A 61,092-nucleotide genomic window follows, 5' to 3' on the forward strand; every position below is an offset into this window, starting at 1 on the left:
AACTGGATGCGCGGTATCCCTAGGAATCTCCTCAGGTGGTGGAGGAGCCGGTAATGGCTGAGTAGGGGTCTCGCCCTGGGCCTCTGACTAGGCCCCATCTACTGGGGGTATCCTGCTGGTCCCTTCACCCACTGTTGTGTCTCTCCTCTGACTAGCCGTAGTCTTCCTAGTCATCGTCATCTGTGTATGCAAACACCAACACGTAAGTTTAGCTCAAATTTCCTATAACTCAGTTCTACAGCACAATTTAGATTTGAAAGAAGGGTAACCAACTCCCAAATGCCATGTAGTTCCCTGCTTATATAATGTGGTACACAACATATCTATAAACAAGACCCTACTAGACACGGCTTGTAGACTCCCTAGGATAGAACTACTCTAATACCAAATTTTTCACACCCCGAACCTGTGGGCGAGACCGGCACCCGGTGCCTCACTTAACATAGCGTACCAACTTGCGACTGTGGGACTCGGAACATACAATGTCATACTTTGGCCATGGGGCCACATTGTAAGACAATTTATGAAGAAAAATATAAAACAGAACGGAAACTAGCTTTGACTAAACATCAATATAAAGCTGGACCGACAAGGCCGTCATAACTACCACAGCTGACAAACCAACAAAATATACATATAAAGCCTACAAGCCCAACATGCTGCACTAACTAACAAGATATGTCTACAAGCCTCTACTGGTGGATGTACTGTGATCGGAACAGGGCCCCGACCTACCCATAACATATATACATATATACACAATATGTACACAAAATCCTAGATCCGGCAACTCCGAAGGACATGGAGCTTACCGATCAAGCTGAACTCAGGCAAAACTTACTGAGAAGGTCTACCCGTCTGTCTATCTGAACCTGCACGCATGAAATACAGCATCCCCAGAAAAGGGACGTCAGTACGAAATAATTTATCGAGTATGTAAGACAATAAAATAACTTAAAGCTGAAACTGAACTGATAATATAATAACTGAAAGTAACTGGGAGTCAAAGACGATCTGGAGATATACTTACCTGCTAATACTGATTCAACTCTCTCAATATAGTAAGTAAAATAAATGTCTGGCCCTATAAGGCTCGGTACGTGTAACTTCTCGGCTATAGTAGGCTCACTCATAGGCGCTCGGCCATACTAGGCTAGGTATCTCGGCCATTCTGGGCTCGCTCATAGGCGCTCATCCACAGTAAGCTCGATATATAAATTACCATCTGATCAGAGGCTGCCCAATAGGGGCCTGCCCATCGATTATAGCTCGATGGTGGTGAAAGCACTGTAATACTGTATATATATATATACCCTCTACTCTCTTGACTGGAAGAAAATAATACTTAACTGAATATAAAGTCTCGATAAGGGAGAATACTGTAACTTATGAGACTAGGATAATGTACATAGGTTCAGGAATATGAACTTCTCTTTATGTCTCGTTATCAAATTCATGTAGTTACGGGATCATGCCAAAATGAAGGAAAGGTTTAGCCTAAACATACCTTATCACAATATTTCCAATCACCAAGTTGAACTTGCCTCTTCGCACCTTAATCTACAACGATAATAATACTATCATTAAGTTACGAAGGGTACAACTATCGCACAATGAACGACAAGCTTATTTTGTATTAAAACGGGCAGCATCTCCCGTATAACCCTTACTCTCTCCAAATTCAAGATAATACCAACAACACAAGAATACAACAATAACAACATATATACATTATTTTTCAACCTTATATACACCACAAAATACTACAAAAGAGCCCAACACACCCGAATCTCTTCATACATAAAACTACCTCCGTAATAGTGTCAAACAACCCGAAAATATTATGACAAATGACTAGACCACCACCCTGCATTTATGTGGTGTTTCTCCACACCCTTCCTCCTCCAAAACTCAACAAAATAGTAGTAAAATACGCAGCCCAACAGCAACACAAAACAGTCCACAAAATAGCCCGCTACAAGTGAATAACTCGAACTCACGGCTTTCGATCATCGTCCCGTGAGTTCTTACAAATATAGAATGACTTACCATGCATTTACAGCAGAAAAAAAGGATTAAAGAGAGAAGTAAACTTACCTTATTTGTTGGATAACTCAGATCCTATATTGGTTCTTCAAACTCTAAGTGTTACCTCCAATTAGAACTTGAAAGGGAGAGAAAATCAATTAGGGTTTGTGGGCACTTTTTGGGAGGATTTTTGAAGAGATTATGTCTGGTTATTATGACCTATTATCTGTCTAATATATGAAGGAAATAAGCCTTTTAAAAAGGCCTCTTTGGACGACCCGAATAGGCCCATTTTCGCACTCTCATTTAAGCAAATAGGTGACATACCTACTTGTCACCTAGCAGCTTGCGCAGTCTCGCAAATATTCATATATCTCTCTACTCGGATGTTGTATTGACAATCGGTTTAATGCATTAGAAAAATGACTCATAGAACACCCCATAACTCTATGTATATTGAGAGAAAGTCACAGTTACATTTGACCTAAATTTCAGTAAAACTTATGAACGTAACTTGTGATAACTTTCATCGACTTTTGTTCCACAACTCGCTTGATTTCAAAACATAACACATGACTATCATACGACGAAACATAACATAACCACCTTATCATGTTAAGCACTCTAGTCTCACCCCAAAAGTACATGTTATAACATTCCCAACTTGTCGACTTTCGACGAAATATTATTTCTTCAATTCCTTTAGCTTCTGAACCTTCCAACCCTCTTTGTACTTGTTGTTCATGATCATCAATATTTTTAACCTTCGAGGTAACATAATTAACTTACTTTATATACTTTCAAAGATGATCTCATATTTGGTCCTACATTAGTTTGCTTACGACACACTTTTACGTACAAAACTATAGGGTGTTACAACTTCACCACCCGCGTAGCCAGCTCGGGGTGGGGCTCAGGCAGCTAGAGGGGAGGCCGACCAGGTGGCGGTCATGCTTGATTCTATGTTATTCCTGCCAGGCCAGAGGCCGTTGCTTCAGACACAATGATCACAAGTATTGTCTCAGTGTGCTACAAGGATGCTTATATATTATTTGACCGTGGTTCAACTTATTCGTATGTATCATCATAATTTGCTCATTATTTGGATATGCCCCGTGAGTCCTTAGTTTTACTTGTTCATGTATCTACGCCGATGGGCGATACTATTATTGTGGACCATGTGTATCGGTCGCGTGTGGGGACTATTGGGGGATTGGAGACTAAAGTTGATCTCTTATTGTTTATTATGGCTGATTTCGATGTGATCTTGGGTATGGATTGGTTGTCTCTATGTCAATCTATTCTGGATTGCCACGCTAAGACCGTGACGTTGGCTATGTCGGGGTTGCCAAGGATTGAGTGGAGAGGTTATCTAGATTATGTTCCCAGCAGGGTGATTTCTTATCTGAAGGCCCAGCAGATGGTTGGAAAGGGGTGTCTATCATATTTGGCCTTTGTGAGGGATGTTAGTGCTGATACTCCTACTATTGATTTTGTTCCAATAGTGCGAGACTTTTCGGATGTATTTCCTGCAGACCTGGCGGGCATGCCAACCGACAGGGATATTGATTTTGGTATTGACTTGGTACCGGGCACTCAGCCCATTTCTATTCTTACGCATCGTATGGCACCAGCAGAATTGAAGGAATTGAAAGAGCATCTTCAGGAACTTCTTGATAAGGGGTTTATTAGGCCTAAGTGTCGCCTTGGGGTGTGCTTGTCACGACCCAACTGGAGGGTCATGACAAGCACCCGGGCCATACTTGCCGAGCACCAACGTACATTTTATCTAACCTTCCTTATTATCTTTAAGGGCCGACAAGATCAATATAAATAGTAGACATGGATCATGAACATCCAACAATGAAAGATAATGTCATGAACATACATAACATGGGACGACAAGACTGTCAAGAAACTATATATAAGGTACGAGCTACCATGCTGCCATGAAAGACTATACAACAAAAATCAGCCGACAAGGCATTCTAAACCATACATAAGTTGACACATGTCTATGAGCCTCTAAAGGAACATAAGTGCTACAACATTACCGGAACAGGGCCCCGACATACCCATAATGTCTATAACAAAAATGCATACCAAGACCACGGCAAGTCCGGAGAAAGGATCTCGCCAATAACTGCTGAACTGGACAGCCTAGTGTGGTGGGGGAGCTGCGTCTACCTGTCTATCAGGACCTGCAGCACGACATGCAGCGTCCACAAATAAAAAGGACGTCAGTACGAATAAAGTACTGAGTATGTGAGGCAGGAAAGCATAAGTAAGAACAGTAATGTAAACAGAGATAGAGAATATACAACCTGTGACATCTGGGTACCTCTGAGGGCTACTGACATGAAATACATGATACATACATATATATATATACATAAACTTTTAAAACATACGTCTTTGTGGGCATCACCATCATCATATCGTACCCGGCCGTAATAGGCTCGGTAAAACGTACACGGCCATCATAGGGCTCGGTAGAATCGTACCCGATCACGTGGAGCTCGATAAAATCCAACTGATCAGTGGTTTCACAATAGGTGCCATACCCGGCCAACTATAGCGCGGCTCGGTAGAGTAAAATAGATACATATATATGATGCATGCTGGACTCATTGGAATCATATTTTGAACCTTTCGGAGTGACATAAGGTCGGTATCCTTCGTACACATTATTAGGATTAACTCTTCATCAAGAATCTTATAAGAATTAGGAACTACCAACAACATTGATAATATAAGAATAAGAGAAGTAACATCAATATCAATCGTTTCATAAGAAGGGCAGCAATGTAAGTACTGCTAGCTTCTAAGAGTAGAGTATCTTTGGGAGCTCGTTCATTAAATTATGTACAATCGGAGTCATGCAAAAGAATGAAGGGGATAGCCTCACATACCTTGTATATACTGCCTAACCTCAAGCTATTCAAATGTCACGACTCCTTAGTCTACAATAAGACAAATGACACTATCATTATCGTTTAAGCGTCGTAACTATTATGTATCGACCGCAACCTATTTTACGATGAAATGGACAGCACCTCCCCTATTTATATGACTTCCCACAAGTCAATAAAATCACCAAACAGCCCAAACAACATCATTAATAATCATATTGAGCCTCCAAAACAGTCCACCAACCAACAACATTACTACCAAGCCTTTCGATATATATTTCACAAGTTCTAGCTTCAACGACTTAGCCGCAACTTGGATAATCTTAAATATATATATATATAGTAAGAGGTTCCTTACCTTTAAACAGAAAGAACAACTCCAATTTGACCTTAATTTTCCACGAAATATCCCCCCAATTCTGCCACAAGAACAAGGAAGCGAAACTAGCAATTAATTCGGGTTTTTCGGCACTAGAATTACTTTAGAAGACTTGAAAACACCTAGGGTTGATATTAAAAACTTGAAGGTGTATTTACATAACATAAAACACTTAAAACAACCTCCCACACGAGCTGGAACAACACAAAAATCAGCAACAACAAGAAGAACAAGAAACTTACTAGCGCCCCAGGATTCCCGACATTTGATTTGTGTTATTTGCCCTTTGTTTGGGTCTTGGATCATGAGAGAACCTTGATAGACTGTTTTTAGGGTTCTAAGGTCTGAATATACTAAAAAATAATGACTTAAAACGGGGTTGAGTTATCATATATATATCCATATGTCTTAAACCGCCTATGTGGATCCCATAGAGAGCTGTTTGGCGCACTCTCGCGAAAATACGAATATCTCTCTATTCCGAGATCGTATCGACAAACGGTTTAATGTGTTGGAAACTAGACTCATAGATCTTCAATTTGATAGCTATATCACCCCATAATTCCAAGTACATTGGGAGAAAAATGCAGTAACATTTGACCTAAAGTTTAAGTAATATTATAAACGTAAGTTGCGACAACTTTTATCGACTTTTGTTTCATAACTCGCTTGGCTTCAAGACTTATGATACGGATATTATATGATTCAAATACATTAAAACATGACCTCTTGGGACAATTAATCACCTCTAGTGTTACCCAAAAATACGGGTTACAATATCCTTGATTCGTTTAACTTCAAATACTTGTTAACCACTCTTATACACCCTTGTATCGTTTAAGACCAATAGGATTAACTTCTTATCATCTCAAAGATAATCTCTTCTTCGATTTACGTCGACTAACTTACGACGTGATCTAAGGTATGCGAATGTGGGTTGTAACACCCTCTCCCCCTTAGGAACATTCGTCCTCGAATGTAAGGGTTTATGGGGTGTCTAACTCATCGTGGATTCCGACGGAGATTTCCGGCTGAGTTTCCCCTATAAAATGGACACTAGCCAAACTTGCAAGCTGTTAAACCCAACCTATGGCCTTACAAGACTATACAAAGCTTTATGGATATGTACATTATCTGCATATCATCATTTTGTATTAAAAAAAAGAGTATTCACAAGCTATTGCTTACCTCATAGAGCCGTTTCACCTTATAATGCGTCCTTCTTTCCCCCGACATCCTCGTTATCTTCACTCTGGAATAGGTAAGGGTATTTAGACTTCATCTCCTCTTCTGCTTCCCATGTCATTTCTTTTATATTCTTGTTCCTCCATAATACTTTCACGGAAGCTACATCCTTTGTTCTCAGCTTGCGGACTTGTCGATCTAATATAGCCACTGGCACTTCATCATATGATAGATCCTTTGTAACTTGTACATCTTTGATTGGGACGACCCGAGAAGGGTCTCCAATACATTTCCTCAACATAGATACATGGAATACCGGGTGGACAAATTCCAATTCAGATGGCAATTCTAACTCGTAAGCAACCTGTCCAATTCGTCGAAGAATTTTGTACGGCCCAATATACCGCGGACTCAACTTACCCTTCTTCCCAAAACGCATAACACCCTTCATCGGCGAGATCTTCAGGAAAACCCAATCACCAACCTCAAATTCCAGATCACGACGTAGGACATCGGAATAAGACTTTTGCCTGCTTTGTGCCATCCTCAGTCGCTCTTGTATCACTTTCACCTTCGCAATGGCTTGGTGAATCAAATCTGGCCCATATAATTCTGTCTCACCGACTTCGAACCATCCAACTGGTGATCTACATCTCCTCCCGTACAGTGCCTCATACGGGGCCATTTTAATACTGGAATGGTAGCTATTATTGTAGGCAAATTCTATAAGTGCAAGATGGTCATCCCAATTCCCCTTGAAATCTAGAACACATGCTCGTAGCATATCTTCAAGCGTCTGAATGGTACGTTCAGCCTGTCCTTCAGTCTGCGAATGGAATGCAGTGCTGAGATTTACTTGTGTGCCTAAACCCTTCTGAAAAGACCTCCAAAAGTTAGCCGTAAATTGAGCTCCTCGGTATGATATAATATATACCGGCATACCATGAAGCCTAACAATCTCCTTGATATTCAACTTCGCATAATCTTCAGCCGTGTAAGTTGTCTTAACTGGCAGAAAATGGGCAGATTTTGTAAGTCGATCAACTATCACACAGATGGAGTCAAACTTATGATAAGAGCGAGGTAATCCAATAATGAAGTCCATATTAATCACCTCCCATTTCCAGGTCGGAATCTCTATATTCTGAATCAATCCACTGGGTTTCTGATGCTCGATCTTTACTTGTTGACAATTAGGACACTGGGCTACAAATTCTGCAATAGACTTCTTCATGTTATCCCACCAATACTGCTCCTTAACATCATGATACATCTTTGTCGATCCAGGATGGATAGAATATTGGGACTGATGAATCTCAATCATAATCTTCTCTCGCAACCCTGCCACACTAGGCACACATAATCGGCCCTGGTATCTCAGTGTCCCATCTCCTTCGATCTTGAAAGCTATAATCTTACACTGCTGAATTCCCTCTCTCAATCCTACCAAGGTAGGATCTTCATATTGCCATGCTTTTACCTCGGCTACCAAAGATGATTCTGCTATATTCTGTACATTAACACCTCCGTCATCAGAGTCCAACAATCTGATTCTCATATTGGCCAGCTGGTGAAGCTCTTTGGTCAACCCTTATCTACCTGCCTCAATATGTATTAAGCTTCCCATTAACTTACGGCTGAGAGCGTCTGCCACAACATTGGCTTTACCGGGATGGTACAATATCTCGACATCGTAGTCTTTCAGTAATTCAAGCCACCTACGCTGCCTCAAATTCAACTTCTTCTGCTTGAAGATGTATTGTAAACTCTTGTGATCTGTGTAGATGTTAACATGGATGCCGTATAAGTAGTGCCGCCATATCTTCAAAGCATATATTACTGCAGCCAATTCCAAATCATGAGTCGGGCAATTCTTTTCATGCTTCTTCAATTGTCTTGATGCATAAGCAATCACCTTCCCACGTTGCATCAACACGCACCCCAAACCTATACCTGAGGCATCACAATATACCACATAACCTTCTGTTCCTTCTGGGAGAGTGAGCACTGGCGCAGATGTCAATCGATTCTTTAGCTCCTGAAAACTATGTTCACAAGCATCAAATCACTGGAACTTGGTAGCTTTCTGTGTTAACTTAGTCAATGGTGCTGATATAGAGGAAAACCCTTCTACAAACCGCTTATAATATCCTGCTAGCCCCAGGAAGCTGCGGACTTCTGACGATGTTGTAGGTCTCGGCTAATTCTTCACTGCATCGATCTTTTGAGTGTCGACACTAATACCCTCATCAGATATCACATGGCCAAGGAATGCTACTGAGTTCAGCCAGAATTCACATTTAGAGAGCTTAGCATATAACTTATGATCCTGAAGGGTCTGTAATACTATCCGCAAGTGGCCCGCATGTTCCGCCTCCGAACGAGAATACACCAGAATGTCATCAATGAATACGATCACGAACACATCAAGATAGGGCCTGAATACACTATTCATGAGATCCATAAAAGCTGCTGGGGCATTTGTTAGCCCGAACGACATCACCAAGAACTCAAAGTGCCCATATCTTATCCGGAAGGCCGTCTTTGGAATATCCTTCTCCTTAACCCTTACCTGATGATACCCTGAGCGCAAGTCAATCTTGGAGAAATACTTGGCACCTTGGAGTTGGTCAAACAGGTCATCAATCCTTGGAAGTAGATACTTGTTCTTTATTGTAAACTTATTCAACTGTCGATAATCGATACACATCCTTAACGACCCATCTTTCTTTCGCACGAACAAGACTGGTGCACCCCAAGGTGAAGTGCTAGGCCTAATGAAACCCTTATCCAGCAAGTCCTTCAACTGCGCCTTCAACTCTCGCAACTCTGCCGGGGCCATCCTGTATGGAGGGATAGAGATCGGTTGAGTGTCAGGCAACGCATCAATGCTAAACTCAATCTCCCTTTCAGGAGGAAGGCCTGGGAGTTCATCTGGGAAAACATCTGGAAATTCATTGACCACGGGGATTGATTATAGAGTACGCGGCTTCGCCTCCGCATCCCTAACGCGAACAAGATGATAAATGTAACCTTTTGAGATCATCTTCCTTGCCTTAAGATAGGAAATAAACCTACCTTTCGGCGTAGCAATGTTCCCCTTCCATTCAATGGCGGGTTCACCCGGAAATTGAAACCTAACCATCTTCGTACGACAGTCAACATTTGCATAGCATGAGGCCAACCAGTCCATTCCCATTATCACATCGAAATCAACCATTTCTAACTCAAATAAATTTGCCGAGTTTTGACGACTACAAATCATCACAGTGCAACCTTTATATACCCTTCTAGCAATCACAGAATCTCCTATCGGAGTGGATACCGCAAGTGGTTTACTTATCAATTCAGGTTCAATGCCAAACTTATTAGCCATAGAGGGTGTAACATATAATAAGGTAGATCCTGGATCAATTAGCGCATATACATCATAAGAAAACACAGACAATATACCTGTAACAACATCCGAAGATGACTCGAGATCTTGTCGACCTACTAGAGCATAGGTTCAATTTTGAGCACCACTCGAACTCGGCACTGAATCTCTACCTCTACCATGACCTGTCGACTGTTGAAAACCTTGTGCTGGAGGTCGAACTGATGAGGAAGAACCAGACACAGATCCAGTCGGTTGAGCCATACTCCCACCTCCTCTGTTAGGACAATCCCGCATCATATGGCCAGGCTGTCCGTAAGAATAGCACGCATCAGAACCTCGACGGCATAGTCCAAAATGGGCCTAGACGCACTTATCACAACGAGGTGTTAGGGGTCTTGTCTGACTAGTATCTCTATGAAATTGTGAGCCTGATGCCCTCGAACTCTGACCTGAACCAGAATAGGCAAATCGATCATACCGAGGCCTCTGAAACTGTTGAGGAGCACTTGCTACAGGTGGCGCCGAACTCCTCAAAGATTGGGGCCTGATACTGCCTCTGAACTCATCAGAATACCCTGCAAATCTCGCCCTCTTATGCTGGCCCCTATCCTGCTCCCTATCTGCCCTTTGCTGGCGCTTACGATCCTCTAGGGTCTGGGCATAAGCCTGAATACGGGAAATATCCATGCCCTCTACCAAGGAGGCTGTTGTGCACTCATTTATCAGATGTGGTCCCAACCCGTTCACGAACAGATGCACCCTATCACTCATCTCGGCCACCATATGGGGAGCATACCTTGCTAAAGAATCAAACTGTATACTATACTCTCGTACACTCATATTACCCTGTCGAATGTTCAAGAACTTATCAGCTCTAGCTCATCGTATCTCAACTGGCAAGTAGTGACGAAGAAAGGCCTCAAAAAATTCCTTCCACATGGCTGGAGGAGCGTTTGGACCCCTAGATCTCTCCCAACTATCATACCAGAAAACCGCTAAATCCTGTAACCGATAAGAAGCCAACTCTATTGCCCCTGTATCACTAGCATGCATAACCCGCAATGTACGATGAACCTGATCAATAAATGTTTGTGGGTCCTCCTTGGGGTCTGATCCGGTAAACATTGGAGGGTCTAGATTAATAAAATCACAAACTCTCACACTAACCGGTTTATCAGCAGCACCGGTATTCTGCCTCTGAGCCTGAGCAGCTATCAAGCTAGTCAACAATTACACCGCACTGCGCATATCATGGTCTGAAGTGCTAGACGGGGGAACTGGATGTACTGGGTGCCTCCTAATATCCTCTGGAGGAGACGGAGAGGTATGAGATGGCATCTCACTCTGAGCCTCACTTTGGCCTGCTCTGGCTGGAGGCACCTGAATGTTACCCGCTCCCACAGCTGTATCAAGTCGTTTACTAATCGATTGCTTCCTAGTCGAAGGCATCGCTGAAAGAAAATAAGGTGAATATTAGATATGAACACTTACGACTCAACTCTATGCACGATCTAGATTTAGGAAGAAGGTAACAACCCTAGATGTCACGTAGCCTCCTGATTATAAATGTGGCGCGCTACACATCCATAATCAAAACTCTACTAGACACGGCTCATAGACATCGCCTAGGACAGACTTGCTCTGATACCAAGTTTGTCACGACCCAACTAGAGGGTCATGACTAGCACCCGGGCCATACTTGCCGAGCACCAACGTACATTTTATCTAACCTTCCTTATTATCTTTAAGGGCCGACAAGATCAATATAAATAGTAGACATGGATCATGAACATCCAACAATGAAAGATAATGTCATGAACATACATAACATGGGACGACAAGACTCTCAAGAAACTATATATAAGGTACGAGCTACCATGCTTCCATGAAAGACTATACAACAAAAATCAGCCGACAAGGCATTCTAAACCATACATAAATCGACACCTATCTATGAGCCTCTAAAAGAACATAAATGCTACAACATTGCCGGAACAGGGCCCCGACATACCCATAATGTCTATAACAAAAATGCATACCAAGACCATGGCAAGTCCGGAGAAGGGATCTCGCCAATAACCGCTGAACTGGACAGCCTACTATGGTGGGGGAGCTGCGTCTACCTATCTATCAGGACCTGCAGCACGACATGCAGCGTCCACAAATAAAAAGGATGTCAGTACGAATAAAGTACTGAGTATGTGAGGCAGGAAAGCATAAGTAAGAACAGTAATGTAAACAGGGATAGAGAATATACAACCTGTGACATCTGGGTACCTCTGAGGGCTACTGACATGAAATACATGATACATACATATATATATATACATAAACTTTTAAAACATACGTCTTTGTGGGCATCACCATCATCATATCGTACCCGGCCGTAATAGGCTCGGTAAAACATACCCGGCCATCATAGGGCTCGGTAGAATCATACCCGGCCACGTGGAGCTCGGTAAAACCCAACTGATCAGTGGTTGCACAATAGGTGCCATACCCGGCCGACTATAGCGTGGCTCGGTAGAGTAAAATAGATACATATATATGATGCATGCTGGACTCATTGGAATCACATTTTGAACCTTTCGGAGTGACGTAAGGTCGGTATCCTTCGTACACGTTATTAGGATTAACTCTTCATAAAGAATCTTATAAGAATCAGGAACTACCAACAACATTGATAATATAAGAATAAGAGAAGTAACATCAATATCAATCGTTTCATAAGAAGGGCAGCAATGTAAGTACTGCTAGCTTCTAAGAGTAGAGTATCTTTGGGAGCTCGTTCATTAAATTATGTACAATCGGAGTCATGCAAAAGGATGAAGGGGATAGCCTCACATACCTTGTATATACTGCCCAACCTCAAGCTATGCAAATGTCATGACTCCTTATCGTTTAAGCGTCGTAACTATTATGTATCGACCGCAACCTATTTTACGATGAAACGGACAGCACCTCCCCTATTTATATGACTTCCCACAAGTCAATACAACAACCAAACAGCCCAAACAACATCATTAATAATCATATTGAGCCTCCAAAACAGTCCACCAACCAACAACATTACTACCAAGCCTTTTGATATATATTTCACAAGTTCTAGCTTCAACGACTTAGCCGTAACTTGGATAATCTTAAATATATATAGTGTAAGAGGTTCCTTACCTTTAAACATAAAGAACAACTCCAATTTGACCTTAATTTTCCACGAAATATACCCCCGATTCTACCACAAGAACAAGGAAGCAAAACTAGCAATTAATTCGGGTTTTTCGGCACTAGAATTACTTTAGAAGACTTGAAATCACCTAGGGTTGATATTAAAAACTTTAAGGTGTATTTACAGAACATAAAACACTTAAAACAACCTCCCACACGAGCTGGAACAACACAAAAATCAGCAACAACAAGAAGAACAAGAAACTTACTAGCGCCACGGGATTCCCGACATTTGATTTGTGTTGTTTGCCCTTTGTTTGGGTCTTGGATCATAAGAGAACCTTGATAGACTGTTTTTAGGGTTCTAAGGTCTGAATATACTGAAAAATAATGACTTAAAATGGGGTTGAGGTATCATATATATATCCATATGTCTTAAACTGCCTATGTGGACCCCATAGAGAGCTGTTTGGCGCACTCTCGCGAAAATGCGAATATCTCTCTATTCCGAGATCGTATCGATGAACGGTTTAATGTGTTGGAAACTAGACTCATAGATATTCAATTTGATAGTATATCACCCCATAATTCCAAGTACATTGGGCGAAAAATGCAGTAACATTTGACCTAAAGTTTAAGTAATATTATAAACGTAAGTTGCGACAACTTTTATCGACTTTTGTTTCATAACTCGCTTGACTTCAAGACTTATGATACGGATATTATATGATTCAAATACATTAAAACATGACCTCTTGGGACAATTAATCACCTCTAGTGTTACCCGAAAATACGGGTTACAACATCCTTGATTCATTTAACTTCAAATACTTGTTAACCACTCTTATACACCCTTGTATCGTTTAAGACCAATAGGATTAACTTCTGATCATCTCAAAGATAATCTCTTCTTCAATTTATGTCGACTAACTTATGACGTGATCTAAGGTACGCGAATGTGGGTTGTAACAGTGCTGGTTCTATTTGTGAAGAAGAAGGATGGTACTATGTGGATGTACATCAACTATAGGCAGTGGAACAAAGTTACAATCAAGAATAAGTATCCTTTGCTGCGCATTGATGATTTATTTGACCAGCTTCAGGGAGCTAGATTGTTCTCTAAGATTGATTTGAGGTCTGGGTATCGCCAGTTAAAGATTCAGGACTCGGATATTCTGAAGACGACATTCAGGACCCGCTATAGTCACTATGAGTTCCTTGTGATGTCATTTGGACTAACCAACGCCCTAGTAGCATTCATGCATCTGATAAATAGTGTATTTCAGCCATATCATGATTCGTTTGTCATAGTATTCACTGATGATATCATGGTGTACTCACGTAGCCAGGAGAATCATGCCCAGTATTTGAGGATTGTGCTACAGAGGTTGAGGGAGGAGAATCTTTTCGCCAAGTTCTCCAAGTGTGAGTTTTGGCTTAGTTTGTTGGCGTTCTTGGGGCACACGGTGTCCAGTGAGGGGATTAAGGTGGATCCAAAGAAGATAGAGGCGGTTCAAAGTTGGCCCAGGCCGTCTTCAGCTATTGAGATTCAGAGTTTTCTTAGCTTGGCCGGATATTATCATCGCTTTGTGGAGGGATTCTCGTAAATTGCAGCACCTTTGACCGGGTTGACCCAGAAGGGTGTTCCATTTAGGTGGTCGGATGAGTGTGAGGAAAGCTTTCAAAAGCTCAAGACAGCCTTGACCACAACTTCGGTTCTAGTTTTGCCTTCAGCGTCAGGTTCTTATACTATGTATTGTGATGCTTATTGGATTGGTATAGGGTGTGTCTTGATGCAGGGGGGTAGAGTGATTGCTTATGCTTAGCGCCAGTTGAAGCCCCATGAGAAGAACTACCATGTTCATGATTTGGAGTTGGCAGCCATTGTTCATGCATTGAAGATTTGGAGACATTATCTCTATGGTGAGTCTTGTAAGGTATTTACGGATCATTGGAGTCTCCAGCACTTGTTCTAACAAAAGGATCTAAAATTGAGGCAGTGGAGATGGTTGGAGCTGCTAAAGGACTATGAAATTACCATTTTGTATCATCTCGGGAAGGCCAATGTGGTGGTCGATGCCTTTAGTAGGAAGGAGGTGAGTAGGGGTAACCATGTATTTAGTCTTGTTGGTGAGAGGCCTCTTGCATTAGATGTCCTGGCCTTGGCCAATCCGTTCGTGAGATTAGAAGTTTCAGAGCCTAGTCGGGTTCTAGCTTTTGTGGTTTTTTGGTCTTCCTTATATGATCGCATCAGAGAGCATCAGTATGATGGTCCCCATGTCACGCCCCAACCTCGGGGAGCGCGACCAGCGCTCAACCGAGTGAACCCAGTCAAGCAAGCCTAGTAAACATTTCCTACCCGACTCATTCATGATCCAAAAAGGGAATGCGTCACCATTTGTAAAACAGGGGAGAGATCAGTTATATAAATATATAAACGTTGCTAGTTCATTTTTCTTTATATGCATTATGCCATAGTTAAGTTTTCAAAATTCAACTCAATCCAACGACCGCCCCAACATACATACATGACCCATAAAAATGTCTATGGAGCCTCTAAGGATACAAAAGAGCAACATGACAATGCCGGCAACAAGGCCCCGGCTATACCTCAAAATGTGAAAACTTATACAAAAGAAGGACTACATGACCCCTGGGAGAAATGGGGCTCACCAAAACTGCTGTGAGGAGAGAAAGAGAGCACCACTATCTGCGATCGGCACTATCTACGATGAAACCACCTACATCCATTCAAAGGTGTAGCGCCCCTGGCAAAAGGGACGTTAGTACTGTCGAATAGTACTAGTATGTAAGGCAAATACTAATCTTAGTAGAATGAACAGTGAAACAGAGAGAAGGCAGTCATAATAATCAATAAGTACTTCATAGAAATACAAAGAAAACACTAAGTAAGGTTCACATAATTTCCAATTCAATCTTTCCATCTTTTTAGATTAATAATTTTTAGTGCCAAAGCCACAACTCATAATGCCACCGTGTTTTTACATGGAGTCCGGTCTCGGCCTAACCGGCTAAGCCATCCCAAGTGAGACATATCCATATCCACAATGTAAATCAATAGTTCCAACACAAATGCCACCATGTGTACGGCATGGCGTCCGATCTCAGCCCGATCGGCTAAACCATCTCACTTGAGACATAACCTCTTCCAATTGTTCACTCAATTCACATCTCTTTCCCATCTTTCATTATATGGCACAAACAGCCTCATTTATTAAATAGTTCTTGGCACTTGGGCATATTTTACAATTCAAGTCTTTCCCTTTTTATTCAATCAAATAACGTCATCATTCGTGTCGATAAGTACCATCATATAAGGCATTTCACACATAAGGGAAGGAGCTTGGAAAATCATAGTCACATTCTCAAATAGCATGATGACATGGTAAACATCTAAAACAATTAGGGAACATGAATCTTCCAACCCAACACACTAAGGCAAACAATTTTAGTATGATCAAGTCGGAACTTACACAAAATATTCGTACACCAGGAGTTCGATTCTAGGAAGAAGAGAGTTAGCCATACATACCTCAATTGCGCTTCTTTAGACTCTACAATTTTCCGAAACCCTTAGCAACCTCAATATATTTAAGCAATATACAAATTGAACCCAAAATTAGGAAAATATTCATGGTTCTAGTTAACTTCTTATTTTTCCCACACTCTTTATCACATGCATGCAAGATAAACAACCCTCACACTCATGGACCATCTTATTAATACCCCATTATAGCTATGTTTGAAATTAAGAGCCGGGGTGATGAAGTCTTACCTTTTTAGATGAAGAAATTGAGTGCTCTACTTGAGTATTTCCAAGATTTGAGTGATGGATGAAGATTGATTGATGAAAATTAGTTCCTCCCTCTAGAACCCTCTCTCTCTCTCACTAGAAATATCATAAATGAGCTCAAAATAGACTAAATGAGGTGTTTTAACAGAATGGGGGTCGGGTTTTAAATTAAGAAAAATGGTGCCCCGACACAGGTCTGCGGTCGCATATACGACCGCATAATGGTTATGCGGTTCACAAAGTGACCGCATAAATGGCCCTCAGGGGCCTGAACTTACAGCCTAGGTATGCGACCAGTATGCGGTCTGCATACTCGTTCTATGGTCGCATAATGCACCGCATAACTCCCTCCGCAAAAACTCAAGAGGGATTATGTGATCGATATGCGGTCCGCATATCAATTATGCGATCGCATAATCAACTGCAAAAATGACCTCAAGTTGGCCAAACTTACTACTTCACTCTGCGGCCATTATGCGGTCCGCATAGTGATTATGCAGCCGCATAATGGGCCGCAGAAATGTGTTCTTCTGCGAAATATTTTCTCTCAATCTGTAGGGTACTGTTCAATCCAAAAAGTCCGAACCACGGCTCGCAAGCTCACCGCGAAGAATTTTCTACTATAGTAACGCAGGAATCTAACTTGGCACCAAGAAACCCTAAGTTTTTGGTTTAAATTTTTACGGGTCCTTACTCTTCATTTGCTTGTCCTTAAGGGCACGGTTCAGCACGGTAATGCCAAGGAGGTTACTATTGCGGATGATGGGGTGTTGCGGATGTATGGTCAGATTTGTGTGCCCAATGTGGATGGGCTACATGAGTTGATTCTTGAGGAGGCCCACAGTTCGTGGTATTCCATTCATCCGGGTGCCGTAAAGATGTATCAGGACTTGGGGCAGCACTATTGGTGGAGGAGGATGAAGAAAGATATAGTGGGGTTTGTAGCTTGGTGCCTAAATTGTCAGCAGGTGAAGTGCGAGCATCAGAGATCGAGCGGATTGCTTCACAGGCTTGAGATTCCAGAGCGGAAATGGGAGCGTATCACCATGGATTTTGTAGTTGGGCTCCCACAGACTTCGAAAGTTTGATGCTATTTTGGTGATTGTGGATCAGTTGACCAAGTCCGCGTATTTCATTCCTGTAGGGACTACTTATTCTTCAGAGCGGTTGACTGAGATCTACATCCGCGAGATTGTTCGCCTTCACAGTGTGCCGGTGTCCATCATTTCAGATTGGGGCATGTAGTTTACATCGCAGTTTTTGGAGAGCAGTGTAGAGAGAGTTAGGCACACAGGTTGATTTGAGTACAGTATTCCACCCTCAGACAAACGGACAGTCCGAGCGCACTATTCAAATATTGGAGGATATGTTACGCGCTTGTGTCATAGATTTTAGGGGTTCTTGGGATCAATTTCTGCCGCTTGCAGAGTTTGCCTACAATAAAAGCTACCAATCGAGCATTCAAATGGCTATGTATGAGGCTTTGTATGGGAGACAGTGTCGGTCTCTGGTGGGTTAGTTTGAGCCGGGTGAGGCTAGGCTATTGGGTACTAACTTGGTTCAGGATGCTTTAGACAAGGTTAAGTTGATTCAGGATCAGCTTCGTACGGTGCAGTCTAGACAGAAGAGCTACGCCGATCGGAAGGTTCACGATGTTGCCTACATGGTGGGAGAGAAGGTATTACTCAGAGCTTCACCCATGAAGGGTGTTATGAGGTTCAGGAAGAAAGGCAAGTTGAGCCCTTGGTATATTGGGCCTTTTGAGGTGCTTGAGAAGATTGGAGAAGTGGCTTACAAGCTTGCATTGCCGCCTAGTCTGACGAGTATTCATCCAATGTTTCATGTTTCCATGCTCCGAAATTATGTTGGCGATCCGTCTCATGTTTTGGATTTTAGTACGGTTCAGTTGGATGGTGATTTGACTTATGATGTGGACGCGGTGGCCATTTTGGATCAGCAGGTTTGAAAGTTGAGGTCAAAGAATATAGCTTCAGTAAAGGTGCAGTGAAGAGGTCAGCCAGTCAAGGAGGCTACTTGGGAGACTGAGTGGGAGATGTGGAGCAAATATCCACGCCTATTTGAGACTCCAGGTATGATTCTAGACCCGTTCGAGGATGAACGTTTGTTTAAGAGGAGGATGATGTAACGACCCGGCCATTCGTTTTAAGTGTTGTAGCCCTGTTCCCCATTTACTGCTTATACTGTGCTCAATTGTTGTTATGTGACTTGTCGGGGTAATTGGTTTGGTTCCGGGGATGTTTCGAAATGAATTGGGACACTTAGTCCCAAGGTTGGAAGCCTAAGTTGAAAGAGTTGACCGAATATTGACTTATGTGTAAATGGCTCCGGAATGGCATTTTTACGATTTTGATAGCTCCATATGGTGATTTTGGACTTACGAGTGTGTCTGGATAGTGATTTGGAGGTTCGTGGGTGATTTTGGCTTAAAATGGTGAAAGTTGGAAAATTAGAAGTTTGGAGAGATGAGAAGTTTGACCGAGAGTTGACTTTGTGGTTACCAGACTCGGAATTTGGTTCCGGAAGTTGGAATAGGTCCTTTGTGTCATGTATGACTTGAGTGCAAAATTTGAGGTCAATCGGAGTTGATTTGATAGGTTTCGGCATTGAATGTAGAAGTTAGAAGTTCATAAGTTTATTAGGCTTGAATCGATGTGTGATTCGTACTTTTAGTGTTGTTTGATGTGATTTGACGCTTTGAGCGAGTTCGTATGATATTTTTGTACTTGTGAGTACGTTTGGTTGAGGTCCCTGGGGCCTCGGGTGTGATTCGGATCATGTTCGGCGCATTTTGAACCTTGGATGATTTCTCATTTTTGCTGATGCTAGTTTTCTTGTACGTAATCGCAAGAGGAGGATCACGATCGTGAAGTGTTGTTGTGGCAGCTGGGATTTTTGTTCTATGCGTTCACGATCTAGGGTATGTGATCGCGTAAGTTGGAGAGTCTGTGAATCGCGAATGCGTGGGTTAAGCTGCGTTCGCGAAGAGGAAAGGCAAAAGCTAGGGTCACGCGCTTTGTTCTTCGCGATCGCGTGAAGAGGGGCACGATCACGTAGGTCTGGGATTTTGTGAGTCGCGTTCCCATGGGGTTATCTGCGTTCACGTAGAGTAATATTCTGGCATCTTGGATTTTTCTGCTTCGCGTTCGCGAAGCATTTCCCGTGATCGTGAAGAAGAGTCGCATGGGCAGAATATAAGTTTCAAAAATGATGGTTTAAGTTATATTTAACTATTTAATTTTGGGAGCTCGATTTGAGGCGATTCTTGGAGAGATTTTCAAGGGAATGATTGAGGTAAGTGATTCCAACTCAGATTTGTTTAAATTACATGAATATATCATTGTTTTTATCATTTAATTAGTGTTTTGGGTTGAAATATTGGGGTAGAAACTTCCAAGGCTTTAATTTGAGGATTTGAAGGTCGAGTTGTGATCGGATTTGAGAAATTTTGGTATGGTTGGACTCGTGATTGAATAAATGTTCAGATTTTATAACTTTTGTTAGATTCTGAGATGTGGGCCCGGGGTTGACTTTTTGAGTTAACTTTTTTGACTTTTGATTAAGAACTTAGCATTTTCATATGGAATTGATTCCTATAGCTTGTGTTGATTGTATCAAGTTGTTTGTGGCTACATTCGAGGCATTCGGAGGCCGATTCACGAGGCAAGGGCTTATTGGAGTAGATATTTACACGGTTTGAGGTAAGTAACACTTCTAAACTTGGTTCTGAGGGTATAAATCCCTGAATTTATGTGTTACATGGTTGGTCTTGAGGTGACGCACATGCTAGGTGACGGGCGTGTGGGCGTGTGGGCGTGCACCGTAGTAATTGTGATTCGGTCGATTCCATGGTACTGTGTTGTTATCTAACCTTGTAGCTATTCATGTGATATCTATGTGTTATAGTAGTTGAGGTGCAAATTCATGTTAGAAATCATGTTGGGCTATATGCTTATCCTGTTGCGACCCACTGAGGTCATTTCTGTTGTTGAATTTTTTGCTTAAATGGCAATTTAGTACTCAGTCACATCCATCATTTGCATTTCGTATCTCAGTCTCTGTTACTATTTATTTTTGTGTTATATATCATTGTTTGGGCTAATTGGCATGAGAATAGTAAGCCCGAGAGACTGGAGAGATTGATGACTGAGTTGGAGCCTGAGATTTGTGGACCGGGTTGCATGCCGCATCTAGGCCTTATGGCTTATATGTGGATCGGGTTGCACGCCACAGCATGCCTTTTAGGCTTTATCATTATGGGATCGGGCTGCACGCCGCAGCAGGCCAGATTGCCTTATTATTAGCGCTTGGGCAGGATCCACCCCTCCGGAGTCTAACATACTAGCAGTGAGCGCTATACCGTACAGTGCTGAGTGACTGAGTGTGATGAGCGAGAAATGAGACAAACAGTTTGAGTACTCTGAGAGTGTGAGTATATGAGGTTTTTACTGTGTTGCATCACATGTGATATGCACATTGGCATGTAGATATAGATATGTATATTCCTCAAATCAGTCATACTTGGCATATTTTATCTGTATTGAGCTTAACTGTTAAACCTGGAAGCATGTCTACATTCATGTAATGTGTACCAACAGATTATGAGATTCTCTGAGATATTATTGTCATATTTCCTGTCATATCTGTACTGTTAAACCATGTATTTGGACTGTATTGATTGAGCTCGTCATTGCTTTCAGCGCAAAGGTTAGTCTTGTTACTTATTAAGTTGGTTGTACTCATACTACACTCTATATTTCGTGTGCAAATCCAGGTATTTCCGGGCACTGTGGTTGACGATTTTAAAGCTTTACCGGTTCGGAGACCTTCAAGGTAGCTTCTTTGGTGTCTGCAGACCTTGACTCTCCTCCTTTATCTTTTAGTTTTACTTATACTGTTCTACCTTCCTAGACAGTGTTTCAGACCATGTTATTGTTTAGATGCTCATGTGCTCAGTGACACCGGATTTTGGGGAAATATTGTATTGAGTCGCGGTGTTTTCGTATCAGCATTTATGAGATTTTACTCTTAAACTTATTTTGTTATGTTTTCAAAATTAAAGATGTGCGGTTTATTATGATTGTCGGGTTGCCTAGTATTGCGATAGGCGCCATTACGACATGTGATATTTGGGTCGTGACAGTCCATCAGCCCAGCACCTATCCCACTTGGTAATCCATGCCATTCTATTTTGATCAATCACCATGTGCCACGTCAGTATCTCAAAGACTCTCACAAAACAAACACACTTCTCAGGGGCCGTTGATCATATTTATCAATGGTCCAGATTAATCGTGCTTTATAAAAAAAAAAAATTCCCCCCGTATTAATCCTAGCAGTTGGATCAAAATGATCCAACGGCTACTATTTAATCTCCCATAATTGTTTTTCTTTTATTTTTAGTTTGGAAATTCCTGAGTTGTTGATCTGCACCATCCAATGGCCCACATTCGTTCTCCCCTTTTAAACATATCTAACCTTCCCAAAACCCTAATCATTTCCCCCTTAACAGCTAAAGTCATACTTGGTTTGTTGCCTTAAGGAAGGTCAGTATGATTCCATTCTGTTCACCTCAATGTCTGAATCTTGGGTATGTTAAATGAATCTTGTAGTTTCAATACTCAACTAGTATAACGCATATTGATGTAAAATTAATGTTGACAGTCGTATTTTCCTACCTTATTAGTTGTATATGACTATGAAGCATATTATAAGATCTATCTAAGCAGCATGTTATATTTCATGGCTTCAACACTGATCTTATTTGTTTGTTAAACCTTTGTTGATTTGAAGTTGTTTGTTTGCTTTGTTAGTATAAGCTATAGATAATATTCGTTATTATCATCAGACTGTTTGGTTGATGCAGATACCATGCCTATAGGACTTTGTATGTTTGAGTTCAAAATAATCTGATGAAGTTCACTTTGTCCTTTTCTAGCTTTTCCTTGTTTTCTGTGACTTGTGGAACTAATCATAAGCTTGAAAGCACTTAGCCTAGACTGTTGGATATCCTGTGAAGCTTGAGCATGAACAATTCTTCTTAGTAATGTGTTTGTTAGCCTTTAAGTTATTGCTCTAAAGCTATCTCAGGTTCATTTAGGTTCCAGTTTCTGACAACTTAGACTCACTAAGTGCAAAAACCATGTTTATGTGATGAAGGTTATTTTTGTGTTCTTTAATGAATATGTCTAACCTGAGTGAAGCACCATGCCTCTATTGAACCTTAATGAGTGAATACATGTTCGAGTATTTACCTTTTGCTTAAACTCTAGCTAGTATTTTAGATGACTTAGATCAACATTCTAAACTTGAAATAATCTTTAATATAGCAAGCATGCTTATAGGAGTACACTTTTGATAAATTGTATTTGTGCGACTCTCATTTGATTAATCTTTTTTTGAAATAGTGATTCCCAAGGGGACTATATGTTGCATGCAAAGTGGTTATAAGTTATCTTCTGCGCCTTGAAACCTCTTAAAGAATTTTATGAGATCCCATGACCATATATGATGATAATTTTCTGTACCAAGTGCCTCTAACTGAGACTACTTTACTGAGAGTACTTGAAATCTGAAGTATTTCTATTATTTTGATTGTTTATGTCATATTGCCTAAATGTGTGCTTCAATATCAAGTGATGTCATGTTGACATGACCTGGTATATTACCTTGAGTTGCCTATATTTTTCTTGACTGAGTTCTATGAATGTGTCACGAACCAAACAGATGGGCCGCGACGGGCACTCAGTGCCTTACTCAACCGAGTACCAACGTAACATATCTTTCTTATTGTACCATCATAGGTAAGTGGGCCACAAGGGCCGTCATGATATAACCAGAATAAAACATAAGGGAATACTCGACATAGGATGACCCAGCATGGAATACAAACTTCTACATGAGACATATGGGCCTATAAGTCCGACATGATCATTTGTACATTCAAAACATAGGCCGACAAGGCCATACAAGTATCCATATACATGACATCTATCTACAAGCCTCTAAGAGTATATAAACGTCATAAAGGTCAGGACAGGGCCCCGTTATACCAATCAATAAATGTCCAAATCATACTGACCAAATAGGCAACTCTAAAGCAAGTGAAGTGCACCAACACCTTCCGCTGAGCTGATAGCCTACTAGGAGGACTCTCAACCTGTCTATCGGGACCTGTGAGCATGAAACGCAGCATCTCCAAGCAAAAAGGACGTCAGTACAAATAAAGTACCGAGTATGTAAGGCGTGAAAAGTAGTATATAAAAGACATGAAAGAAACATGGGGTAAAGAACTCAACCTGTAAGTCTGAATAACTCTGTGAATCATGAAACATTTATAATGTCATGCATATGCATATAAATGGCATATCATGTATAGATATATCCGTACATAACGTCATCAAGCCTCTGAGGGCATCCCTTCATATCATCTCGGCCTCTGTGGGCGAAATCATCAATGTATACCAGCTGATCAGGTGGTGGTGTATATAACGCTGTAACCTTTCCCCATACCTCATATATATATATATATAATATACGCGTATATAACTTTATCTGGTCATGGATCAATGTACATATATAAATGAATAAAATGCATAAGAAGTACGTTAATAAGATCTTTCGGTATGTCATAAGATCAATATGCCTTCGATTAATATCATGAAATAAAATTTATCAACTTACGTATTTTCTAAGACCCATGAACATAAGATATAATAATAGGACACATGGGGAATCAACAACATAGGCACCCCTAATACTTCTAAGAATAGAGTCATTTGTGAAAGTTCTGCATTTGCTCGTTTCATTTGTATCATATGGATCATGCCAAAAGGAAAGAAGGGATAGCCTTAACATACCTTAACTCCATTGAGTCCTTAATACCTTCCAAGTAATTCTTCAAACAACTCAACTCAATCTACCATAGCATAAGGAAATTCAAAATCAGTGTTGAATAAAGGCTAAGTTCGCAACTTAAACTAGTAACTCGTTTATGTAAATTTGGGCAGCATCTCCCCTGTAACAAGGGCCTCCTCCAATACCATATATCAACAACAACAAACAGAGCAATACAATAAGAACAACATCAACAATACGGTACAAAATATTTCATTAACAAGTCATCAACATATCACGACGAGCGGCAAGCTCAGATTGAATCTCTTTAGCACCCTTCAACCCCATTATCATTCATTCTTGAACTTAGTAATATATCCAATGTAATAACCAATACCTTTAAAAGGATTTCCAACCTTGTACTCAATTTTAAAGTTACCAGAAATAGCCTAACACAAGATAATATCACTATAGACAACTTCTAATAGCTTTATAGCAATTTCTTTTCTAGTTACCAATTTACTCAACAAGATTGATATGTAAGCCAGCATAATCATACTAACAATATCATAGCCAACTTATTTTCCATAATTTCCAGCCATATGAAGTCATATACACAACTCCAAAATAGTCCAATAAGAGACAACATCTTCTTATACAACTTCGAGTTCTATCTTGTAATTTTTCATCCAAATAACTTAACCAACACATAGATAATCTTAAACCCAAGCAATAGGGTGTTGTACATGCCTTAAATAATCATAACAAACTTGAACCAAAGCTTCCCTTAGCTTACAAGCACCCTTAATGGCATCACAACACTATAGAGACTCTTTTCTTCACTTAGGCAATATTTTGAGGTTAGATCTAGGCAAAACCACCTTGAATTCGACTTGGAACCATGGAGGACTATTCGAGAGGTGTTGAGAGAGTTTGGGAACTGTCCTTGATCGAAAATAACTAAAAATTAACCATCCAAACCCTTTAAAATATTCAAGGGTCGTCCACCGCCTAAGTGGGTTCCATTAGGAGCTGCTTGCGCAGTCTTGTGAAAATAAAAATATATCTCTATTCTGATGTCGTATCAAAGAACATTTTAATATGTTAGAAAATAGACTCGTAGATCTTCAATTTGATATGTGTTTCATTTTGTAATTCCAAGTATATTAGGAGAAAGCTCTGCTACATTTGACCTAATGTTCAGCACATTATGAAGGTAACTTGTGATCACCTTTGCCAACTTTTGTTCCACAACTCGCTTGACTTCAAAATGTAACACACGTCTATCATACGACTAAAATAACTCATAACATAACCTCCTTATCATGTTAAGAGTCTCACCCCAAAGTACATGTCATAACATTCCTAACTTGTCGACTTTCGACAAAACTTATTTTCTTTGTTTCGTTTAGCTTCTAAGTCTTCCAACCCTCTTGGTACTTGTTATACATAATCTTAAATATTTTTAACCTCCAAGGTAACATGATTAACTTACCTTATGTACTTTCAAAAATGATCTCATTTTTGAATTTACATCAATTATCTTACGACGTACTCTTACGTACGAAAACATGGGGTGTAACAGAATGTTATCATGTTTATATTATTTGAGCCATTATCTTGGACTCTCTATGTTTTAAAAAGCTTACTTGTGATAATTGGTTGAGTCCATTTGGCCAGACTATTTGGTTGAGCATTAAGTCAAATATTTTTATTCAAACCTCTATGGAGGAACAAAGATCAGTGGACATTGACCTTTGTTGTGGATTGGACTTCACTACAAGGGGTCTCTCCCTGGAACAAGTACTGCTCGGGGCCCTAGAGACCCTTGTGAACTCTGAAGTGCCAGGTGGTCAAAGGGAAACCTTGTGAGGGGAGTGTGTTCACTCTAGCGAATGACTATTAACTTTACCTAGTGCTTAGAGGGTTATCACAAATATAACTTGACTTGCCTCGTTTATTTTAGATTATAATTATATTCATTTCTTATGTTTTCGCTTTTATCCTTTGTGTGCAAATACTAACTGATTTTTCCCTTTTTCTTTTGCATGAATACTTTGGGCCAGCGGAGTTCACTTTGAACTCTGGCCCAAGTTCAACGAACTAGGCTGCCACTCTCCTCGTCGCGCCACTAATGCTGAAGTCTGCTGCTGATTGATTTTAAATGGGCCTGATGCTTGTCAGCCCGTTACAAGAGTCTAGTCCCCCCTTTACTTTATATTACTGCAGTTTGTTAGCCCATTTCTATGTATTTGTGAAACTAATACTGTTATTATATGTTCTCATCTTTATTGTGGTTGTTTTAGGAAATAATCTTAGTATAAACTAAAAATGTAGGATAAGAGGTAAATAGAATTAAGATAGCTTTCACTTTATAAGACTAACAATCTTTAAAACATGAGTATGTATCAATTGGTTATCTATTGAGTTCTACTACATCCACTTGTTTTTCTATCTATAAGTCAGTAAAGATCAACATCTTAATGGTCTGCTAAACTAGTGAGAATCTGGGTAAGGGTTCTAGTTAATCTAAGGGGAAGGTATTAGGCATCCCTTAAAATCTACACTAAAGTAGTTCCTTAAACTTAGTCTAAACATGGGGACAAAATTATTTATATCCTAGTCTATCAATGATTGAGGTTGCTAAATAGGTCTATGTGAAGGCTTAATTAAAGTGATAAAGTATTTAGTCTATTTGAAATATACTTATATCAAAAATAGGTTTATAGTTAGGAAGAAATGTTAATTTAAAACTATGCTGTAAAGCGTTTTCAAAATCATGAAAGTTGTTTTATGGTATGAAAGGTAGTAAAATATGACTTTTTACTAATATTCAAACTTTTATGCACTAGAAAACGTGTAAAAATCTGTACCTTGACTGTGTTAAAAAGATTCATTTGGGCTAAGTTATTCGACTTCCAAAATAACTTTTATCTTTGTAAAAAATCAAATCCAAATTGTATTCTGCCCCGCATCAATCATTCTTCCAAAAAGACGTTTCTGTTGGCAAGTTGCCTAAATGATCGATTGAAGACTCTTTTAAAAGATTATTTTCGCCTATCTAGGTTCAGTTCTGTAAATGCTTCTACCACAGACCATTATAGTATATCTTTAAATATTATGTGGTGACTCTTCTTTTATTAACTTTAGAGGAACCACAAGTTGTGTTTTATTTTGACCAGTGCAAAATAGGGTGCAACACCTAGTGCATGATTTGGAGTTGGTAGTTATTGTACATGCACTCAAGATTTAGAGGCATTATCTTTATGGCGTGTCTTGTGAAGTGTAGGTAGATCACTAGAGTCTTCAACACCTATTCAAGCAAACGGCTTTGAACCTGAGGCAACGGAGGTGGTTATAGCTACTGAGGGACTATGATATCACCATTTTTTTATCATCCGGGGAAGGCCAATGTGGTGGCCGATGCCTTGAGTAGGAAGGCAGAGAGTATGGGGAGTCTTGCTTTTATTCCAGCTAGGGAGAGGTTGTTAGCGATGGATGTTCAGGCTTTGTCCAACAAGTTCGTGAGGTTGGATATTTTGGGGCTTAGTAGGGTTCTTGCATGTGTTGTATCTCAATCGTCCTTATTTGAGCACATCAAGATGCGTCAATATGATAATTGTCATGACCCGATTGGTCGTTTTGAGATCTAGCATCACGTTCGGTTGTTTAAGGTCTTGAAAAGCTTCATATTATGCTTTTTTGGCTTGCGTGTATAGCCGATTTTGATTTTTGGGCGATTCGGGATTTGATTTGGAAGAATAATTTTTGTTTTAGAAGTTTAAGTGGTATGAGTTGATCGAAGATTAAATTTTGTGTAGACGACTCCGGAATGGTATTTTGATGATTCCAATAGCTTCGAATGGTAATTTTGGACCTAGGCATAAGTCCAGAATTGGATTTGAAGGTCTGTAGGTTAATTTGATGCTTTTTGGCGAAAGTTAGAAAAGTTGAAGGTTTGGAAGGTTGAGAGGTTTGACCGGGAGTTGACTTTGTTGAGATCGGATTCAGATTGTGGTTTTGGGAGTTGGTATAGCTCCGGTAGTATTTAGGACATGCATGCAAAATTTGAGGTTATTCCGAGGTGATTAGGCTTGTTCGCCGTTAGTTTTGTATTTGGAAATGTTCATTTGTTCATTAGGCTTGAATTGGGGTGCGATTCGTAGTTTTGATATTGTTTGGTGTGATTTGAGGCCTTGAGTAGGTCCGCGTTGTGTTTTGGGATTGCTTGGTATGATTGGATGGGGTCCCGGGGGCACTAGGTATGTTTCGGATGAGTTACAATCATTTTGAGCCTTGTGGGATTTGCTGAAGAATCTGAGTGCTGATGTTTTCGCACCTACGAATGAGGGACCGCAGATGCGGCGCCGCAAAAGAGTCCAAGCGAGCGCAGGTGTGGACTTTGGTTAGAGAAGGCAGGGACCGTAGATGCGGTCAACCAGTCACAGAAGCGGAAGCACACCTACGGTCAAGAATCGTAGAAGCGTAAGCGTAGAAGTGCTTTTGGGACCGCAGATAGAGTGTGTTGATTGTTGTTGGGAACTCACAGATACAAGACTATTGACGCAGAAGCGGCCATCGCAGAAGTGACCAGTTGACCGCAAAAGCGGATTTACTGGCAGATTACATATAGTTCGAGGGTTTGCCTATTTTTATCGTATTTTGAGTTGTAGAGCTCAGTTTTGGATAATTTTGGAGGGGATTTTCATGATTTAAATTGGGGTAAGTATTCTTGACTCATAATTGGTTATATTTCATGATTCCATCTTTATTTTCATCATTACATTAGTGATTTGAATGTGCGGAGCATAAAGGTGGCATCTCATTGTTGTTGATTATGCGGAGAGATACATGTGGCTATTTGTGATATATTATCTGGGCGGAGAGATACGGGTTGCTATTGTGGTATATTGTCTAGGCGGAGTAATATGGGTGGCTATTGTGTATACTGTCTAGGCAGAGTGATATGGGTGGTTATTGTGATATATTGTCTGGGCAGAGTGATACAAGTGGCTATTGTGATATACAGTCTGGGTGGAGTGATACAGATGGCTATTATGTTAAATGTCTGGGCAGAGCGATACGTGTGGCTGTTATGATATTGTCAATATGGAGAGATAAGGGTGGGTATATTAGGGATGATATGTGACGGCCTGGGGGCATAATGCTGATGATATTTGTGTGATGGTGTGATTTTTCTTATGTATGTCATGCACCTTACGTGACTTGTTGTGTTGTTTTCAATGAGTTACTCGATGTCTTTGATATTACTTGTTGACTTGTACTATAATAGTACACTCGCCCAAGCATACATCATAGCATGCTATTTACACCGGTTCAGGAGTATGAAACTTGATATTCATTGATCATGCACATGTATTCTTGTATTATCTGCTTCCATTGTGATATTGAGCATGTGACCATGACAGGCGGATTGTGATAGTGAGCTTATGACCATGCCGGGCAGATTATGGTATTGAGATTGTGATCACGTTGGGTAGATTGTGATTGTGAGCCTGTGATCATGTCGGGCGGATTGAGATATTGGAACGTGAGTTGTCCGTGCGGTCGTGATTGATAATGTGGACACAAGGTGCCGTGAACATATGATTTGTGATTTGGGACTCGTGACTTGTGTTTATGAGATGAGGTACCTCGGAGTAATTTTGTTGTGAAACTTGTGTTAGAACGATTTGATTATTCAGTTGGTATTTGTTTTCCTTAATTGGTTTCATTGGTACTTTAATGCTGTTCGGACTACTTCACTGTTTATATCACATGTTTATTCCTTGTTGTCATTTACTGATTCTTGTTTCCATTATTAGCTTTATACTTATATACTGCACATGTTATTATGACTAGTAGGTGTCATGACTTGTACCTCGTCACTACTCCACCGAGGTTAGTCTTGATACTTACTGAGTACCGACCGTTGTGTACTCATACTATACTTCTGCACAACGTTTGTGCAGATCCAGGTATTGGGGATAATGGACTCAGGTAGAGTTAGCTTCTTGATCGCGAGGATTCAAGGTAGAGATTCTTGGTAGTCGCAGTCCCTTGGAGTCCTTTTCGTTTTGATTGTACTGTTAATTCGTTATCCGAACAGTATTGTATTTTGTTTTTGAGATATTTCTATGTATTCATCTAGAGCTCGTGACTCCGTACTACCTATTCTTGGGAGGATTGTTGTGATTGTTGCTGCGTAGGCTTGTATTACCTTTATTTAAGTTTTTATATTAAACTCTGCTTCAAAATATCATGTTTAACTGGCTTAACTATTGTAAGTAACCAGCTTACCTAGTCATAGAGACTAGGTGCCATCACGACGTCTAAGGTTAGATTTTGGGTCGTGACAATGATCCCCACTTGCTTGTCCTTAAGGACACGGTGCATCACAATGATGCTAAGGAGTTTCTTTTTTTAGATGGGGTATTGAGACTTCAGGGTCGGATCTATGTTCCTAATGTGGATGTCTTGAGAGAGTTGATCCTCGAGGAGGCTCATAGTTCACGGTAATCCATTCACCTAGGTGCTACGAAGATGTATCGTGATTTGAAGCAACACTATTGGTGGAGAAAGATGAAGAAATACATTTTTGAGTATGTTGCACATTGTTTGAACTATCAACAGGTTAACTATGAACATCCGAGACCTTGTGGTTTGCTTTAGTGGCGAAGTGGAAGTGGCAACGCATCACTATGAATTTGTGGTTTGATTGCCACGGACCTTAAGTTAATTTGACACTATGTGGGTTATTGTGGACAGACTGACCAAACCTGCACACTTTCTTCTAGTCATGACTACCTACACCTCTGAGTAGTTGGCTCAGATTTATCTTAGAGAGATAGTTCGCCTGCATGGTGTACCTGTGTCTATTATCTCGGATCGAGGCACTCAGTTTATATTGAATTTTTGAAGAGCTGTGCAACGTAAGGTGGGCATACAGGTTGAGTTGAGTACGTTATTTCATCCCCAGATGAACGGGCAGTCTGAGCGTACTATTTAGATCTTGGAAGACATGTTGCGAGCATGTATCATTGATTTCGGGGGCTAATGGGATAATTTTCTACTACTAACAGAGTTCACCTACAACAATAGCTACCAGTCGAGTATCCAGATGGCTCCTTATGAGCCCTTATATGGGATGCGGTGTTGTTCTCTGGTTGGTTGGTTTGAGCCTGATTAGGCTAGGTTGTTGGGCACCGATCTAGTTTGTGATGCTCTAGAGAAGGTGAAATTGATTTAGTAGCAGCTTCATACAGCACAGTCCAGGCAAAAGAGTTATGCTAATATGAAGGCTCGTGAGGTGGCATTAATGGTGGGTGAGAAGGTTCTACTCAGAATTTCGCCCATTAAGGGTATGATAAGTTTTGCCCACGAAGGGTGTGATGAGGTTGAGAGTTGTGTACTCATACTATACTTCTGCATGTTTATGTGCGGATTTAAGTATTGGTGGCAGCGGACCCCGAGAATGAGAGTTTGCTTGTTCACGAGGATTCAAGATAGAGCTACATGCTGTCACAGTTCCTTGGATTCTCATCTTTTAAATTGATACTGTTAATTTACATTCGATCAATATTGTATCTTTTGGAATATTCCGTATGTATTCAGTTAAAACTCATGACTCTATACTACCTAGTTCTGGGAGATGTTTGAGTATTACTATTTTGACTTGTATTAACTCTATTTTCGCTTTTATATTATTTTTTGTATTATTATATTACGTTTTGTTGATTTAAATGTTGTTAAGTGATAGGCTTACCTACTCTTAGAAATTAGGTGCCATCACGATCCCTATGGTGGAATTCGGGTCGTGACAAGACCTTTTTAGGCTACTTTAAATTTACCACCAATATAATTATATAAGGGACCCATTTTGTCATTTTCACTATAAAAATTTTACGGGGTACCCTATTTGGTTGTCCCCATTTAACTTATACCCATTTTTTAAAGTTTTTTTAACTAGTCCCCAAAGTATAGACAACTTCAGGCCTTTTTTTTTTCCCTTCCTCCTCCTCGTTCTCCTCTTCTTCTTCTTCCTCTTCGTATTCTTCTTCTTCCTCTTCTTCTTCTTCTTCTTCTTCTTCCTCTTCTTCTTCTTCTTCTTCTTCTTCTTCTTCTTCTTCTTCTTCTTCTTCTTCTTCTTCTTCTTCTTTCTTCTTCTTCTTCTTCTTCTTCTTCTTCTTCTTCCTAGAATTTATATAGTGTTTATGAGCATGTGTTTAAGGTGGTTTATGGTGTTTGACAGCGGTGAGCTGCTGTGGCGCTTTATATTTTTTTTTATTAATGCTTAGGATTTCTTCTTCTTGATTGCGAAATAGTTTTGTTAGATTTTTTTGTTATTTTGACAAATTGATGATTGGAGTTTGTTCTTGATGATATTTGGAGGTTATGTTTCAAATTTGAGCTCATTTAGAGTAGATTTAGGTGTTAAATCATGTATTGAATTGTAAAAATTCGAAGACAAGTTTCTGTTTCCGGGCAATTTGCACTTCAGACCTATTTGGCCTTAAGTGTATGAAGTGCAAATTTTTAACTTCAGACTTATTTGACCTTAAGTGTATAAAAATATTAGTTGCATTTCAGAGCTATTCGACCTTAAGTGCGTCTGGAGTGCAATTTTTTCACTTCAGACCTATTTGGCCTAAGTGTATGAAAATATTTGTTGTACTTCAAACCTATTTGGCCTTAATTGCATCGTAAGTCCAGAACTTTAGACTTAATTGGTCTTAAGTGCATTGCACTTTAGATTAATTTTTTTTTCAACTTCAAACCCGATAAGTTTGAAGTTGAACCTAAAGTGGGTAGGATTGTAAATTTTTGTTCAAAAGTAGATATACCTTTAATTTTGTGACCCCAAACTTGGCTATAGATGCAGATGCCCCATTTTGACTCTACCAATATATTGTCTTACTTATGTGAGTAATGATTATTTCGAAATAAGGGAATTTGTACCATTACCAAATTTGGCAAATGGATTAAAGTCAAACAAAAAGATGGAACCTAAATTGGAATATCCAATGAAACCCCCGATACTCTGATCACAACTCACAACCAAAAGCCATGGGAGCATGCAATGTAACTGATGCCATTTTTGAAGGGCTCCCCAATCATAGGCAGCATGTCCTTCTCAGCTTTTCCTACTTTTCAGGCCCTATACATTTTATGCCATTATTATTCACACAATTTTGAGGCTAATAAAAGTGTTCATCAGTTTAAAGAAAGAAGAAAAAGAATTGCGATATAATTGATCGGTAATGCAAATGCAATGAAATGAAAAGGTACCTATCATTCAATTCAATGTGTTCTTCAATCCCCATAATTTCATCCAGCATTACAACTCTTCATCCATGCCATTCATACCTGAAGTTTTTCTGATTTGTCTCAGCTTAGCTTTCTAGGGTTTTGAGGAAAAAAAGAAGAGAGATAAATTTAAAGTTCATACCTTTTTGCAGATATATGTGTGTGTGTGTGTTGGTGTCTTTTCATTTTTTTCATTCATGCATGTAACTATGTAAAAGGACTCATTTCCGTTTGTTTCTTTTTGGCATATAGATTGGCTTTACCAGGTTGGTCTCTCAAAGAAAAAGGAAAAAGTTAGAGGATTATAATATGAAGAAAATCTGATCTAATGTGTGATGGTTCTCTCTGGTTCTGCTTTTAAAACTTGAATCTTGGGGGCGACGTTTGCAGGGGCTGAAATCCCTGATTTTCTAGGGGGAGAAGAAAAAAGGAAGGTAATAGTGTTTCATATATAGAACACAGATAAAAACATATATGTATATTTTAGGTTGAAATGTTGGCGTTGGTGGGGAGGAGGAGGAGGAGTAGCTGATGATGGAGCAAGAATTAAATTCAAAGCTTAGGATTCAGAACAATGCACCAAATGCTCAGAGATCTAAGAGCTTCGCATTTAGAGCACCTCAGGTGAATTTCACAATCCAAGATTTTGAATTGGGAAAGATCTATGGAGTTGGTTCTTATTCCAAGGTCAGATTTTAAATCCTCTTTTACGCTGTTCCTCTCTTTATTTGGTATTTGGAAGCAGTCTAGTTTGAGATTCTTCTTCCATTTTTTTCTTTTTTTGTGCTTAGTTTATGTTTATGTTTTCTCGCTTTTATTATTTTGCTTTATTTTCCTGCTCATTTTGGCTTAGTGATATGTTAGTTAACATGCTTCGTCTCTTTTACCTTCCATGTCAATTGGCTCCTTTTTTTGAGGGGTGCAGAGAGTGGTTTGGTATTAGTACCATGAATTTTCTTTTTGAAGCTTCAATTTGTTATTTCATTTGCATACTCGGAAGGGAAATTTGGAAGGAACATCACCTTATTTTTGGATATAATGGGTTGACTATTGATTTTCATCCCAGGTGTCACTTTTATTCATCTTCCAGATGTCTTTATTCATTTTCTAGCACTTTGCTCCATGATTAACATGTTGATTGTTTACAGTTGCAACCAGCAATATGCAGTGTTCTGTAATGAATTATCAGCCAAATGCTCCGCACTAAGGGAAAAAAGAGAAAAAATTAGAATATTGCAGAAGTAGTCTTTTAGACCAGCGAGAAAATCGTTTTAGTGAGTTCATCTTTAGAATGTGGTTTGAATTATCTAGTATCAGAATAAAAAGCGATGCTTGGTAGCATTAATTGTTGATCACACTCCTAAAGCAGAGCTCCCTTTAGGGGTTACCCAAGCCCATTTCCAGTTGAGGGGTCGTCTTATTAGCCTGTATTGGTAACTAACAAATTTCTTCTCATGTGCGGTCCTTCTCCCTTCACCCCTCTTGCTTTTCCTCGGGGGTAAATCATGAATGTTAATTGATGTTTTGGATGCAAATTGTGGAAACTACCAGGTTGTCAGAGCAAAAAAGAAAGATACAGGGAATGTTTATGCCTTGAAGATCATGGACAAAAAGTTCATCACTAAAGAAAATAAGACTGCTTATGTGAAATTAGAGAGAATTGTGCTTGATCAACTGGATCATCCTGGCATTGTACGACTATTTTTCACCTTCCAAGACACTTTTTCACTATGTAAGTATTCTACACATTTGTTGATATATTAGTATTATACACATTCTTTTTAATGATCTTTTTCCACTCTTTATATCTGGCATTTCTTGTCGAATATTGATTTTTCTCCTTCTAATTTCATGTAACCCTATTGGGAAGACATGGGCCTGGAGTCCTGCGAAGGTGGGGAGCTTTTTGAACAAATTACCCGGGTGAGTAAATGAAGAATCTTTCCGATCAAAAAAAGTAAATGAAGGATCAAAAGTCACAACACAAAAAGTAAAATAAAATCTTGTCACTAGTGAAACTCTTACGTAGTATTACGACTTCTCTCGATAGCATATTTTCTTATTGATGTTTGCATTGTGATTGACTTCCTGAATCTGAAATAGTCTGATGTTACCTTCCAGAAAGACCAATCATCTTATGAATATCCCTATCCAGCTATTCTGATGTCATTGCCAGTGAAGGATTTCCCATATCTGAAGCGTGTGAACAATTCCACAATCTGCAGCCATTGCTTTTTGACTTGTAAAGCACTTAAACCGTCTCCTTGTAAACTTTTACTTTGGTGCATGCAGAAAGGCCGTTTGTCTGAGGAGGAGGCACGTTTTTATGCAGCTGAAGTAGCAGATGCTCTTGAATATATACACAGCATGGGATTGATTCATCGAGATATTAAGGTACTTTTATTATGTGGTTTGTTGTGTCAACAGAATATACTAGGACAATTTTGATTGTTTTATTTATGGCAGCCCGAGAACCTGCTACTTACTGCAGATGGACATATTAAAGTTGCCGACTTTGGCAGTGTAAAGCCCATGCAAGATAGCAGAATAACAGTCCTTCCAAATGCAGCATCAGGTATATCTTGCTTGCTGTAAGGTCACTTCCGTGGAAATCATGAGAATCACGTAAGCACAAAATAGGTGTTTTGATGCCATTGCCATTACTGAATCACTGGTCTTTATTTTCTTTAGATGACAAGGCTTGTACTTTTGTGGGGACAGCTGCATATGTGCCTCCTGAAGTTTTAAATTCTTCTCCTGCAACTTTTGGGTATGGACTCTATCCTTGGTAAAGACAAATCTTTTGCTTCTTCGTTTTGTATTAATATTAGATTGTACGGTAGTCCACATACAAAGGGCATAATATTGAGTTCTGAAAACGGAACCTAAATCTCCGAAAACTATATCAATCAACTGTGCCTTGGTCCTAAATATAATTGCTGTTAGTTTCTACACTTCTTCATTGATGTTGTCTGAATTATGCATATTTAACTGAAAGCATAATTATTCCGTTTGGACATGCTCTACCAGAAATGATCTCTGGGCACTTGGCTGCACCTTGTATCAAATGCTTTCAGGAACTTCTCCCTTTAAAGATGCCAGCGAATGGCTCATCTTTCAAAGAATCGTTGCAAGAGATATCAGGTTCCCAAATCATTTTTCGGATGAAGCCAGAGATCTCATTGATAGGTTGCTGGTAAGCTATTTTTCCTGTTTAATCTTACTTGCATTTCCCTGTGGTTCCTCTTCTCCTTTCCTCCCTACTTTTTCTTTGTTGTCTTCTTTTTTCTTTTCTCATATGAATCTCAACTTGAGTTAGTCTCACCCATAAATTTCTATCGGTGAATATCTTAACAATTTATCTGAGTTTCTGCTTTTGATTTGCTTCATCAGTTTAACCTAGTCTCTAGATAATTACATTTGTTAGCAATAAACAGAGTCTCATCTCTACTGTTGGGTGCCGCGAGACTTTGTCCCACATCAACCAAATACTAGGTCCTTCTGCACATAGATGGCATCGTCGTATCGGAACAACTGGCCATGTGCCTCTTCTCAAGCTCCTCTCCAAATAGGTTTCGCTGTAGAATGTAGTTCTGCATCGACCAAAGATAAGGCCTTGGCCATATTATAAGGTCCCTGCTCTCTCACAACCTACAAGGTGCATTTTCAGGACAAGATCCTCTATACCACGTATGGAGGTGGGAAATACTGCGTGGTGATTAGTCAACCATTTTGAGCATCAGCATATACTTTAGTTACTATTTCTGTATGAGTTGACGAATGAGTAACCATTGTGATCAAGAGTAAAATCTAGGTTTTTCTTTCTTTTTTTTTTTTCCTTTTTTTGGTTGTGCTGGAATTCCTCTTGTTGTCAACCTTTTCTTCTGTCAGCTGAATTGGGACTAATCCAAGAAACACATACGACTGATATACTTTCAAGGTTTTGCACCTCTCAAGCATAAAGAAGAGAGAAAAACAAAAGCACCCCGCTAAAGTTTTTCACAAAACTAGCGAAAGCGTTCTTCAAACTCACATGAGAAGAATGTAAGATGAAAAGAACCTTACTCACCCGTTCTTCAATCCCGCAAGGTTGCAAGAAGCATTGAATAAAGGGATAAAAGAGTTAATCACGTTTTTGAAGCTAATGCTCAAAGAAACTAATCACCCCCTTTATTTTCGGCATATTGAGCCCTTTAAATAGGCCTTACAATGAGTAAAATTGATAAGGTTAAGAAAAACTAATCCTAATTAAACTAGAATAAAAATAAGGCTAAGAAAACCTATCCTAGCTAAAATAGGAAAAAAGAATTCGAGTAAGAATAGAATACCAACTAACAATCATAGTTTGACTAGAACTACAATTATAATCCTACGAAAACAAGAATTAAATTACTAGAAAGCAAGAATATGAAATCCTAATCTTTAAGGAAAAGAAATCCTAATATTGAATGGATTCTTGGACTTCTTGAATTTCTTGGATTTTTAGTTTTCTTGATCTTGCATCATTCTTCCCTGGTTGAAAAAGACTCGTCCTCGAGTTTAACAACTTCCAAAGATGGCGCAAGATTTGCTATAGTAAAGAATAGGTACCCAATGCTCACTAGGTTTCAAATTACATCTTGCTACTTTATCATAGAGCTTCTTCACGTTGTAAGAAAACTTAGCATGTGGTCGAACTAAATCCCACTTTCTACCATGCCTTCTCCATGTAATCTTTCTATATTGACTATTAAACTTCAACTGACGATATGAAGTTATCGGTGTTAGAACTATATGAAACTTAGCCAACTCCATGTCTAACTTTGAATTAAGCATGGAGATCAACGCTCTTCTTGAGACTGCATCAATTACAATGCTTGTACACCAACAATCACTTTTTATGAGTTGAAGACATCTTGTTTCTCCAATATACTTCAAACTCTCCATTATCCACTCCTTTATAGGTAATCCTTCATCTTCTTCATGCATATTTTTATGGACTTTTAGGATTAACGCAATATGCTGACTTGTTTGGAATGATAAAGTCAACAATCAAGTCAATATTGTGTTGAGCATCTTTTAAAGGCGGAAAGTCAGTGACACCTATGGTTGGATACTCCAATGGATCATCATAAAACTTTGGTAGTAAATCCTCAACTTGTGGATCCAATGCATGTTCCTCGTCTCTTTGATATTGGTCTTCATTAGTTTTGTCCTCTTCACTCCCTTGATTATCTGAATATTTATCATATTGGGCATGGTGCATTGGTACTCTTATGTCTTGGTCGGCTTCAACCTCTTCAAGTTGCACAATATATCTTGCTGTATGCGGTTGAATTGGTGAATAACGAAGTGGTACACGTGGCGGTAGCACTGGAATTATGTGGTGATTGGAGCACCAAACCTTCAACCAATTCAGTCAGATGCCTTATTGATTCCGTCAAGCTATTTAATTGCAATTTAATTTCTTAATTGTCTCATTTAAGGACTGTAGTTCTTAATTTCTAATTTTTCAATTTAAGATCCATTGAAGAGGATCACGAACTTGCTATTTTCTAGTTTGGTGACACGATGAATAAGATAACAAGTCAAGAATTCGAACCTGGAACCTGTGCCCTGATACCAAATTGATGTAATTTCAAGGTTTTGTATCTTTCAATTAGAAAGAAGAGAGAAAAACAAAAGCACCCCGCTAAAGTTTTTCACAAAACTAGCGAAAGCGTTCTTCAAACTCCCGTGAGAAGAATGTAAGATGAAAAGAACCTTGACCACTCGTTCTTTCAATCCTGCAAGATTGCAAGAAGCGTTGAATAAAGGAAGAACAATGAAATAAAAGAGTCAATCACGTTTTTGAAGCTAATGCTCAAAGAAACTAATCAACCCCTTTATTTGAGGCATATTGAGCCCTTTAAATATGCCTTACAATGAGTAAAATTGATAAGGTTAAGGAAAACTAATCCTAATTTAACTAGAATAAGAATAAGGCTAAGAAAACCTATCCTAACTAAAATAGGAAAAAGAAATCGAGTAAGAATGACATACCAACTAACAATTCTAGTTTAGCTAGAACTACAAACATAATCCTACTAAAACGAGAATTAAATTACTAGGAACTAAGAAACACGAAATCCTAATCTTTAAGGAAAAAAAATCCTAATCTTGAATGGATTCTTGGACTTCTTGAATTTCTTGGATTTTTAGCTTTTTTGATCTTGCATCAACGACTAACATTTTTTAGGTCTATGTTTTTGTTCTTTGTTTGAAGTGATTATGCATTTCCTGAATTTGGATTAGTCCAATAAGATCTACGACAAAATATTTGAAGTGTTCATGTATTCCACATCAACCAAAGACTATTTCCTGAATTGAGACTTATCCAGGAAGAAGATACAACTAACAACTTGAAGTGTTTAACATGTGGCGGGCTTCCTTTTCTCTCTCAGCGCATGTTAGCATAATGTGCGCCTCCATGGCAAAGACAGCTCGGAATCCCTCTTAGAAGGCGCTCATGGCACAGGAATCTGCCGCACTCCTTGGGAATCAGCAACCGAAGAAAGATAATCAATCAAAATCGACTACAGGTTTGAATTTGAAGATAGGAGAGACTGGAAATAGGGAAGAAACACCAATGACAAGGGAACTCATTCGAGAGGGGAATCGAGACTCAATTGCAATCGAAAGTCAGATTAAGTCACCTACGACGACAAAGGACAAAGGAACAACACCGCCTCATCGAGACTGGGTGGAGTCCGTGCAAACTGGGAGAAGTACTAGGAAACTTTCATGGGCTGATGAAGTGGAAGCATCACCAGAATCGAGTGTCAATGGCTCCATCTGGGATAACTTTGACATCACTAGAGTAACTAATGCTGGATTTAAACTTTACTATATAGCACCTGAAATTCATGAGGAAATTCCTGTGGATGAAATTGAAACGGAAGATATTACTACATAATTGGATTACTGGAAGAATGCTGTAGTGTGTTATGTTTTGGGGGCACATCCGCCATTCTCTGTTCATAATGGCTATGTTCAACGACTTTGGGGCAAATGTGGGATAAACAAGGTGTCCATGTTAAAAAAATGGTATTGTGCTTGTTAGGTTTGATAATGAGGGGAAAAATGAGGTGATACAAGGAGGAATATACCATTTTGGTAATAAACCATTTATAGTAAAAGGTTGGAGTCCAGACATGGAGTTTACTAGAGATGAACTATATACAGTTCCAATCTGGGTTAAGCTTCCTGGTTTAGACTTCAAATATTGGAGTCCTAAGGGGCTAAGTAAAATTGGGAGCCTAATTGGAGGCCACTAACGGTGGATAAGCATACATAACAAAAAAGAAGATTAAGTTTTGCTAGCTTACGTATAGAGGTAAAATTGGATGCAATATTACCTGATAAAGTGGTCTTCAAAAATGAGAAAGGGACATTGATGGAACAGAAAGTGCAGTATGATTGGAAGCCCACATTGTGTAAATGTTGTAAGAAGTATGGACATGATGAACAAACATGTAGGACAAAGAAGGTGGCTAAGCCACATGCCCCTAAGGAACACAAGGAAGATGCAAAGAAAGGCAAAGAGCAGATTGTTGTACATACCACCGACACAAGCAAAGTTCCTACGGATAAAGGCAGTAAAGTGAATGAAGGAATGCAGACAACTAGACAAAATAATGAAGGATGGGTGACTCCAATGAATAGTATCAGGAATGCAAAGACTAAGCAAACAGAGAACAAGGGAATTAGTATAAATACCTTTCAACCATTGGTAAAAGCAGGCCTGTTGAAGGGGTGAAGAGTCCAGTGAATAAAGGGGGAGGAATGCAAAAAACCTCCCTTAAGTAATGTATAACATAATGTGCTGGAATGTTAGGGGTATGGATGCAAAAAACCTCCCTTAAGTAATGTATAACATAATGTGCTGGAATGTTAGGGGTATGGATGCCCCTAACAAACAAAAGGAGATAAAGCTCCTTTGTAACAAAGAGAACATTGGTATGATAGGACTTTTGGAAACAAAAATTAAAGTCAACAAGATAGAAAATGTGGCAGGAAATTTGTTTGGAGGTTGGGGATTCATAACCAACCTAGATCTCCACTATAATGGGAGAGTATGGTTGACTTGGAGACCTGATTGGTTTCAAGTTAATCTAGTTAGTAAGACAGCTTAGGCAATAACTTGCCAAGTGAAGCACATTAGTTTGCAAGTCAGCCATCTCCTTACTGTTTTGTATGCCTTCAATACAAAGGAGGAGATAAGAAGCATGTGGCAATATTTAGAAGATGTAATCATAGGGGTAAGCATGCCTTGGTTGGTAATGTGGGACTTTAACTCTGTGTTGAAAGTTGAAGACAAGGTTGGAGGTAACCCCATAAGTATGAGAGATAATGGATTTTCATAACTGTGTGGAGATTTGTGGGCTAATTGATTTACCTAGTAGTGGAATTAGATATACTTGGAATGATAGGCATGGGGATAGCAAAATACTTTCCAAGATTGAGTGGGCGATTATAAATTCTGAGTGGCTCAACTCTATGCCTGACTTGAGAGCCCAATTCCTTCCTGAAAGTGATCATTGTCCAGTGAAGTTGTTAAAGGCTAATGCCCCAAGAAGAGCTAAAGCTGCATTTAAATACTGCAATGTTTGGTCTACTCATTCAAATTTTCTTAATATAGTACAACAAGGATGGAAGCATCAGGTTGATGGATGTAGTATGTTCAAGGTTGTGAGGAAGCTTAAAATGCTGAAACAAAAGCTAAGAAGTTTGAACAGGCAGCATTTTGGTAACATTATAGATATTGCAGAGGAGGATAGAGTGGCCCTTACTCAAGCACAAGCAGCACTGCATCTGAATCCCCTTGATGTGCACTTACAACAGGCGGAGAAGGAGAAATTCCTTAAGTTTAGGCAGTCTTCTTACTTGGTTGAGATTTACCTACAACAAAGAAGTAAGGTAAATTGGATTAAATTGGGAAATGATAACACAAGATATTTCTTCACAGTAATAAAGCACAGGAAATTGCAGCAAGGCATAATGCAGATAACTGACAATCAAGGTAGAATTGCCAATATCTTTGTGGATTACTATCAGGAGTTATTAGGGCAGAAAGAACAGCAAAGGGTGAGAGCCTTTAACAATTTTTTGAAAAATGGACATGTACTAACTACAGACCAACAATTAGCTTTTCTAAAACCATATACAGCAAAGGAGGTAAAGGAGGCTATGTTCAGCATAAAGGAGAATAAAAGTCCTGGTCCAGATGGGTGTGGAAGTGGGTTCTTCAAGGCTGCTTGGTCCATTGTAGGTGAGGATGTCAAGGTGCCATACTTGAGTTCTTTGAAAATGGACAACTGTTGAAGCATATCAACTCTACTGTTATAGCCTTAATTTCAAAGGTAGAGAGTCCCAAGTCTGCTAACCATTAACCAATACAGACCTATATCATACTGTAATGTGATTTATAAATGCATCTCTAAATTTATCTGCCAGAGGCTTAAGAAGGCTATTGCAATGTTGGTTGTTGAGAAGTGAGAACCAAGCAACATTTGTGCAGGGGAGGTATCTGATTCATAATGTCTTGATCTGCCATGATCGCCTAAGACATTATAATAGGAAAACTACACCTAGATGCTTGATGAAGATAGACCTCAAGAAGGCTTATGATATGGTAAGTTGGGATTTCCTGGAAGAGGTTCTAAAAGGTTATGGATTCCCTCATTCCTTTGTACACCTTGTAATGAGTTGTGTCACCTCTACTAGTTTCACTGTCAGAGTTAATGGAGAAGGGCTTAGACAAGGGGACCCAAGGTCTCCATTATTGTTTGTGATTGTAATGAAGTACTTGACTAGAGTCCTTAGAAAGATGAGTGACTTGCCAGATTTCCAATTCCATCCAATGTGTAAAAGTACAAACCTCACACATCTAATTGTTGCTGATGACCTGATGTTGTTTTGCAAAGGCAACCTAAACTCCATCAACAGAATCATGGAGGCCATTACTCGTTTCAGTGAAGCATCCGGGCTTGTAGCTAATTTGGGTAAGTCCAATATATTTTTGGCAGGTATTGATGAAGATAATCAAAAGAGGATACTGGAGAGCACAGGCTTCACAGTAGGATCGTTGCCTATTAGATACTTAGGATTGCCTCTATCTTCAAAGAAGTGGAGCAGGTTGGAATGTCATAAACTAGTAGAGAAGATCACTGAGAGAATGAGTAGTGGTTATTCCAAGAAGCTTTCCTATGCTGGTAGACTACAAGTAATAACTGCTATCCTCTTCTCCATATACAACTTTTGGGGGGCTGTGTTCATATTACCACAAAGTGTGATAAAGGAAATTGACGGGAAGTGCAGGGAATACCTATGGGGGAGCTCTGAAGGGCCGAGGAAAATATCTCTAGTGGCTTGGGAAAAGGTGTATAAGCCAAAGAAGATTGGTGGAATGAACATAAAAGGTTGCAAGTTATGGAACATTGCATCTATTGGTAAGCTGTTGTGGCAATTAGTCACAAAGAAAGATGTGTTGTGGGTTAAATGGGTACATGAGATTTATATGAAGCGTTGCAGGAACATTTGGGAACACAATCCTCCCCAAGATTGTAGTTGGTATTGGAAGAAGCTAATGCATTGAAAGAGAAAATGACACAATGGTATAACAGGGACAGGTACAAGTTAACTCCAAATGGTATCTACTCAGTGTCAAGTAGTTATAATGCTATGCTTGGGGATATGACAAGGATGCGGGAAGCTGAACTGGTATGGAGTGCAGTGATGACGCCTAGGCAGAGATTGATCTTGTGGCTTGCTTACCATGACAAATTGTTAACAAAGGAACGACTGATGAAACTAAATATATATATTGATGGGAACTTGAATTGCTGCCTATGTGACCTTGAAGTTCCTGAAACTCAGCAGCATCTTTTTGCTGGATGTGGATGGATTACTGCAATAAGAGCAGCAATGGTTACCTGGACAGGCATTGCTATTCCGCAAAAGACTACTAGAAGGAGCCTGCAATGGATCAGAAATAGACACTGGAGGCAACTTAGGAAAGAAGTTGCAGCTGTAGTTTATGGGGCCATGATTCACTATACATGGTAAGCTAGAAATTGGAGAATATTTAGGCAAATAACTGTAAATAGTTAGTTCATAGTTACACAAATTCAAAAAGAACTTACGGAGAGAATTAGCAATTGTGCAGGTTCTATGAAAGCTAGGAACTGCGAAGTTTTGATACATAGGCTTTGTAATTAGATTCCCTTAGATGATTGGTTTGGTTTGTCTTTCTGAGATCTTAGTATTTTGAGCAATCTTCCTAGAAGGTGGTTTGGAATCTAGATGCTCTTAGTTTGTTCTGGTAATATTCACAGTTTATTACCAAAAAAAAAAAAAATTGAAGTGTTTATTCCTATGTCTATGTATTGCATTCAATTATCTATTAGGTATAACAAAAAGCAGTTTGTTCAAATATCTTGTACCAAGATACTTGATCTTGTAATGCAAGCCCAACTGCAATAATCCTACACCTTTTCCATGACCTTTTATTTTTCCCTAAAATCATCTCCGCCCAATGACACCATGTGACAGTGAATCTGATTTTTCACCTTTTGCTTTTACTTTAAAGAAAAAAAAAACCAACAGAGGAACCTTTATGAGTCTGAGTGACGTCTACATGGCTAACTCTCAACAAGGAGCAAAGCTGATTCATTATATGATGGGCTAATCGCAAACTATCAATGTAAGACTGAAACAATAATCTGTTTGTTTTCTCTGCTCTTCTATCTTATGAGATGGAACAAAGACTTGAGAGGAGAAGGAGGTGTTCTCATTAAATTTTGTGAGTCTTTTTTCGCCTTTCTAATGACATCAAGCTATTTTACATCTTCAGAGTGAAGTCCAGACTCCAGAGCAGAAACTGGTTATATATGTATTGGCTAGCAAGTTTGGTTAAAGTGGATGTAATTTTTTGTCACATGTAACAACTGCTACGTGGTATAGGAAAAGTAATTTACTGACGTACTGTGTGCATAAACAAAAAGATTCTCCTTCCCCCTTCCCACCTTTTTCCTTTGGATAGAAGGAGCGGAAGAGGTTGAAGGGTAGGGGGTATTGTTAAATCATTATTGATACTATTGTCTCTTTTTTGTTCCTACTAGTCCTGTGCACGCGCGTTGCACGTGCATCCCATGTATTTAGTATAAAATTAAAAAAATTACATTGTTTTGTACATGGATGATAAAACGCTTTGAATCATGATTATTATATAAGAAAAGGATTGAAATAGTAACAATCAGAACATTTAAGGTAAAAAATTAGAAGGAGAAGATACAATATAAGAACTGTAAATGTTAGCTCTAAAAAATTATTATACGCATGGGAAGTTAAAGAGTTTAACTTTGTAAAGTGAAGAATTTAGATAGATGTACCTTAATAAATTCTTTGACAATCCCATGGAAAATTTAACGTTACAAAACTAACTTTTGTAGCTTACATATTTTGTTTATTAATATTGAAAGTATTATTAATGTAACTTTTAAGGGCATAAAAGTCCAATAATATTATAGGGTCATTTTAGTCTTTCATATTCAACTTTTGATCTACATGCTTATAATATAGTATGATTATGAGATTTAATTCCGGGCTCAGACACATCGATGAGCTTAAGTAAGTGTTTGGTTCATATACTTTTTTGATGTAACGACTCAGGATATTGATCCTAGCCGAAGACCAGGTGCTGGACCTGATGGTTACGCTTCACTGAAGAACCATCCTTTCTTTAGGGAGGTTGATTGGGATAGTTTAAGGTCTCAAACTCCTCCATGTCTTGCTGCAGAGCCAAAAGTATGCCATTTCCTTTCATATTTATCTCTGAAGCGTTATTTCGTTCTGCTCAAAGCGATAACCGTTCATAGAAGTATTAACAGGCTATCCCAAATCTTCAGGCCCACTCTACTCGTAGCAGTGGTGAAGATCACGATTCTTCATTGAATCCATCACATATTGGGGATGGATCAGCTAGAACTAATGACGGAAATGGTGGTGCAACATCCTCTTCTGAAGCTGGTAGCATTACCAGGCTTGCTTCAATTGACTCTTTTGATTCAAAATGGTAGGTTTAACTTGTCTGGAGTATTAGCTGCATTCTCTTGGTATAACGTTTAAAATGGGGCAGCTTTGTTATGTCAAAATGGTCCTGCTGCTTGTTGTGGGAGCTACAAATCTTATGTAGTGGAAAGAGATCTAGTTAATCCTACCCAGTCATGGCATTTTCCTTATTTAAATTTTAGTTTTTTCTTTGTCAAGGAAAAAAAAAAAGAACTATAGAATATTGTCCTGGAATTGGTAGTCTCTGTACTTTGGTAATTGTGGTTTAACATGTGAAAAAGTATCGTGTTCTACTTGGATGCCAGATTCTTGCATATATCTGCAGCTTCTGAAACTCCTTATGTTTCCTAACCTATTCTAGGCTCGTAAAGAGGGAAATGACATCCCTAAATTGCACACTTCAATACATGCAGTTTTCACTTTTTAGTGCAAGTAATCTTTTGCTACATGAATTAATATACCAACTTCTGGTGGTGCAAGCTAATAGCCTTCAAGTATGTGGATGAATGCTTACATTAAGTTTCATATAGAAACTTGTTTCTGTTCTTCCCGAGCATACATTGTATAGGTTACTACTCTACTAGAATTGTCAAGAGGAAAATGACAAATTCTTTTTTTCATTAGGTTTTTCCATCTCTCATTCTTTATGGATCAGTAATTTCATGTCAACGTGTTTCATCAACAGGAAACAATTTTTGGAGCCTGGTGAATCCGTTCTTATGATCTCCATGGTGAAAAAGATACAGAAGCTTACAAGCAAGAAAGTTCAGCTTATCCTGACAAATAAGCCAAAGTTGATCTATGTAGACCCCTCAAAGTTGGTGGTCAAAGGGAACATTATATGGTCCGACAATTCTAACGATCTTAGTATTCAAGTCACAAGTCCTTCACAGTTTAAGGTTTGCACAGTTAAGTATAATTGGCTAAATTCTGGTTGATGAGTTTTTATTATGTTTTTCCCAAGTTATCATAGTTTTAACTCAATCTCTGTATGTCTATGCAACTTGTGATCGATCATACAGCCAAAGAAAGTATTGTCTTTCGAGGATGCTAAGCAACGAGCAATGCAGTGGAAAAAAGCAATTGAAGCTCTCCAAAACCGGTGATTTTTATGTTTCATTTCGACCATATATTCTTTGCAAAAGAAATAAAACACTAGGGGCCACAGGGGATCAAGAAACTGTTGGATCCTCCCATGGAATTCTTATCAATACAACTTAATTTACAGGTCTAGTCATTTTCACCAGAGTTTTTTCTTTTTTCTTGGATGAAGCTTTCAACACATATGTAAGGTACAATCTTTTAAAGGCAGAGACTCTTTAACTGAAAGTTCTCACTTCTCAGCTTTTTCTAGAAACCAAAATTTTGATTCTGAAACAAGACTTATTGTTTTCCGAAAACAAACAGCCCTCTTTCTTTTTCCTTTTTAAACCATTTTTTGGGGGCTTATTCAACAGTTTTTCTTTTTCTGAACGAATAAATTCAAGCTCACACCTTGTTATCCAAGCACCACACCTAAATTAATTGTTTTCTTATACTTCTAGGATGGAGTTGGGGTCAAAAGAGAAATAAAAAATGGTTAACCAAAAAGATAAAGAGTAGTTTATGCACCAAACTGCAAAATAGTTATGACTCTGGTTTAAAGGTCCCAATGCAACGATTGTGGTCCTGAATGCATTTGGTTGAGTTAAATTGATCACTTGGAAAAAATCATCTTGTATTGATTTCAGCTTTTGATTACTCATGGATAGCTTGCCAATCTACCTATAAAATTAGTTTAATATTTCTTCTAAAACCATCATTCACATTTGATCCACGTTTTTTTCCCACGCTTATTCAGCCATGTATCAAACTTTTAATCTGTAAATTATCGAAAAACGTCGTCTAGTTTAAGCAGAGTTTACTAAAAAAATTTAATAACAAAATGAACTCAATTATTCATTGCTAAACTTCTCCAATCTTCTGAGAAAATTGAACCGTTGTGTCTCTGTTTTCCATTGTCCAAACAAAATTGTTTTTAGTGTTCGAAGCCTAAAATGGAATGAATATCTAATATTATCATTTATATGAATGACATTGTCTTTCGTCTTAGAAAAGTTCTTGAGTATAATGATCAGGCAAGAATTTATGCATCGAGTACCACATGCAACAGAATAAAATTGCTGGACCCAGATGGCAAGTGGGAGATGGTAATTTACCATATGTAACGCATATACGTTAATAACAAATAAAAATTCTTGAACAAATACACATGCACAGACGCTAAAACACATAAAAATATGTAAATCAACCAACAGCTTAGCAGAAATGCAGAAAGTGTACTGGAATCTTTATCGAGCAATGATAAAAGTGTACATGTTAATCGTGTTGTAGTGATTTAGCAGAAAAATACGATATTTTACATAACATGTCAAATCATATCTGAGCCATGGCCGATCATCCATCTGTAGAGAGGTTGACGAACTAGAAAATGGGTAAGGCTCCACCAAAATATTCTTAATAAACCACTCTTAATGGGCGTAACTTGATAAACCCTCCACGTTTGTCTCTTCTTCACGAATTGTTTCATTGATATTAGAAGAATTAACCTAATAGGTGTCCACTCAATCGCGTAAACTAAAAATAACTGGTAAATGTGTAATATTATGTATAATCTATGCATGTGTAATATGTATATAACGGTTTATAATCAATGCATAATTTATGTATACCGGCTAGAAAAATTAAACAGCGGATCCCACCGGCTTAATACTAATTAACAATCCATCACTAGATGAGATATGAGTTAGGCGACCTATCACTTCCTTAAAAAGAAAGTGTTCAACGTTACATAGTTGCAGAGAACCGTCTTGAATGACAATTTCGAAGAAACTACTTGGCCTTCTCGAGGGCTATATATATATGAGCAGCAGAAGATAATTAAGAAGAAAAGTACACAACAGCACATAAATCAGAAGAAATTACAGTACAAGCCGTATAAGCCATTGACTCATCATCGATTTTAGGTTTCACATAGAGAGGATACGGGTGAATTAGGTGTAAGTGTAGTTAGTGATTGGCCCGGCGGCATGATGGTATCCATTAACTTAGAAAAGAAATATGACAAAGTACCAAAGGAGGTTTTACGAAGATGCTTGGAGTCTAGAGGTATACCTGTGGCATACATTAGAGTGATTAAGGACATATACGATGGAGCCAAAATCCGAGTGAGAACAGTAGGAGGAGACATGGAATACTTTCCAGTCGAGATGGGGTTGCACCAGGAATCACCTCTTAGCCCATTTTTATTTGCCTTGGTGATGGATGAATTGATACGACATATCCAAGGGGAGGTACCATACTGTATGTTATTTGCTAATAACATAGTATTGATTGACGAAACACGCGATAAAGTTAATGATAGACTAGAGGTTTCGAGACAGACTCTAGAGTCTAAAGGTTTTAGGTTGAGCATGACTAAGACAAAGTATATGGAGTGCAAGTTCAGTGACACATACCATGATACGGATGTAAAAGTGAGAATTGATACACATGTAATCCCCAAGAGAGGAAGCTTCAAGTATCTTGAGTTAATAATTCAAGGAAATAGAGAGATTGGCGATGATGACACATATCGTATTGGAATGGGGTAGAAGAATTAGAGGCTTGTATCCGGTATCCTATGTGATAAGAATGTACAACCGAGACATAAAGGTAAGTTTCATAGAGCGGTTGTTAGACCAACTGTAAGGCCCCGTAAAACTTTTCCTAAAAATCAGGGTTCCGTGATGCCGGGGTAGGCGTAGAGGTTAATAAGCTCGCCACGGTTCGAACTTTTTGGATTGAACAGTGCGCTGGGGAGTTGAAGGAAAATATTTGGTAAAAATAGGCATTTCTGCGGCCCATTATGCGGCCACATAATCACTCTGCGGGTCGCAGAATGGCCGCAAAGTGAAGCAGCTGTTTGGGCCATTTTTGATGTCAAGTTTGCGGCCAGTTATGCATCCGCATAACAGTTTCGCAGGCCGCACTTTTGTCGCACAATTAACCTTGGAGTTTTTGCGGAGGGAGGTTCTGCGGCGTATTATGCGATCGCAGAACAGGTCTGCGAGCCGCATAGTGACCGCAGACCCAGGCAGTTTTTTTCTAGTTTTTGCACCAAATTATGCGGCCGATATGCGGAATGCATATCCATTCTGCGGTCGCATATGCGACCGCATATCCTGTTCCGGGACTTTATTTTTGGAATTTTTAAACCCGACCCTATTTCGTTAAAACATATGCCATAGTCTATTTTTTAGCATATTTCTGATATTTTTAGAGTGAGAAAGAGTTCTTAGAGTGAGGAAGTAACCTTTAACCTAATATCTAACAATTCTTGCTCAATCCTTGAAGATTATCAAGAAAGTCCTCATCTTAAAGGTAAGAATCTATGCCCTAACTCTTAATTTCGAAAATCTACTAAAAAGAAAATAATTAGAAAGACAATTATTGGGTGTGGGGGTTATCTTGCATGCATATATTCTTGAAGTATGTGGGAAGGTTGTGAGCTAAAAATGGTAGAGAATGGGTTGGGGAATGATGGAATCTTTCCTAAAAGGGCCTTAAAAATAATAATGCATACATAGTATTTGATAATGTGCTCAAATGAGCTAGAATCATGACCATCTTCCTAATTTTGATCCAACTTGTTATATTTCTAAAATAGATCGAAGTGCTAAGAATTCCGGAATATTTTAAAGTTTAAAGGAAGCTCAATTGAGGTATGCTGGCTAAACCCCCTTCTTCTTAGAATCGAATCCCACGGTGTTCATGTAATTGGTGTAAGTCCCAAATGGATCATTATAGAATTGGCTATTCCTAATGCGTTTGTGTTGAAGGATGTATGTTCAATATTTATTCTAAATGCTTCATCATGTCATCTTGCCATTTGAGGATGTGTTCAAAATATGGAATATGTGTTAGAAATGTTAAGACTTCATGTCAAGATTGAATAAAGGTTGTTATTCCAAATTGTATGAAAAACCTCTATGTGCTTAGGATTCCCAAATTGCTCATATGTGTACTAATGCCTTAAATGGTAGGCCTTATTGTTGTTGATAATGATAATGATGTTTGAATGTGGAAAAGGGAACTGGAATTATGAAATACGGCCAAGTGCCAAGAATGACTTAATAATTGTAGCCAATAGTGTCAATGAATCGAAAGGATATGAAAGAAGTATGATGTGAGATGATTAACTAAAAAAGGTAATGTCTTGGGTGAGACGGCCTAGCCGATCGGGCCGTGATCGGACATCAGGCCGCACACATGGTGGTGACTGTGCTGGAAACGATAATTGAAATTGTGGTTATGGTTGATGTCTCGAATGAGACGACCTAGCCGATCGGGCCGTGATCGGACTCCGTGTAAGAATACGGTGGTATTGTGAATTATGGTGTATCGGCACTAAAAGATTACCCAACCTAATAACATGGAAATTGACTTGAAAACTTATGTGATCCTTAATTTGATGTTCTAGTATTTTTTGAAGCTCTTATTGAATTCTTGACTGTTCCTCCTTATATTATTATTCATTCTATTGAGATGGTGTTTAGTTTTATATACTAGTACTATTCGACAGTACTAATGTCCCTTTTGTCGGGGGCGCTGCATCTTTAAATGAATGCAGGTGGTTCCATAGCAGGCAGTATTGATCAGCGATAGTGGTACATCCTCTTCCCAACAGACTTGGTGAGCCCCACTTCATCCTGGGGTCACGTATTGTATCTTTTGTTATTATTATCACGTCTCGAGGTATAGCCAGGGCCTTATTGCCGACACTATCATAACACTCTTTTATATCTTTTAGAGGCTCCGTAGACACTATGTGAGTTGTACATGGGTGCTAGAAAAGTTAAACATATTATGTTATGTTTTGATCTCTTGTTCCACTCGAATCATAAGAATGTGTGTATTTTGAGACTTTAAAATAATGTAACCAATGAGACGATTTAGTATTGTATATATGATCTTCCTACTGTCTAATTAATGAAATCATGTCTTCTCTTGATCATGGGTGAGTTGGGTAGAAAGCATCTAATAGGCTTGCTCGACCGGGTTCACTCGGTTGAGCGCCGGTCGCATTCCCCGGCGTTGGGGCATGACAAACTTGGTATCAAAGCCTAAGGTTTTAAAGTGTCTTAGGATGTCTCAGAGCCGTATCTAGTAGAGTCCTTCTTATCGGTTTGTTGTCAACCACATCTATAAGTTGGAGGCTACTTGGACATTTAGGAATAATACCCTTATTTGATATTCTGGATCGTGCGATGAAACTGATTGTGAAACTGTTCCTCCTCTAACTCGTGCATTTCTTTAACTTTCAGAACATGGCACCTAAGAAGAGAGAAAGAACTGGCCAATGAGCCAATGCCGCCTCAGGAGTGGCAGTTGCCCCTTTATTTGGTGATGCGGGTGAATACCCGAGGGGTGAGGACAATCCCCCGACGGCTACACTGCCCGATTCCACTACACCTGACCAGGCCACACCAGTTCCTGCACCTACTGAGGGTGCAACAGTTCCTCCAACTGATATTCCGATTCCACCTCCAGCCCCAGCTTCCGGTTCTAGTATTTTTGATGGGGATCTTTGGGGAGCTATCTAGATGCTGACACAGATAGTGGCTTCACAAGCCCAGAGATCAAATGTTGCACCCACGTCTTCTAGACAACAAGTGGATTCTAATGGTTCCAGGGTGAACAAGTTTCTTCAGTTGGATCCTCTGGTGTTCACGGGTGCTAATCCCGAGGAGGACCCACAGGACTTCATTGATGAGATGCATAAGACTCTTCGGATTATGTGTGCTATTGAGGTGAAGGGAGTGGAGTTGGCCGCCTACTGCCTGAAAGGGGTGGCCTATTCTTGGTTTGAGCTATAGGAGGACTCTTGGGAAGAGGGGAGCCCTCCAGCGAGGTGGAGTAAGTTTGCTGACACTTTCATGGACCATTTCTTGCCGGCCGAGACTAGGACAACTCGTGCCGCAGAGTTTGAGAACCTTAAGCAAGGAAGTAAGAGTATGTGAGAGTATCACATGGAGTTCATGCGTCTGTCTAAATATGCCATTCTCATGTTGCCTACTATGGAGGCTAGAGTGCGCTGGTTTGTGCAAGGCCTTAGCCCCTTGGTTATCAATGAGGCCGCTACAGCTGCCTTGAATTCAGATATGAACTATGGGAAGATGGTAGCATTTGTTCAAGCTATAGAGAACCGTAAGTTGAAGAACAGAATGGAACGAGAGGGTACCAGCAAGGCCCGGTCCGCGGGCAACTTTGGGGAGTCATTTGGTGGGGGAAGATGAGCTTTTAGGGGAGGGTCATCAGGGCTATCCCAGTCTTTTGCTCAGTCTTCAGCCAGTGCACCACCAGCAGGGCCCAGTCAGCAGTGAGGGAGTCATTTCAGGCCCAATCAGAGCAGCAGGGGACCCTACCAGCAGGGCCGATCAGGAGGGAGATTCCAGCAATAATGGAGGCCCCCATGCCCCAGGTGTGGGACGATTCACTTGGGGATCTGCTACATGGACCTATCTATATGTTACAGGTGAGGATTGAGGGGCCATATTCAGAGGGAGTGTCGTTCATCCCGCCAGGGTACGGACAGGGGCACAACATAGCCATCTAGTTCTGCAGTTCCTACATCTTCAGCATCCCCTCCAGCTTGAGGTACTCCAGCACCAGTAGGGCCTGGTGCAGCTAGGGGTGGTGCGCAGAGTTAAGGAGGACCCAGCCATTTCTATGCTATGAGTGGTCGCTAGAGTGCAGAGGCCTCTCCAGATGTTGTCACAGGTATATTGACTGTCCATGATGTATATGCTCTTATTGATCTCGGTTCTACTTTGTCCTATGTTACCCCTTATGTTGCTATGGAATTTGGAATAGAACCGGTACAACTTCCTGAGCCGTTCTCTGTATCTACTCCGGTTGGCGAGTCTATTATGGCCGAACAGGTTTATAGGGGTTGTGTTGCCACGGTACGTGGTTGGGACACCGTGAACGATCTCATTGAATTGGGGATGGTCGATTTTGATGTAATTATGGGAATGGATTGGCTTTATTCATGTTTTGCCAAACTCGATTGCCGAACTAGAACTGTGAAGTTTGAATTTCCAAATGAGCCAGTTGTTGAGTGGAAGGGGGATAATGTGATGCCAAAAGGTAGGTTTATTTCTTACCTTAAGGCCAAGAAGATGATTAATAAGGGGTGTGTCTCTCATTTGGTCCGGGTTTCGGACACCGATGCTGAGGCACCTACACTCGAGTCTGTGCCAGTTGTGAATGAATTTCCAAAGGTCTTTCCTGATGAGCTCCCTGGGATTCCGCCAGACAGGGAGATTGATTTTGGGATTGATGTGATGCCAGGCACGCAGCCTATATCTATTCCACCCTAAGAATGGCACCGGCAGAATTGAAAGTGCTAAAAGAACAATTGAAGGATTTGTTACAGAAGGGTTTCATCCGGCCGAGTGTGTTGCCATGGGGCGCACCGGTTCTCTTTGTGAGGAAGAAAGATGTATCACTGAGGATGTGTATTAACTATCGGCAGCTTAACAAAGTCACAATCAAATACAAATACCCATTACCAAGAATAGATGATTTGTTTGATCAGTTACAGGGTGCTAGGTACTTCTCCAAAATTGATTTACTGTCCGGGTATCACCAATTGAAGATCATGGAGTAGGATATTCTGAAAATAGCTTTCAGAACCCGGTATAGGCATTTTGAATTTTTGGTAATGTCTTTTGGGCTAACAAATGCCCCGGCGGCTTTCATGGATCTTATGAATCGGGTTTTCAAGCCTTTTCTCGATTCCTTTGTGATAGTGTTCATTGACGATATTCTTGTGTATTCACGAGGCCGAGAGGACCATGCCGATCATCTCAGGGCAGTATTGCAGACTCTTCATCAGCACCAATTGTACGCGAAATTTTCAAAATGTGAATTTTGGCTCGAGTCTATCACATTCTTGGGTCATGTTGTCTCCAGAGAAGGAATTAAGGTTGACCCTCAAAAGATTACAGCGGTGAAGAATTGGCCTAGACCTACAACACCAACCGAGATTTGCAGTTTCTTGGGCTTAGCAGGGTATTATAGGAAGTTTGTGGAGGGGTTCTATACTCTTGCCTCTCCGTTGACTAAATTGACTCAGAAAGCGGTTAAGTTCCAATGGTCCGATGCTTGTGAAAGGAGCTTCCAAAAGTTGAAATCAAGATTGACTACGACGCCGGTGTTGACCCTGCTAGGGGGTACCGATGGGTTTGTGGTATATTGCGATTCTTCAAGGATCTGGCTTGGGTGTGTATTAATGCAACACGGCAAGGTTATAGCTTATGCTTCTAGGCAACTCAAGAATCATGAAAAGAACTATCCAACACATGACTTAGAACTTGCGGCGGTGGTTTTTGCATTAAAGATTTGGCATCATTATTTGTATGGGGTCCATGTAGATGTATTCACGGACCACAAGAGTCTTCAATATATTTTCAAATAAAAGGAGCTGAATCTGAGGCAGAGAAGATGGCTTGAGTTACTCAAGGATTACGACATCAATATTCTGTATCACCCGGGGAAAGCCAATGTTGTGGCAGATGCTCTTAGCCGGAAATCTATGGGTAGTTTGGTAAACTTGGAGGCATGTCAAAGGCCATTGGCCAAGGAGGTTCACCAGTTAGCTAGCTTAGGAGTTCGTCTTGCGGACTCCATTGAAGGAGGGCTAATTGTGTAGAATAGGGTTGAATCATTGCTTGTCGTGAAAGTCAAAGAGAAACAGTATGATGATCCATTGTTGGTATAACTGAATGAGGGGATTGATAAACATAAAACTATGGCTTTTACTCTTGGCATGGATGATGGTACACTAAGGTACCAGGGACGGCTATGTGTTCCAAATGTAGATGGTCTCTGGGAAAGAGTCATGACCGAGGCTCACACTTCTATATATTCCGTGCACCTAGGTTCTACGAAGATGTATCATGATCTCAAGGAAGTCTATTGGTGGAATGACATAAAAAGGAATGTGGCGGACTTTGTGGCAAGGTGTCAGAATTGTCAGCAAGTAAAGATCGAACACCAATGGCCTGGTGGGTTGGCACAAAATATAGAAATTCCAATGTGGAAGTGGGAAATGATTAATATGGATTTTGTGGTAGGATTACCATGCACTCCACGCAAGTTTGACTCAATTTGGGTGATTGTGGATCGACTCACGAAATTAGCACATTTCTTGCCAGTTAAATCTACCAACACAGTGGAACAATATACTCAGTTGTATATCAAGGAAATAGTCAGGCTACATGGCACTCCAGTTTCTATCATTTTCGATCGAGGGGCTCAGTTCACGGCCAATTTTTGGAAGAAATTTCAGCAAGGTTTGGGTACTCAGGTGAATTGTAGTACAACCTTCCATCCACAGACCGACGGGCAAGCAGAGCGGACTATTCAAATGCTTGAGGACATATTGCATGCTTGTGTTCTCGACTTCAAGGGTAGTTGGGATGATCATTTACCACTCATAGAGATTGCTTATAACAACAAATTTCATGCTAGTATTCAAATGACACCATTTGAGGCATTGTATGGTAGAAGATGTAGATCTCACATTGGGTTGTTCAAAATTGGGGAAGCTGAGTTGATAGGGCCAGACCTCGTGCATCAGGCTATGGAAAAAGTTAAGATTATTAAGGAGCGGTTTAAGACTGCTCAGAGTCATCAGAAGTCCTATTCAGATGTTCGTCGTAGGGATTTGGAGTTCAAAGAAGATGATTGGGTATTCTTAAAAATTTCCCCCATGAAAGGTGTAATGCGATTTGGTAAGAAAGGGAAATTGAGTCCGAGGTATGTTGGACCATACAGAATCATTCAAAGGATTGGTGAGGTGGCGTACAAGCTTGAGCTACCACCTGAGATGTCATTAGTGCACTCAGTGTTTCATGTGTCTATGTTAAAGAAAGTAGTTGGAGATCTGACACTCATTGTTCCGGTTGAGACTATTGAGGTTAATGAGGAATTGACGTATGAAGAGATTCCAGTTTCTATTATTGATCGGCAAGTCCGAAAGTTGAAAAATAAAGAAATTGCCTCTGTGAAAGTTCTATGGTTCACCAATAGGTTGAAGAGGCTACTTGGGAGGCCGAGGAAGAAATGAAGAAAAAGTATCCTTATTTGTTTGAATAGACATGTATTTATAAAGTTGTGTTATATGAAAATTCTAAGGGTTACCTTCTATGAATTATGTATCATTTGTACAAATTGACGTTAAGGGTGTTTCTTTCTGGTAATATATTGCTTGTGAGGCCACAGTTGGTGTTATTTTGTGTTATGTTACGTCATTGGTTTATGTATATGTTTTAAGGACGTGTTTCTGGGGCTCTCTGACAGGTGGATAGGCCTAGTTACAGGGGAAACTCTGGCAAAATTTTTGGGAATTTTTGGAGTAAGTCAAATTTGGGGCTGATAGTGTGTGGTATAAAAATTGAGTTGCATAAGATGCTAATAGTGAACCTTGACCCTCATTCGAGGACGAATGATCTTAAGTGGGGAAGGATGTAAGGCTCCGTGAAACTTTTCCTAAAAACCGGGTTCCGTGATGCCAGGGTAGGCATAGAGGTTAATAAGCTCGCCGCGGTTCGGACTTTTTGGATTGAACAGTGTACTGGGGAGGTAAAGAAAAATATTTGGCAGAAATAGGCATTTTTGCTGCCCATTATGTGTCCGCATAATCACTCTGCGGGCCGCAGAATGGCCGCAGAGTGAAGCAGTTGTTTGGGCCATTTTTGATGTCAATTTCGCGGCTAGTTATGTGACCGCACAACCGTTTCACGGGCCGCACTTTCGTCGCACAATCAGCCTTGGAGTTTTTGCAGAGGGAGGTTCTGCGACACATTATGCGACCGCAGAACAGGTCTGCGGGCCGCATAATGACCGCAGACCCAAGCAATTGTTTTTTCCAATTTTGGCACCAAATTATGCGGTCGATATGCGGACCGCATATCTATTCTGCGGTCGCATATGCGACTGCATATCCTGTTTCGGGGCTTCATTTTTGAAGTTTTTAAACCCGACCCTATTTTGTTAAAACATATGCCATAGTCCATTTTTTAGCATATTTCTGATATTTTTAGAGTGAGAAAGAGTTCTTAGAGTGGGGAAGTAACCTTCAACCTAATATCCAACAATTCTTGCTCAATCCTTGAAGACTATCAAGAAAGTCCTCATCTTAAAGGTAAGAATCTATGCCCTAGCTCTTAATTTCGAAAATCTACTAAAAAGGGAATAATTAGAAAGACAATTATTAGGTGTGGGGGTTATCTTGCATGTATGCATTCTTGAAGTATGTGGGAAGGTTGTGAGCTAAAAATGGTAGAGAATGGGTTGGGGAATGATTTAATCTTTCCTACAAGGGCCTTAAAAATATTAATGCACACCTAGTGTTTGATAATGTGCTCAAATGAGTTAGAATCATGACCATCTTCCTAATTTTGGTCCAACTTGTTATATTTCTAAAATAGATCAAAGTGCTAAGAATTCCTGAACGTTTTAAAGTTTAAAAGAAGCTCAATTGAGGTATGTTGGCTAAACCCCCTTCTTCTTAGAATTGAATCCCACGATGTTCATGTAATTGGTGTAAGTCGCAAATGGATCATTATAGAATTGGCTATTTCTAATGTGTTTGTGTTGAAGGATGTATGTTCAATATTTATTGCTTCATCATGTCATCTTGCCATTTGAGGATGTGTTCAAAATGTGGAATATGTATTAGAAATGTTAAGACTTCATGTCAAGATCGAATAAAGGTTGTTATGCCAAATTGTATGAAAAGCCTCTATGTGCTTAGGATTCCCAAATTGCTCATATGTGTACTAATGCCTTAAATGGTAGGCCTTATTGTTGTTGATAATGATAATGATGTTTGAATGTGGAAAAGGGAACTGAAATTATGAAATACGGCCAAGTGCCAAGAATGACTTTATAATTGTGGCCACTAGTGCCAATGAATCGAAAGGATATGAAAGAAGTATGATGTGAGATGACTGACTGAAAAAGGTAATGTCTTGGGTGAGATGGCCTAGCCGATTGGGCCGTGATCTGACGCCATGCCACACACATAGTGGTGACTATGCTGGAAATGATAATTGAAATTGTGGTTATGGTTGATGTCTCAAATGAGACGACCTAGCCGATCGAGTCGTGATCGGACTCCGTGTAAGAATACGGTGGTATTGTGAATTATGGTGTATCGGCACTAAAAGATTACCCAACCTAATAACATGGAAATTGACTTGAAAACTTATGTGATTCTTAATTTGATGTTATAGTATTATTTGAAGCTCTTATTGAATTCTTGACTGTTCCCCCTTGTATTATTATTCATTCTACTGATGATGTTTAGTTTTACATACTAGTACTATTCGACAGTACTAACGTCCCTTTTGCCGGGGGTGTTGCATCTTTAAATGGATGCAGGTGGTTCCATAGCAGGCAGTGTTGATCAGCGATAGTGGTACATACTCTTCCCAGCAAACTTGGTGAGCCCCACTTCATCCCGGAGTCACGTATTGTATCTTTTGTTCATATTATTATCACGTCTCGAGGTATAGCCGGGGCCTTATTGACGGCACTATCATAACACTCTTTTGTATCTTTTAGAGGCTCCATAGACACTATGTGGGCTGTACATGGGTGCTAGAAAAGTCAAACAGATTATGTTGTGTTTTGATCTCTTGTTCCACTCGAATCATAAGAATGTGTGTATTTTGAGACTTTAAAATGATCTAACTAACGAGACAATTTAGTATTGTATATATGATCTTCCTACTGTCTAATTAATGAAATCATGTCTTCTCTTGATCATGGGTGAGTTGGGTAGAAAGTATCTAACATGCTTGCTCGACCGGGTTCACTCGGTTGAGCGCCGGTCGCGCTCCCCGAGGTTGGTGCGTGACACTAGGTCCAACATGGGAAGGCCAATCAA

The 61,092-nt window shown here is 39.7% G+C and overlaps 1 protein-coding gene across 3 annotated transcripts; it reads left to right on the forward strand.

The window, feature by feature from the left end:
- Window positions 1-33,757: 33,757 nt before the first annotated feature.
- LOC107785176 (3-phosphoinositide-dependent protein kinase 2) lies at window positions 33,758-48,451 on the forward strand. Of its 3 annotated transcripts, XM_075228009.1 has the most exons (12): window positions 33,758-34,000; window positions 34,275-34,709; window positions 35,574-35,754; window positions 35,893-35,945; window positions 36,144-36,416; window positions 36,489-36,597; window positions 36,714-36,792; window positions 37,053-37,218; window positions 46,713-46,847; window positions 46,949-47,115; window positions 47,797-48,019; window positions 48,134-48,451. In XM_075228009.1, exons 2-12 carry the CDS (start codon window positions 34,554-34,556, stop codon window positions 48,215-48,217), a joined length of 1,626 nt encoding a protein of 541 aa, XP_075084110.1. In that variant the 5' UTR covers window positions 33,758-34,000; window positions 34,275-34,553; the 3' UTR covers window positions 48,218-48,451. The 3 variants fall into 3 exon arrangements, with proteins under 3 accessions (XP_075084110.1, XP_016461900.1, XP_016461901.1); XM_016606414.2 differs by lacking the exon at window positions 33,758-34,000 and having other exon boundaries at window positions 34,289-34,709; window positions 36,315-36,416; window positions 46,931-47,115; XM_016606415.2 differs by lacking the exon at window positions 33,758-34,000 and having other exon boundaries at window positions 34,289-34,709; window positions 36,315-36,416.
- Window positions 48,452-61,092: the final 12,641 nt, after the last annotated feature.

The sequence above is a fragment of the Nicotiana tabacum genome, chromosome 13 (genome assembly GCF_000715075.1).
Source record: "Nicotiana tabacum cultivar K326 chromosome 13, ASM71507v2, whole genome shotgun sequence".
NCBI lineage: Eukaryota > Viridiplantae > Streptophyta > Magnoliopsida > Solanales > Solanaceae > Nicotiana > Nicotiana tabacum.

Coding starts and splice junctions, on each gene's coding strand:
- LOC107785176 (XM_075228009.1), top strand. CDS start 34,554: ATGATGGAGCAAGAATTAAATTCAAAGCTTAGGATTCAGAACAATGCA. Junction 34,710..35,573: donor GAGTTGGTTCTTATTCCAAG/GTCAGATTTTAA, acceptor GGAAACTACCAG/GTTGTCAGAGCAAAAAAGAA. Junction 35,755..35,892: donor CCAAGACACTTTTTCACTAT/GTAAGTATTCTA, acceptor CCTATTGGGAAG/ACATGGGCCTGGAGTCCTGC.